General features: G+C 45.9%; 1 protein-coding gene across 1 annotated transcript; it reads left to right on the top strand.

The window, feature by feature from the left end:
* The first annotated feature begins 38,425 nt into the window (after positions 1-38,425).
* LOC106695290 (zinc finger protein 2 homolog) lies at positions 38,426-52,254 on the top strand. Its single transcript, XM_014449154.2, has 3 exons — positions 38,426-38,611; positions 48,666-48,789; positions 50,528-52,254. The coding sequence occupies exons 2-3, from the start codon at positions 48,669-48,671 to the stop codon at positions 52,252-52,254; spliced, it is 1,848 nt and encodes a 615-aa protein (XP_014304640.1). The 5' UTR covers positions 38,426-38,611; positions 48,666-48,668.
* The last annotated feature ends 1,632 nt before the right edge of the window (positions 52,255-53,886 follow it).

Consider the following 53,886-nt stretch of genomic DNA (forward strand, 5'->3'; position numbering starts at 1 on the left):
CTGCTGAGAGCCGCTGCCCTCTCTAATCAGGGTGAGTTCTCTATCCTTCCTTTATTATTTTTATTTTTTTAAAAAAGAATTTCATTATATATATATATATATATATATATATATATATATATATATATATATATATAATTGGTTTCAGAGAGAGAGGAAGAGAGAGAGAGAAAAATCAATGATGAGAATTATTGATTGACTGCCTCCTGCACACCCATCCTGGGGATTGAGCCCACAACAGGGGCATGTGCCTTGACCTGGAATCAAACCATGACCATCTGGCTCATAGATCGATGCTCAACTACTGAGCCAGGTGGACCAGGCTTAGGTGCAGTAAAACTGCTTATATAAATAAAGGAATGTTATTGCTGGTTTAGTTTACTCCAAGGTATTCTTTGAAACTATTGGGAAATTTGGCAAGAATTTAAACTAAAATTTGAAAATTAACTTCTAAGACCTAGTGGAACTCATTTTGTCTTTCAATACTCTCCTGGGGATATGCTTACTCATTAGAGAGAGAGAGGGAGAGAGAGCGGGGGAGGAGAGAGAAATGTTGATGTTAGAGAAAAGTATCAATTGGTTGCCTCTCATAGGCACTCCCATTGGGAACTGAACACCCAACCTAGGCATGAAACCTGACTGGGAATTGAACTCAGAGCCTTTCAGTGTGTAGAGCGGTGCTCCAACCAACTGAGCGACGCTGGCCAGGTCATGGAACCAAGTTTTAGGATAGAAAACCTTGGATTACTCCTTAAATTTCTGCATATCTGAGATCCAAAATACAGCTAAGTCAATGGGAGTTCATGGAACACCTTGATGACTTTGAGTGGATTAAATGAGATACAATGTCTGCAACATGCTCATCACTGTGCTAAGCTGGCACTCACTCTATTGTGGTTTCAGTCGGCCTCATCCTGTTTTCTGTGTCATTGTTATGAATTTTCCTTAAAACAGCTCTAGGTTCATAAATTTTGCATCATTTCTCTGAAACGTTGACCCTGAATATTGGGAGCAGAGAGTGGAAAATTTTAGCATCCAGTTACTATCTCATTAACATAAATTCAACAGTTATTGAAATCTTGATTGGCATAATGATAAAAGAAGTAATTTTCAATATATCAAGATTCTTTCAATTATAAGTAATTTGCTGTGTTCTCAGGTCAGATCACGACATCTATAAATTTGTTTCCAGTTTAGATCACAGTTCGTTTGACATCATTTTAAATCTCATCATGCCTCCCACAAATGAAGCATGTTAGTTAAGTTTATGGGATAGATTTTACAAGAGGAATTGATTGAGGTAGTCGTGAAAAAAACAGATTTAGGTGTGATTTCTTTTCATTTTTGTACTTTTGTTAGGGGCAGGAATAGAATATGGGGACTAGCTATAATAATAAGAAATATTAATCTGGCTCTGTTAACTGTGATTGTTACGTTCTGATTAGAGAAAGCACATTCTAATCTGTTTGAGAGTTGTACGCCCTGGGGCATGGGAGCTAACATGGGAATCCAGCCATCCTCCTTTCCCCAGAACAGCCTAGATTAACAACCTGGTTGCCTTTAAGCTGGTCCCTGAGGCACCAGCCCCTTACGAACCCCCAACCCGCATTGCCTATAACCTGTAACCACTGTACCTTGCCTACTTCCCCATGCGTGTAATTTCTACTTTCCCATGGAGTCTGTATCATTCTACCCAAGAGAAGCAGCTGACTTATGGGGTGAGTAGAGCAGATGTTTGTGGATGACCTGCTGCTCTCCCATTCTGCCCACATTAATGGAATAAACACCATATATGAGTCAACCCAGTCTCTGCTACATTCGTTCAAGTATTAACCAGCAGCCTGGGCCCATTCGGTTGTCTGGTTTCACTTTAAGCAATTTTATAGCAGTTAGTGAAGCTAGGTAATTAACAGAAATGATAATCAATACTCCCCCATCATAAGTCCAAAGATTTCATCTACTTAAAACAATTTACATTTATTTTAAATTAAGAATGAATTTTTAATTAACAACAAGTAAAATCATTACTAGTTTAGAAATAATTAAAACGCTATTAGCTCATTTATTTACAGCCTAAATATTTTTTTACTATTAAATCTTTATTATTCAGATTATCACAGTTGTTCCTCTTGCCCCCCCCATAGCTCCCCTCCACCCTTCCCACCCCACCCTCTGCCCTTATCCCTGCCACCCACTGTCCTCATCCATAGGTGTACAATTTTTCCAGTCTCTTCCCACACCCACACACCCCTTTCCCCCCTGAGAGTAGTCAGTCCACTCCCTTTCTATGCCCCTGATTCTATTATATTCACCAGTTTATTCTGTTCATCAGATTGTTTATTTGCTTGATTTTTAGATTCACTTGTTGATAGATATGTATTTGTTGTTCATAATTTGTATCTTTACTTTTTTATTCTTCTTTCTCTTCTTAAAGGATACCTTTCAGCATTTCATATAATACTGGTTTGGTGGTGATGAACTCCTTTAGCTTTTGCTTACCTGTGAAGCTCTTTATCTGACCTTCAATTCTGAATGATAGCTTTGATGGGTAAAGTAATCCAAGTTGTAGGTTCTTGCTATTCATCACTTTGAATATTTCTTGCCACTCCCTTCTGCCCTGCATAGTTTCTGTTGAGAAACAGCTGACAGTCAAATGGGTACTCACTTGTAGGTAACTGATTGTTTTTTTCTTGCTGCTTTTAAGATTTTCTCTTTGTATTTTGCTCTTGGCCTTTTAATTATGATGTGTCTTGGTGTGGTCCTCTTTGGATCCCTTTTGTTTTGGGTTCTGTGCGCTTCCTGGACTTGGAAGTCTATTTCTTTCACCAGGTAGGGGAAGTTTTCTGTCATGATTTCTTCAAATAGGTTTTCAATATCTTGCTCTCTCTCTTCTTCTGGCACCCCCATAATTCAGATGTTGGTACACTTGAAGTTGTCCTAGAGGCTCCTTACACTATCTTCATATTTTTGGATTCTTTTCTTCTTTTTGTGTTTCTGGTTGGGTGATTTTTGCTTCTTTATACTTCAAATCTTTGACTTGATTCTTGTGATCCTCTAGTCTGCTGTTGGAACTCTGCATAATATCCTTTATTTCAGTCAGTGTATGCTTAATTTCTAGTTGGTCCTTTTTCATAACCTCGAGGGTCTCACTAAATTAATCAGCGGTCTCACTAGATTTCTCGAGGGTCTAACTAAATTTATCAGTGGTTTCTAGAAAGTTCTTGAAAAACCTTGACAGTGTGATTTTTGAACTATATATCCAGTAGTTTGCTTTCCTCCATTTCTGTAATTTGTTACTTGTTTCTTTGTCTCCGCATTTTTTATGCTTCCCTGTGTTGATAGAGTAACTTTCTGTGTTAGGTGTCTTGTAGGGACCAGTGGCTCAGCCTCCCCAATTACCTGAGGTGGACACTTTTGGTGCACCCCTTTGTGGGCTTTGTGCACAGTCTTGTAGTTAAGTCTTGATTGTTGTAGGTATCACTGGGAGGAATTGACCTCGAGGCCAATTGGCTGTGAGAATCAGCTGTGTCTGCAGTGGGAGAACTTCTGAGCTGGAGATACTCTTCTGGGGAAAGACTTGCTTCAGTGGGACTTTGGTGCTCACTGAGTCTGCCCCCTGAGTGTGTCCCTTATGGATCTGAGTAGTTGTAATCTGGATGTTCCCACTCTGACCCCTGGGGACACTGGCTGTTGAATCTCTAAGGTGCTGCTAATTTAGTCTCTGCCTGAGGCTACACAGCAGGAGAGATTCCTCTTCTTTGTTTGTGGTTTGGAGGTGCCCAGATGAGGGCCAGCTGTGAAGCAATGGAAGCTGCCCTGGGGCCTTGGACCTTCTTTTTGAAGTTCTGGGTATCTCTGATTCAGCTGCAGTTTGCTGGGTAATGTTCAGATTTCAAAGCGCCAGGCCTTTCATATGCAAAGCCTCTGTGCACAGCTTGGGTGGGGTGGGGTCTCAGGGGATCAACAGGGTGGAGCAAGCAGCTATGGCTTCTCCCCAGTCCCACCCTATGAGGCCCGCATCCCAGGGTCCCTTTAATCACTGCAAGCACCTCTAAGAGAAAGCCACCCTCGAGTTCTGCCTGATTCAAGTCAGTCCAGTTTTTCCCCGTATGAGTCTGGGTCCCCAAAGATTCACCTGGAACTGGAGTTCAGAGCAGTCCAGAGCTTGAGACTCCCTCCCGATTGAAAAAGACAACCGTGTCCTCAGCTGCCAGCCCTCTCCATGTGCGCCACTCCTCAGTTGCCAGCCCTTTTGACTTGTGCCTCCGTACCTCTGCACTTTACTTCCGCACCTCCTCTGAGTCTCAGTGCTTGTCTCTTTCCTTCTAGTTGGAGAATTTCCACTCAGCCAGCCTTCCTGTAGTTCTGGATGATGTCCGTTTTGTCTCTTAGTTGTATTTTTAAAGTGGTTGTGTGAGGCAGCAATTTCCAGTGTTTACCTATGCCACCATTTTGGTTTCCCCAGACAGCCTAACTGTTTAAATTCTGTTCAGAGGATACCTGCATATTTGCTCTCTAAATGTCTTTCTTGCAGGTGCTAATTTAAGACTCCTTGCACAGAAATCTATGTACAATATCTTTTTGTTAAAATAATTTCCAATCAGGCTGTTGTGGCTCAGTGATTGAGCGTCAAACTATGAACCAGGAAATCACTGTTCCGTACCCGATCAGGCACATGTCCAGGTTGGGGGCTTGACCCCCATTATGGGGCATGCAGAAGGCAGCCTATCAATGATTGTCTCTCATCATTGATGTTTCTATACCTCCCTCCTTCTTCTTTTCCCTCTGAACTTAATAAAAATATATATTTTAACATTAAGTAAATAACGTATTTTCCAAACACACAGCTTTACTTTGTTCATTTTTCTTATAAACTACACATTAGTGAATCATTTGTGAAATTGTTTCTTAGGCAATTGGCTGGGAGCTGAGCTCTCTAGATAAGACTCCACAAAATAAAATGAATGTGTTGTTACCTAAAAGGAACAGATTGATTTTAATAATTCAGCTGAGGGGAAAACAATAATTATTAGAAATGTGGTAGACAAAGTTAGAATGAAGTAGTTAATTTCCATTTATTATCTACTTTTTGTTTCTTTATATTTTCTTTACCCAGATAGGTTTTAAGTTTCATAGGGAGAGTGTCCTAATATTTGTGTATTTCAAAGCAGTTAACATTGGGCATGAGCTGCTTGCAGAGCAGTTTAGAATGCGGCCCATAGGGCAGTTTGAAATGGGTGGCATGGAAACAGTGGAATGTGAAGTGCAGAGTCGTTGGACGTGGAGTTGGTGGTGTGGAGTCGGCTGAGTGCAGTCAGTGTGTGAAGAGTCGGTGTGTGAAGAGTTGGTGGACGTAGATTCGGTGGACATAGAGTCGGTGAACTTAGAGTCGGTGAACTTAGAGTCGGTGAGAGCAGAATCGGTGAGTGCAGAGCCTCTTCATGTGTAAGAAGTGACTGTCCCTGCCTCCCGCTCAGGGCTGTTGAGGAGAGTGAATGTTTCAAGGACAGAGGGCGCCTAGTGCAGGGCTCTGGATGGGCAGAGAGACAGTGCCCAGGTGAATCCATAGTCTGTGAGCAAACCCTTCCGGCTGCCAGGCTTTGATCAAAACTATGTCCACTGATGGGAGGTCCATGGCTTCCCTTCTACCAAGAATCTTGGGTTCAGGCTCTTAGGGGAAAATGGACAGAAGATGGAAAGGCAGCAGTTACCACCTCCTCCCAGTCATTAGAAACCCTGAATGGAGAAAACTGCCACCGAGAGAAATGGTCACATCCCTTGGATGCGTGTTCCCACACTGTGAAGGCATTCAGGGGAGACTCAGACCCCTAAGACACCCCGTGGTTCTGGGAGGGATCTGGGGAGGGAGCAGAGATGAGGGGAAAGAGCCAAATGGCTCCCCCATGTGTGCTGGGCACTGGGACAGGAGTAAGTCCAGCAGACTCCTCCCGTGAGGGGACCTGCGAGGGACCAGCCATGGCGTCCCACACCCAACATGTGCCTGACACCCAGAGGCCCATAGTATTATTTGTTGTGTCTGAGCCCTCATTTCCAGGAAACTGCCGATAGCTGTTGGTTTTCCAAGAGGACATGTGGAAACTGTTCAGATAGGAACTGTGTTGAATAAAAGCTTGCCCGAATAGCTATTTATTTCCAGCCCCAGATCAGTGGAGTGACAGTGGAAATGAGAGGCCTAGACTCAGCACTTAAACCCTGGACAGACTCTTAGCCCACCCCTTCCTTATTATGGAAATGGGCTCAGCGAAATCTCATGCCTATCAGTAGCTGTACATGTCAGGCCCTCTTGTACCACATGTACAACAGATTGGGGCACTGTTAGGTTTATGTGGTGCCCTTCTCTGACTTTCTGCTACTGGTTTGTTGCTTTTGCCGACATAGTGACCTGCTGATGGTGAAGAGTTTCTTATTAAGCTCAGTGGCTTGACTGGACTGGGCAACATTTAAGGTCTTCAAAACAGACCAGGCCTTCCTGGCCAGGGCTGATGCCCAGGTTGGAGGAACCTTACCCAGGGGTTGCCTGTGAGAGACAGCCGATCAATGATTCTCTCTCATCATTCATGTTTCTATCTCTCCCTCTCCCTTCCTCTCTGTGATATATATATATATATATATATATATATATATATATATATATTCAAAATACATTTTATTTATAAAATGTGTGTGTGTGTGTGTGTGTGTGTGTGTGTGTGTGTGTGTGAGTGAATGTTTGTGTGTGTGTGTGTGTGTGTGAGTGAATGTTTAAAAAAACCTCAAAACCAGATAGGGCCTGACTGCTGTGTTGCTTTTCTGTAAGGATGGATGTAGGTGGGTGACTATTGCAAAAAGGGTCTCTACTAGTGTTTAACATGTGGGTTGCGCTGTGATTTGGAAGTCCCTAAAACCTTTCCAAGACATGTTAAACCTGCTAAGGAGCCACAGAACTGCCCATCATCATATTCCTTGCTTTAAAGCCCAGTGCTGTACGCCCCTTTGTTCAGACACCACTGAGAGACATTGGGTGTCTTCATCACCTAGGCCACTGGGTCAGCATGTCTGTTAGTGGCTGTAGGTCTCCCAGCTGGGCTCTGTGTTGGAGTCACTTCTGTGCAGCTGTGTTTTTGGAATTGAGAAGGTGTATGGAGGCCCTTCATTCTGGGGGAATGAGGATAGATGCATGGGGGTGGGGCCTGTCCAGAGGGTGCCCCGGGGTACATCCTCACCCCACCCCTCTTCCTGCACTAGGATCGTGGACACATCCCCCAGCGATTCCTTGAGGAGCTGTTGGGGGACAGCATGTCCCTCGAGGCTGAACAGGTCCAGAGGATGAACCAGCCTGCCCACCTGAGCTGGGAGATGGAGCAGCTGCCAGAAGGTAGGTAGCAGCCCCTGGTGCCTGGGAGTCAGCTGGATGTGGCTTCCTCATCCAGGGAGCTGAGCCCTTGCCTCTCAATCTCATTGTCAGCTCATCCTCACCCCAAGGGAATAACATTTTATTTAAAAGCCATTTGGAACTGTGTCATTGCAATTCTCCCCAAGGAGAACATGAAGGGTCTGGCAGCCTTGACGTGAGGATATGAAGTACAAAGTAACAGATTTCTCAGCTCCCATGTGGACAGTCCCAGGAGCTTCCAGATGACAGCACGCTGGCACCCTTAGGATGTCTTCGATCTGTCTGTGGGGGATTAAAAGCTCTGGATGGCAGGAGACTTCCCCAGTGGTTACTAACCTCCAGTATAACTGACCCTGGGCATGATTTACTCCATTTATTTCATAATTGGGCAGATGGGTGCAGTCTGTACTCTGCCCCCTCTGGGCAGGGGCTGCTACATGTTGGCTTCTCAGGGGAGCCAGGCCTCTTCCCATCCCTCTTGTGTTTGCCCCCTCACAGCCCCTTAGGAGGTGTGGGGTTGGCCAGGGGAAAGTGGTCTGGGGCAGGCAGTGCACCAAGCAAACAAGTAGCCAATTCCTGTGCTGAAGAACATCACATGTGCACCTGAGGTTTCAGGTGAAGGTGTGCTTAGATCTCTGCAGAGCTCAGGAGGGCCTTGGGCATGTTGGGGCGGGGGAAAGGTGCTGCTTTTCCAATATTGAGCAACATTCCTAAGCATCATGGAGAGGCTGTTGAAAGAACCTGGATATTCCTTCTCTTCAAGGGTTCCCATCAGTTCCAAACCTAAAATCAGTTCATTGAACTGTGAATCTGTGTGAGAAGCCAGTTTTTTTTCAGTGGTTTGTTATCTCGGCACTCCTGGGACCAAGTGTGGGCCAAACAGGGATCCCTGTTCTAGGACTTCAGGTTCCTGGGGAGGACCACTGCCAAGTGCTCAGGTTCATGGGGAGGACCACTGCCCCCTGGTGGAAGGCAGGAGTGGGGCCGGGTGGCAGGGATCTCTCAGACCTCATGTTTCTCTTAGAGACCAGGGAGGTTGGTGGGTTGGGAAGTCTCCCTGATTCAGGCCCTCTGTGTAGTTTGTGAACCCTTTGAGGTCAGTGCCCTTGAATACTTCTTGGTGTTCACACTTCAGCTCCTTAGCTAGCAGGAGCCTTACCAGTGGGGACTAGCAGGAGCCTTACCAGTGGGGACTAACTCCAGTACAACTGACATTCATAAAGAAAGTGTGAATGTACTTTTGCGAGGATGGTGTGGTGGCATCTTGAGTCAGAAAGGCCTGGCTTCAAGTTCTGGCTCCTCCAACTGTTAGCCAGGTGACCTCTTTTGAACCTCAGTTTTCTTATCTGCAAAATGGGGTAATGAAGCTGCCTCACAGGATTGCTATGTGTACCTCCTGAGAAGAGACAGTGAAGCCTTACGCTGTGCCTGGCCACCAGGGCACCAATAAAGATGGCTGTCCTCAACACCCTTGTTGAATTAAAAGACCCCCTTTGATCTGCTTCTTGGGGTGTATGTGAACACAGTACACAGTAGACAACCATTGTTTTTTCCCCATAAAATGGTGTGTCAACATAAGAGCCTCTGAGGGGCTGGACTTTAGGGGAGAAGAAATGAGGCTGGTCATCAGCTCCACTGCAGCACTTGGCGATTCTTCACAATCATTTCCCAGGAGCACAGAACCACAGGGTGAGGCACTGAGTGAGTCAGGAGGTGGGCTGGGTGAGTTGCAGGACAGTGGAGATGCATCTAATGGCTCAAAACTATACACTGAAAAATAGTTAAAATGGTAAACCCAGTGTTGTACATTTATTTCACCCCAATCTTCATAACATGCATTTTTATAGATTTCAGAGAGGAAGGCAGAAGGAGAGAGAGAGAGAAATATCAAAGATGAAAGAGAATTGTTGATTGTCTGCCTCCTGCCTGCCCCATGCAAGGCATGGAGCATACAAACTGGGCATATACCCTGACCTGAAATCGAACCATTACCTCATGGTTCATAGGTTGGCACTCTATCGCTAATCCACACTGGGCTCATCCCGATTCATAAAACTGTTATTTTTAAAGCGAATGCGCAAAGGTGCCATTGAATGAGCACAGGTTGTGACTTAGTGGAGTATTCCGCTGTTAGTGTCATTGGTAGCCTTGTAAGGATGAAGCCCTGGCGTGCTTCCATGTGTTGACAGCATGTGTGTTTGTCTGTGGGGTGCGCTGAGCTGGAGTTGGGCCACAAAAGTTCATCTGCACCACTGCTGAGTTGACTGCTGCTTGGGGTCTTCAGTCTGTTCTGGCTTCTTGGGTCTGTGCTGCTCTCCTTGGTGGGAGCTGATCACATCCACCTTCATGTGCTGGGGTGAAAGCCGGCGTCCACTCTAGGTCCTTCCAGCCCCGAGGGGGTGAATAGGAAGCAGATGGGGTGCAGCCATAGGAGCAGAGCAGTGTCAGTAGGGTCCCGGGTTTGAGGATGTGGCCCTGGAGGGACAGGTGAGGGAGCACCCTGACCCCTCACACATTCATTTACCTAAAATCACGTACCTGTGTGTGGCAGAAAGGGGCTGAGAACTCCCGTTCTTCCCAGGTCTGTGCTCCTCTTTCTGTTCTGTGTTCAAGCTGTGTAAAAGGAAAGGAGGAAATCTGCCTTCTTCTGTCCTTACCTTATGTTTTGATCTCACTTAGACTTTTTCAAGCCATTTAGATGTACTGTATAATTATTTTTTCAATGCTATTGTAAAAGTACAAAATGAAATCTCCATCTGAAGGCCCTGCCCAGGGATGGTAAGTACTGGACATACTTGCCTCAGAGCCTGTACCACCTGCAGACATACTGGTCAATTATCACAGCACCCACACCCTGAGCTGAGCCACCCAGACCCCCATCACTCTGAGAGCTGGCCCAGAAAACTCCATCTCTTTGCCATCTCTGTTACTCTCTGAAATCCATGACTTGATGGCCAGGTTAGAACTTGGTAAATAGCGGTTCCAGCAGTTGTACCAAGTTGAGGTTTTGCATTGGCCTCTCCACCATCACATTCTTTCTTTTTAAGCTCTGGGTTGCTTCCTTACCAGGCCCCAGCTGAGCCAGCAGAGGGGCCATAATGGCCTGAGGAACACTCAGGTGCCTACAGCAACAGCAGCCTGTGAAAAATTGAGGGGACCCAGCCAACCGTCCCAGGTCCCTCCAATCTACGGCCCAGGGTGGTGGTTGTCTTGGGGCCGGGGGCAGAGAGTGGAAGCCCAGGCCATGCAATGTGGGCTCTGACTCAACTTTACTCTTTAGCCTCCAACCGTAACCTAGAAAACCAGACCCTCCAGGGCGTGGTCCAGGAGATGCGGGGTGCCGGCAGGACAGCAGCCTGAGGTGCACGGAGCTTCAGGAGGAGAACCAGCAGCTCCAGAAGCAGGTATCGGTGGGTGGTGTACAGAACATACGTGCAAGCAGGTGGTTAGGTGGTGCACCCAGGTGTTGGTGTGGATGTGAAACTGGGAGAAATGCAGAATGCAGGGCAGCACCAGTTATGGTAGCGGGACACGAGTCCTCATGGAACAGAGTCCGAGGCAGCATGACATGTCGGTGCAGCAGAGTGAGTGGAAACTATGGACGTGTCTGTGCCCCATTGCCTTCATCTTTATCTGTGAAATTGGGTTAATGATGTGCCCCCTGTAGGTGTTCTGAGGATCATATGAGTTAGCGAAGGTAAATGGTCTGAGCACATAGTGTTTACTGAAAGAAAAGCAGCGCCCTGTTAGAAAGCACAGGGCGGGCCTGAGAGGGAAGCAGTCATGGAAGCCACGCACATGTGTATAGGACCATGGATGGACCGCTTCACAGCTGGGTCTTTGTCTCTCCAGAAAGAACAGTTGGAGATGGAACTCCTGAAGGAGAAGAACAGCAGCCAGGAGTGGGAGACCCTCACTGAGGAGCTCGTTAAAGCCCTAGAGCAGCTGCTCAATGAAGTTGACACCCTGAAGGTGGACAGAGCCATTCAGGTAGGCCCCCCAGAGCTTGTGCCTCCACTGGTGCCCCTGCCTGCAATGGGGAGTGTCCAGGATCACAGCCCTGTCCTGGTCATTGATAAGTGATTCCTGGGTGACCAGTTTCCTCGCTCAGCTGCAGCTCAGAGAAGCAATCCTCAGCACAGCAGCAGGATGAGGACAGGTATCTCTGCCCAGGAACACTGGCCATCTTGTTTTTTATTGACAGGACTTGGGGGAGGAGAGGGGTTGTGCTTCTGGCTTTGCGCCTGGAGGCCAGGGATGCTGCTCCATGTCCTGCAGCCCCCAGGACAGCCCCGCAGGACAAAGAATGATCCTGCTCCATTGTCCAAGGTCACCCTGAGAACCCTGGCAAAACTCCAGGGTGGATTTGCCTGGCACTACCACAAGTCCCAGGGAAAGCAGCCCAGCACTGGGGCAGTGGCTCATTGATTCCACCCAGGGACGAGGCTACCCCCTCTGTCAGCCTTGGCAGTGGCTGTTGTACCTCCCCAAGAAGTGGGCAGGAAGGTTCATCCTTGAGAAAAAGCCTGTTAAAGTGTTCCATGAGGTAAGAGGTTTAGGGCTTGCTTTAGAGTAAAGTTCACTCTGTGAAACAGACTTTCACAGGGGCTGGGTCTTTGGCTCTGCAGATGGAAAAGTGGGAGATGCTACTCCACAAAGAAAAAGAAAAGACCCAGAAGATGGAGACCATCAATAAAGTACAGTACCGGGCCCTCCTGGATGAACACAGCCGCTACAAGACCCTGCTGCATCGTTCCCTAGAAATGGAGAGCAAGGCGTTCAGGCGTAGGTGGGTGCCGTCAACTGTCAGGGTGACTAGCGAGCTCTCCAGGCTCCTGTCCCCCTTTGCTCTGGTCCCTCATAGTTCCTCTGGATCTGCTGCTTCACAGGGAAGAGAAGTGAATGGAACTCCCCCCTATGCGATGTGGGGTGGGTGCAGCTGGAGGCTGAGGGGCAGGGGGGTCCCCCAGGGGAGGATGGTGTGCCCACCTGATCCCGGCTCAGGGAAACGATGTGTCAGCATTGGGGTCACTGCTCCCCTGCCCCCTCTTCCTCTTCTCTCCCAACCAAGAACAAGGAGGGGGCGCTCACCACAGCTTCCGAGCTTCCGATGTACAGGGATGTGCCTCACCAGCTTCCAGGCCTCTTCTCTTTCAAAGTCTCAAAGTCTGGGCTTCTGTGTGTGTTTTTTTAACTTTTAAATTTGGAAACTTTTGAATATATGGGAATGTGCAGAATTGTATAGTGTGATTCCCAGGTACTCATCCACGACATCAGTACTTCGATACTGTGCCCATCTCATGTCACCTTTACCTCTGACTCTCCACCTCCATACTCCTTTTTTTAAGGTAAAATTGATGTCCATTGACATGCACAAATCTCAACTTTGAGCTTCTGCCAGATCAGGGCTTTGTGTGCGTGCAGTCAACCAACGTCGCAGAGCTCCTGCTCCAGCAGATCCCAGATTGCTCCGGGTCCTGGGGCAGGTGCAGTGGCATACAGAGCTTGGGGGAGGTCTGATGTACACAGGATACCAAATGAGGAGAGAGGGGGAGAGATGTGGCTAAAGAGAGACTCTCCCACACTTGGGGCAGCACAGGAGAGAGCTGTTGTCCACTTCCTATGCTTGTGAGACACCCCTGCTCACAGCATTTCCTTTGAATCCTCCTCAAAGACACTGAGCAAACGTGGGGTCTTCAGTAGTGTAAGCAGCTGAGGTGCAGGGAGTTTCTATCACAGGGAGCCTGCTGAGGGTGCCTGCTGCTGCCGTGAGTGTGGGGGCCATGACATTCATTTATTCACTAACCCAGTGCTTCCTGTAGACTCCACAGGGCTTTCCACCCCCTTTATCCTCCAAGTGCTCCATCTTCTGCGGGTGCCAAGACGTCTGCTCCTACCGGACTCTGTTCCTTCCAGCCAGAATGAGCATCATCTGCTTTTTGGCATCCCCCTCTCTGCCTCCTCCTGCACCCACCCCAAACTCCCGTGATGCTTAGTGAGCTTCTGTGGGGCGTGTGGTGCTAACCCTGTGGGAATGCTCCTAGCTGACTAATGAGGGGAGACTTGTGTGGTGCCCACCCCTCACCAGTTGCCTTCAAGCCCGATGATGTGGTTATAACAGTGTCATTATATTCTTTTTTCCCTCTTTTTTTATTATTAAATCTTTATTGTTCAGATTATTGCATTTCTTCCTCTTCCCCCCATAGCTCCCCTCCACCCAGTTCCCCCCCTACCCTCCACACTCACTCCTCACCCACTGTCCTCATTCATAGATGCGCAATTTTTGTCTAGTTTTTTCCCGCATCCCCCACACCATTTCCCCCCAAGAATAGTCAGTCCATTCCTTTTCTATGTCCTTGATTCTATTAGAATCACCAGTTCATTCTGTTCATCGGATTATTTATTCACTTGATTTTTAGGTTCACTTGTTGATAGATGTGTATTTGTTGTTCATAATTTGTATCTTTACCTTTTTCTTCTTCTTCCTCTTCTTAAAGGATACCTTTCAGCATTTCATATAATACTGGTTTGGTGGTGAACTCCTTTAGCTTTTTCTTATCTGTGAAGCTCTTTATCTGACCTTCAATTCTGAATGATAGCTTAGTGGATAAAGTAATCTTGGTTATAGGTTCTTGGCATTCATCACTTTGAATATTTCTTGCCACTCCCTTCTGGCCTACAAAGTTTCTGTTGAGAAATCAGCTGACAGTTGTATGGGTACTCCCTTGTAGGTAACTGACTTTGTTTCTCTTGCTGCTTTTAAGAGTCTCTCTGTCTTTTGCTCTTGGCCTTTTAATTATGATGTGTCTTGGTGTGGTCCTCTTTGGATTCCTTTTGTTTAGGGTTCTATGCGCTTCCTGGACTTGGAAGTCTATTTCTTTCACCAGGTAGGGGAAGTTTTCTGTCATAATTTCTTCAAATAGGTTTTCAATATCTTGCTCTCTCTCTTCTTCTGGCACCCCTATAATTCGGATGTTGGTATGCTTGAAGCTGTCCTAGAGGCTCCTTACACCACCTTCTTATTTTTGGATTCTTTTTTCATTTTGCTTTTCCAGTTGGGTGTTTTTTACTTCTTCATATTTCAAATCTTTGACTTGATTCTTGTGATCCTGTGGTCTGCTGTTGGGAGTCGGTACAATATTCTTTATTTCAGTCAGTGTATGCTTAATTTCTAGTTGGTCCTTTATCACAACATCGAGGGTCTTGCTAGATTTCTTGAGGATCTCACTACATTTATAGGCGTTCTCACCAGTCTTTTCGAGGGTCTTACTAAATTTATCGGCGGCTTCTAGACAGTTCTTGAAAAACCTTAAAAGTGTGGTTTTGAACTCTAAAGCCGGCAGTTTGCTTTCCTCCATTTCTGCCATTTGTATCCTGTTTCTTTGTCTCCGCATTTTTTATGCTTCCTTGTGTTGATAAAGTGGTTTTCTGTGCTAAGTGTCCTCTAGGGCCCAGTGCAGCCATGGGCAAACTACGGTCTGAGGGCTGGATATGGCCCGTTTGAAATGAATAAAACTAAAAAAAAAAAAAAGACCATACCCTTTTATGTAATGATATTTACGTTGAATTTATATTAGTTCACACGAACACTCCATCCATGCTTTTGTTCCAGCCCTCTGGTCCAGTTTAAGAACCCATTGTGGCCCTGGAGTCAAAAAGTTTGCCCACCCCTGGCCCAGTGGTTCAGCCTCCCCAATTACTTGAGGAGGACACTCTTGGTGCACCCCCTTGTGGTCTTTGTGCACAGTCTTGTTGTAGTTAAGCCTTGATTGTTGTAGGTAACACTGGGAGGGATTGGCCTCCAGGCCAATTGGCTGTGAGAATCAGCTGTGTCTGCAGTGGGAGAACTTCTGTCCTGAAGCTCTAGGGAGGTGCTAATCTAGCCTCTGCCTGAGGCTATCCAGCAAATGCCTCTGTGCAAGGCTTGGGTGGGGCAGGTCCCAGGGGATCAACAGGGTGGGCAGTGCGAACAGTTATGGCTGCTCTCAGTCCTGCCTTCAGATTCCCCGATTCTCAGTGTCCCAGCAATTGCTGCAAGTACCTCCGAGAGAAAGCTGCCCTTGAGTTCTGACCAATTCCAGACAGTCCCACTTCTCCCGTATGAGTCTTGGTCCCCAGAGACTCCCTAGGAACTGGAGCTCAGAGCCTGAGACTCCCTCTTGATTGAGAAAGACAACTGTGCCCTCAGCTGCCAGCCCGCTCCACGTGCACCTCTTTACCTTAGTATTTTACTTCCACACCTCCTCTGAGTCTCAGTATGCTTTTCTCTTTCCTCTAGTTGTAGAATTTCCACTCAGCCAGCCTTCCTGTGGTTCTGGGTGATGTCCGTTCCGTCTTTTAGTTGTATTTTTGAAGTGGTTGTGTGAGGCAGCAAACTCCAGTGTTTACCTATGCCACCATCTTGGATATTTCCATGATATTCTTAATGTCTGCTCACATGGGGAAGGTTTGTGCAAGTGGCATCTCACTGGCTCTGAAGGAGTGTTTCATTGTCATTCTACTGGTAGCTCCTTGCTAGATAGACCTCCTGTGTTATTAGGTAGTGTTTGCTGGTGCACAGAGAGCTGGAGCCCTTGGGCTGTCTGCAGCAGGGCTACAGGGTGGGAGGTGGAGGTGCCTGCAGTACAGGCTGGTGGGTCTGTGTTCATTTCACTTGACGCCTGAGTGGGACCCTCACTCCTTCGTTCCCCAGCACATGTTTCCTGGGTATCAAGCCTCATCCCGTTGACTCAGTGGGGAGTGAGACTCTCAGTTTCTGCCCTGCAGTAGGGTGGTCACCAATGGTTGGAATGTACTTAATCCATGACCCTATAAACACTGAGACAGGAAGAAAATAAAAGCGCTGAACTGAGGGGGAGATGAGGGGGACCTGAGGGGAAGGTAAGTGCTGGACTGGAGGTGCCTGGAGGAACAGGCTGAGTGGATGTGCATGTGCCTATGTGCCAATGGACCCTGGCAGCTGCATGGTCCCCAATGGGCAGGCCTCTGGCCCCCACGCTGCCTGACTCAGCATAGGGAGGCTGTTCTGGATCTGGGCAGAGTGCGCACCAGGCCCTGGTGTGGTGGGAGGTCAGCTGTCATGTGGGTGGAATTCCTTGAATATGTGTGAAGTTCAGAAAACAGTGTTGGTGTTCCCAGCGGGCTCATGGAGAGAGGCTGCTGAGACAGGGACGGGAAGGGACCCTGCAGACGTGTTGGGTGGGAAGAGAGACACTTGGCTCTGGGGCTTGAGGAGACTCCTGCCCATTACCGCAGCCCTCAGCTCTGCAGAGAGAAGCCGCTCACAGAGGCTGTGCATTCTCCTGTGTGTGGGTGCCTAGCGGGTTTGTTTCCCTCTTCAGGGAGCAGGACCAGCTCCAACATGAGGCAGCATTACAGGAGCTGAGGGACCTCGTGAGCACCCAAAGAGAGGCTCTGAAGCAGGCCTCCCAGGAAGAGAGGCTGCCACAGGAGGAGAGGTAACCGCCTTCACCCCCTGCAGTGGCATCTGCCAGGTTACATTCAGAACAACTCACTCAGCACCCACTGAGCTAAGCTCAAGCGAGTCTCCTGGAAATGATATATTTTTACCAACCCTGTCATGGTCACAGCTGGTTGGTCACAAGGGAAAGGCAAGCCAGATAGTGGCTGGGATGGAAGGATAGCAACACTGGGATGCTGCATTGTCTACATGTGGATGACCTCCCCTCTCACCTTGATGATGGTGATGATTATATTGGGCGTGGACTCCAACATCCTCTAATACCAGCCATCCCATGAGGGAGAGACTCTTGGTCTTTGGCATTCACGCATTGTCTACTGGTGAACTCACCTCCTCACTGAAAAGCACTTAAACCAACAAATTATAACCATGGCTTTTCATGGGACTGTCCAGATTGCAAGAGACAGGAGTCGCCTGATGGGCACATTTGCAGATGAGGTTGAAAAAGACCTTTGGCTCCTGCCTTTTTCAACTCTCACACTGCAAACCAATGACCCTTTTATGGTCCATTGAGTGCCAAGGAGTTCTATTTTCGTGTTTTTTGGTGGTGATGTCATTGTTTGAAATGCCCCCCAAATGGATTGCTGAAGTGCTATCTAGTGTCCCCAAGTTCAAGTCTGCACTGGGCCTTATGGGGAATAAGAGGAGCAGCACGTGAGGTTCCTTTTGGTCCAGGGTATGGTGCACTTGGCTGTGAGTATATTACAGGAGGTGTCTTGATGGCTTGGTCGGTTGACAAAAATGTGGCCAAAGACTCACACGAACCGGCGGGTACATTTCCAGTATCCATTAACTTAGTGTTTGCAGTGGCTTGATAGAACTTTATACTGAAAATCATGAGAATTGACTGCACTACAGTTATCTCTTAAAACAAAACAAAACAAAACAAAACAAAACAAAACACCACAGATGAGGGAAGAAGCTCAGAGAGATTAAATAACTTGTTCAAGTTCATGCTCCTAGTTAGCGAGCCTGTCAGGAATCAATTCCAGGTCTTGTCTCAACCCAGAGGCATGTCCATATGAAGCCTTCCTTCCCACAGCCTTGTTCTAACATGTATTGGGGGTTATAAACTCAGGTGCCTCCAGTGGCCAGGCAGGTCCAGCAGGTGGGGGAAGGATTGTCAGTGTTAGATCAGACCCTCGTGGAGAATACACACCCTCTGAGGGTTGCCTGCGGAGAGGCAGGCCCGGGCTGCCAGGTCATTCTTTTTATAATCTTTTTTTCTTAATCCTTACAACATGATAATTTTTCCATTGACTTTTACAGAGAGTTAAAGGGAGGGAAGGAGAAGGGGAGAGAGAGAGAAACATCCATGTGAGACCATCACATCTATTGGATATCTATAGCACACACTCAAGCTACAAGGGGGAGCAAACCGGCAACCCAGGTCTGTTCCCTTGAATGAGACTTGAACCCATGACCCTTCTATACATGGGTGATGCTGTAACTACTGATTCATGCCTGCCAGCACCTTTTGTTTATGCTTTCTCCCCACCATCTGAGAGGATAGATACCTGAATGTTGACGTGACACTTAAAAATTTTTAAATATTGTTGAACTAATTAATTTAAATGGAAAAATACAGATGATGTGCACCAAACAGGGCACATCTGTGTTCAAATTGAGTCCATGAGCTTCTGGTCATGTGAGCTTTCTGGTATAAATCTGCCCCCTGATACTCAATCGGGCAGTTAAGATGACGATGATGATGATTTCAGTGGATTTACATAATACTCTCCAATCTCATATGTTATTTGTCTCAGGAGAGGAAATAAGAAAGGGCTTGGAATTGGGGAGAAGAGATGGACAAAGACATATAAATTTACAGCAAAAATGTTCTGATTCCATGTATTTCAAAAGTATTTCAGTCAAAGAACCCTTTGTTCCAAGTCAGCAGGTCTGCCAAAGCCTTCCATGGGAAGGATTCTCATAGGGTGCTCTGTTGAAGTGGTGTCCGAGCCTGCCTGTCCTGTCTCCCCAGCCCACAGTGGGCAGCTGCGCTAGCCTTCTAGAACCCCAATGGACACAGTTTGAAATCCACTAAGTTTGTTCCACCCTCATTTACACACGGGAAAAACGGAGGCACAGAGAGGTTGTGGTTTTGATTAAGGTGCACATCTGGGTCGGAGGCTGGGAGTGCTCCTCAGCCCTTGGTCCTGTGGCTCTCCACCCCCAGAGTCAACTTCTGGAACCAGCTGATGATTGCAGAGCCGAAGGAGCTGCACACACAGAGCAAAGTGATGCAAAGCTCCCCAGAGGTCCTGCAGCAGGAAGTGATGCTCTGGCAGGCCCAGTACGAAGGGGCCAAGGAGGACCTGCAGAGGATGGAAATCTCGCTGAAGAAGCTGAGCAGCCAGTGTGAGGTGAGGCCTGGGCTAATGGGCTCAGGACCCCCTGGGTGTGCCCTGAGCGACAGCCTTGGCTCAGCCAGTTCGCAATGGGTCCTCATTGGCTTCTTTGCTCAAAGACCGTGTGTGAATGTCACATAGAGGCCGAGAGGAAGCCAGAGGCATTTGAAGGGGACAGACCCCATGACTGGTGCGATTGAGTTAGAAAACACCTTACACCTGAGCTTTGTTTTTTTGAAAGGTCGGGGCGGTGCATGGAAACAGCCAAGTACTGTTTCATTTCCGAACCCTCGGCTGAGCACTTTGCTCTTTGCTCACCCATGTCCTCTCATTTAATTCTCGCAATGATTTTGTGAGCTGGGGTTCCCATTCTTGTTGCTCTTAAGTTGTGGGTTGCAACCCAGTTTGTCTGATGCCAAAAGTTGAGACTTTTCTGCTACACCAACAGGGATGATATTCTAGAGCAGGAGCAGTCCAACTTCAGTCATACATATTCATATCCAACCCCTGCTCCTGTGTGTTTTTATGTCTGTGAAACAAGAATACATTTATAAATATGTTTTATTTCATTTTATGGATATCAGTGAGAGGAAGGGAGAGGGAAAGAGTGATGGAATCATCCATAAAGAGAGAAAATCCTTGATGGGCTGCCTCCTGCAGGCTCCCTACTGGGGATCAACGCCACAACTGGTCATGGTCCTTGACAAAGAATTGCACCAGAGACCTCTTGGTGCTGGGAGGACGCTCAACCAACTGAACCTCACCAGTGGGGCAGCTTATTAACAAGATGTTCTACATTGTTTTTGAAGATTGTGATTAAGGCCTCAGAATTTGTTGTCTATTTTGCAGTTGCGGCACATCGCAGCTCAGACCGCCTGCGTTTTCAGTGCTCAGTGGCCACAGGAGGGCTGTGGTTCCCTGATTGGACGGGACACTTGGCCATCCACATGTCATTGATTGTGTTGGTCATTCCCATTGTCGTAGATCATACCGAAATGACCACCTTTGAGCATGTGGCCTTTTTCTTCTTTTGGGAACAGATTCCCCTCAGTGGAATCACAGGGGCGCATGGTATGTGAGACATTGTTGACCTGTGTTGTAGGTGCTCTCTCGTGAGAAGGAGAACTTCCAAGAAGAAAAAGTTAAGCTGAAGAGGAAGATTCAGACATTGGCCAGGAGGAACAGAAAGCTTTTAAAAGAGAATGAGAAAGACAAGGCTCGGCGCATGTAAGGGGTGTGGGCTGACCTGTCAACAAAGGGGTCCTTCTTTCTAGTCCACGCCTAGGCCTCAAGATGCTGGGCAGAGAGCCCCCTGGTGCACTGGTGTCCCAAGGGAAGGGGACACACCACCTTCCCATTGCATCCTCCTCTCATTTTCCCTGGAATGGTCCTAGAGTTCTGCAAGTAGGGGTGGTTGGCTTTTGAAAGATACTGCCCACTACCAGATGGTTCTTAATCTGCCTTTGAAATTCAGTTCAGTTTAAAAAATATGATGGCAGTAAAGAGTGGTGGCCAGGGAAGGGACTCAGATTGCAGGCGGAGGCCTTTCTATGTGTTTTCCCTTAATGAGCTGGGGAGAGGGTTGTTGCTGCACCATGGTTTTCTTTCCTCTGTTGACAAGACACATTCCTGGCTTTGGGAAGGCCCTGTGAGGTGCACAGAACCAGTTACCAGGTGGCCAGGAAGTAGTTGGAGTGATAGGAAGTGAGCAGAGCTGTGTGCACAGCAGACAGATGTTGAGGAGCTTCATAGAGGCCGAGAAGGAAGCGTGGTGGTGGGAGTTGGGGTGCTGCTGCTGACCCAGATGGGGATAGGTCTAGCCAGTGGGGGGACGTGAGATGGAGCACGGGTAGTCTGGGTGCAGGGAAGGTGCAGGCAGTGGCAGGAGGGAAGGCTGCATCAGGCAGCGCTCAGCTGTAGAAGGCATCCACACCAGGCTAATGAGTTGGGTCCGCTGGGAAGTAAGTGTTTATGGGAAGCTGGTCTACAGGGCCCAGGAAGCTGCCAGAAAGGAGGGCAGGAGGAAGAGCCTTGGTGTTGGAAACATTGTGGTTGGAAGTAACCCGAGATGCCTCTGGTGGGTCCAGGGTAGTCTTACCCCCTCGGTGGTATGCTGCTGAACTGTCCTTCTTTGTGATCAGGAATGGCTGGCTATGCGGCACAGAGGGTCATGGTCACAGTGACCAGGGGGGCACTGTCCAAGTCCCTGGGGTCACGGTGCTGCCTTATTGTCCTCTCAGATTCTTCTGCGCATCTACAGGTAGTTAGCCACCTACCCAGGATGGTTTACATGGAAAGCCACACTGTAGTTTTGGGGTAGAAATGACTGTGGCCTGAGTTGACTCTCTGTGACACAGGAGGTCAAAATTACCAGCAGAGGTTGGGCAGGTACCAACTAGAAGAGTCGGGGCCTGGTATCCAGGGGGTATCTGATAATGGTTTTGCATTATCCAGTGTCTGCAGGAGGCTAGGGAGTTGGCAGGCTTGCTGAGCCTGTTCTGAGCGGAGTCTTCCCCAGTCCTGGGAGGGTTGTAGGTCCTGCCTTCTGTGAGTTTGTGCACCCACGGGTGCAGGGTTGGTCAGAGCCAGACAGGAAAGCGATCTAGCATAAAGCCAAGCAGCACGGCTGTGGGAAGAGAACAACACAGTGCCAAGGACGCTGGGAGCAGAACAGGTTCGGTGGTCAGGTGTCCAGCAGTTTGAAAGCCATCACTTCTAACGGGGTGCTTACTTCACGATGAACTGGTGGAAATTTCCTCGTATTAGTGGGACCTCGGCAGCTTCATGACCGACAGAGTCTGAGCAGCTGCCTTGATCCTGAGGACTCATTTTCCAGCAAGGAAACCGGGGTCTGAGCTGTCAAGGCCCACGGGTTTCCGACCCTGAGTTTCACATGGTTCAGGGCTTGCTCTCCTGAGATGACATTCAGCCTGATCCTTTTGCTTCAGCAGGTCTCATCGACGTGTTAGGGTTCCCGGACCCATGTCACGTGCTTCCATCCCCATATTCCCGAGTCAGAAATCAGTAAGGCCATGAGCACCGTGTTGTCTGAATCCTAGGAAAATGCCGGCCCTTCTGGGCCTGGTCCCACGCTGGGCCGATGAGTCGATTTACATGTTTTATTTTAAAAACCAGATTGTTTTTCTTTCTCGTCTATTTACAGGGAAAATGTAAATTTCTTACCGACAATCATAGAAGAGGAAGAGGAAACATTTGTGGGTTCCTATGAGTCTTGGGGTCCTGTTCCACAGAAGTGAGTTTGATTTAATGGCAATAACTTAAGCACAGAACAGAAAGTTTGCTCTTTCACGAGTGGGGAAAGCTGTAGCCATGTACAGCAGTGGCCAGTTTGTGGGGCCCCCATCTTCCTCTCTATGGCCGGTCCCCTGTGTGCATGTCTCTCCCAGCACTGAAAGAATTTAGAGTTTCTTTTGGTCCCGCCCTCCATACTCAGGGTTATCCTAGGAGGGATGGCAAAACCAGCTGGTCATGAGCCTGTTTAAGGGGCAGAGACTCTGTGGTTTAAAGCCACTAAAGCAGGACTCTCAGTTTGTGTCTCCAGGTTTCAGGACCTAGAAAACCATGTTTCTGTTTTGGGAAGGAATCATGGGCCAGACACCTGCCTAGCACCCAGGGTCTTCAATTACAGGGACCTCTAGGTATTCCCTACATTCCTCTGGAGTCTCTGGACCCCAGGGTGGTTCACAAACACGTTCCCTTCTTGCAGTTTATCAGCCCCGGTGGCGGGCCGTCTTTGTCCCCAAGACTGCTGGTCTGCTCCATACAGCAGGGCTTCTTCTGGTGCGGGTCTGAGCCCCATGAGCTGGGCCTTCAGATTGTCCTGTCCCAGCCCAGCCTAGAGGTCATATCACCATGAATCCTGTAAGACCTCTCTGTTGAAATCTCAGAACCACAGGATCTTTCACCTTCTGCCTGACCCTTCTGTTGACAGGGAAATGAGGCATCTATGAGGGAATTAAGTAATTTGTGAAAGCACTGTGCTGGTCTGTGGCAGAGCCAGGATTAGAACCCACATGTAGTTCTTATTCTATTCAAATGCCCCCATTTCCAGTTAGCTGCAATGTTTTACTTACCCTTTAAATTCACTGTTTTCATTTATTTCTTTTTATTTTCTTAACCTCATTTGAGGACATTTTTTCATTGATATTTAGAGAGAGTAGAAAGCAAGGAGGCGGGGGAGAGAAACATCAGTGGGAGAGACACATCGATTGGTTGTAATCCTGTACATACTCTGATTAGGGCCAGTGATAAACCTGATTGTTGTATTTGAAGTTCCATTTCCCAAGAGGCTAGTGTGGGTTTCTGCCACAATGAACGCTTCTACCATCCCTGGGTCTGTGTGAATTCACTGCCAATAGTGTTCCACCTCCTGAGACCCACATATGAACATGGTGGTGCTGGAGAAGAGCACCATCCGTCTGAACCCCAAATGAACAGCCACTTGCCCATCTGGAGGGACATTGAGGGTTGGTAATGTCCTAAAACTCTACTTCCTGTAGGAAAAAGTGGTGGTCTAGAGCCAGATCCTTCATCAAATTCTTCAAACCCAAAAACAACGGTTCTGGAGATCCAACACAACGAACCCGAGACAGCCGTCCTGGGCCCCTGGAGGCTACCCCATCATGCTCATACTGGGTGGAAGAGCAAGATGCCCCCAGCGCGCCACCTCCAAAATGTAAGAGGGGTGACTGAGCTGTAAGTGGGAAAGAAAGGGGAGGATCTCAGGTCTCCTCCATGGACAGGGCAGCACCAAGAGGATGGTGTGCTGGGTGTGCACATGAGTGTAGGAGCCGGAAGGGGGTGTGCCTTCCCTTAGGTATGTGAACAACCAAATATAAAATATAAACCCTTGTCAATGTTGGACACTTTTGTCCCAGAACAATGTAGTTCTGCTAGCATGAGGAGCCTTGCCCATCACATATAGTTGGTAGGTCCTGGGATGTACAGTGCGGATCTCCATAGAGATAACGCAGACACTAGAGCCTTCTAAAGACCAGGGCCAAGCCTGAGACTCATGTGCTCACAGCGGCTGGCATTACAGTACCTGACAAGATCTAGGGAGGGTGACAAGCCTCCTTCTGAGTGTGACATGTGCACAAGCCTTTCTGGGTGGCATTCACCACTTCAACTTTTGGTGTGTCACTGGAGATGCAAAAAGGAAGTGTGCACACACATGCCCACTGTTTGGGGACTAATGCGTGCATTCCCAGTCTTTACAGCAGGTGAATTAGGTCAAATGCTCACATGCAGGTAAATGATAATGAAGCTTATTAACATTTGTTTTATCTAGAGGGGTGCTTTAGCCTGCTGTTTTCATACTGGATCCTTAAATGTTGTGACATTTATTACCTCAACTTCTGTTATTGTATAAATTGCCTTAATGAATATAATTAGCCTAATTGAGTTAGCAAACCTTTCAGAGAAAAAAAATGCTTGACAGATCCAAACTGTCATTTGGATGCATGAATGAGCAGGTGAGTGGTAAATAATAGTAATGGCAGCCGTGCAATGGTGCTTCCTGGGCTCAGTCCACTTTAGGGATTTGACCCGCTTTATCTACCACATTTAGTCCTAACTGCGGGTGAGGTAGGCATGATCCCTATCCCCTTTTCAGAGCTGGGAAAGTGAGGATTGACAGGGTGAAGCCCTGGCCCAGAGAATAAGTGTTGGAGCTGGGATCCCAACCTGGGTCTGACAGATGATGGTGCCTGAACTTTAACCCCTGTGAGCACTACCTGCACTTCAAGCTGCTTTCGTCTCTGAAGATGCTGAACCAGCCTGTGGCCCCAGCATTGAGTAGTGGGTCCTCATCCTTTGGTGTGAGCTGTGGTCAGCAGGTGGCGATGGGGGAAAGAAGTAACGGAGGTTCTTCTATGTATGAACTTGAATCCTCAATCAGAAATCTGGTGAATCAGTTATGATCATGCACATGACATGCTCAGAACATTAGACCAATTGTCAGACTATAATTTAAAGGTCATCAAGTGGAGGTTTAGAGTAGAGGATGCATATTGATCTAAACAGGAATAATTCTTTTTGAATATATATTGTTATTGATTTCAGAGAGGAAGGGAAAGGGACAGAGATAGAAACATAAATAATGAGAAAGAATTATTGATTGGCTGCTCCTGCATGCCCTCTACTGGGTTGGAGCCTGCAACCCAGGCATGTGCCCTCGACCTAAATCAAACCTGGGACCTTTTAGTCCACAGGCCTGTGCTCTGTCCACAGAGCAAAACCAGAGCTGAACGGGAATCATTCTTGATGTTGAGTGTTTTGTCATCAAAAAGTGGTAGAGCCCTAGCCATTTTGGCAGAGGTAGGTACTTCCATTATTTTCAAAGGTATCCTTCTATAAGAGGTTATGTTACATGTATAAGAATTATTAGTGCCCTGACCGGTTTGGCTCAGCGGATTGAGCGTCAACCTGTGGACTTGAGGGTCCTGGGTTCGATCCCGGTCAAGGGCATGTACCTTGGTTGTGGGCACATACTCAGTGGGGAGTGTGCTGGAGGCAGCTCATCCGTGTTTCTCTCTCATCGATGTTTCTGACTCTATCCCTCTCCCTTCCTCTCTGTAAAGAATCAATAAAATATATTTTTTAAAAATAATTATTAGTTATCCCTGGCCGGATTTGGCTCAGTGGATAGAGCGCCAACCCACAGAATGAAGGGGCACGGGTTTGATTCCTGGTCAAGGGCATGTGCCTCGGTTGCAGGTTTGATCCCGGTCCTCAGTTGGGATTCATGCGAGGAGCAACCAGTGGATGTGAAACTCTCACATAGATGTTTCTCTCTCTATCTCCACCTACTCTCGCCCTTCCACATTCTCTCTAAAAGTCAATGTGAAAAATACCCTCCAGTGAGGATTTCCAAAAAAAATATATTAGTGAGTAGTTGAGATAGCCCATTTTACTGCAGAAACATACCATTAAGTGTTCCAAAGTCTTTGAACAGGAGCAGGAGTTAGGGTGTGTGAGCCAAGGTGTCAGGAAACCTGTCATAAAAATGGATGAGTAAGCCCAGCTGGTGTAACTCAGTTGGTTGAGCATCATTCCATGACCCGGGAGGTAACAGTTGGGATTTAGTCCGGGCACGTGCCTGGGCTGTGGGCTTAATTCCCAGGACAGGACATGCAGGTTGCAGCTGATCAATGATAGAAACATCATTGATCTTTGTATTTCTTTCTCCCTCTCCCTTCCTCTCTCTGAAATCAATAAAAACATATTTTCAAAAAAGAATGAGTGACAAAAGCCAAGTCCTAAATTAATAAACATCCGTATTTCAAAATTTAACACATTGAAATTGAAAAATGATCTAATGCATCATCTCCTAGAGCAATATAGACTTCTCCTCACTTGCTAAGTAAAGCATTGGCACAAGGTTGCCACTGAATTAATTAGATGGAGTCAGAGCCAAAATCATTCACCAAGTCCTGATTCTGGTTGTCCCTTGGGGATTGTTTCCATCTCTCCTGGGCTGGACAGGATTCTGATTTCCCAAGTACATTTAGCCAATGTAGAGTCACTTGTTGTTCTTCAATTCATTTATTAGCTGTTTTGTGTTGTTTTCTTCTTTTCTTCTTCTCCTGGTGATCTGGGGATAACCATTTAGCCACTTGGCGCAAAAAGAACAAAGGGAAGAACAAAGACAAGTGTCCAGCGGCCCGCCCGGCTGTGTTGAAACACTTTCAGTCCTCATCGTCCTTGAACATCCCACCCCCTTCAAAATAGGTTCTCCCTTTTCCAGATACTGGAGATTTCCTTCCTTTTACCAGTTCCTCCACCAAATAACCTCCCTCATTTATGAAAAACCCACAGAGAAAAACCAAATGAAAAAACAAATACCTAAACCATAAAAAAGAAAAATCATAAAGATCATCAATGACCCATGCTGAAAGGCCAGAGGACCCATAGTGGCCCCCTCCTCCTGACCCCAAAGCAGATCTGGAGCCTTCAAACTACCAACACACCTTCTGAAGACAATGGCCTCCTCTCCTGTCTGCCTGCAGTACCCAGAATGGCTGTAGAAGGAGGAAAGGGTTCCCGTGCTGCTTCCATTTGTTCTGTTAGTGACAATGCTGCGCCAGCCCTAAGGGTCACACCCCATATGTGAAGCTCCTGTCTCTATCTCCAGCCACTGGTATCTTTTCAACAAATCCACTTTGACCTGGGGATGCTCACAAGGCAATGACAAACCGCCTTTCCAGAGGCAGACACCATGTGAGCATGCCCCTTAGGACATGTGTTAGCTACTTCACTTCCATTAAAGTATGTGTGCGTATATGCATGTGCGTGTGCATGCGCTGGTGAGCAAATACATGCATGCATTCTCTCAGGGCTGGGCCCTCCTGATCCAGAAACTTGACTTCCTCTCCCAGAAGCCTGATGGTCCAGGAGAAGCCCAGACCAGCCAAACCATAAAGACCTGGAGGCCCTGGGTGGACCGTGGAGTCAGGCTCATGGTTAACCTAGAGCTTTGCCAAGCCAGGCCTGCTTTCCACATCCTTCAGGCCAGGGCGGTCTTCCAGGCAGGTGGCCTCAGGCTTTGCTTCTCTCCAGCTGGCTCCTGGGCCACTCTTCGATAAACACTGGGTCTGCCCGCCTGGGTGATGGGGCACTGAAAAGCCTTGCCCGCCCCCTCCCAGCAAGTGTCCACAGTGTGCAGAGGGGAACATGTGGGAGAGGCAGGTGCAGCCTGATTTGGAAAGTGGCTGCAGTGCCCCAGTGTCCCCCACTGAGGATGACACTTTGATTTATTATTTCTGAGTGACTTCCAAGGGTAGGAACAAAATGTAATATATTACATACACTTGTTCACACTTGTGAGACATATGCGCTTTGAGGTGTCCCCCAAATATATATACTACAGGGTGTCCCCCCAAATATAAACACACTTCAACAGCTGATAACTCAATTTTCACTCCATTTCAGTGTTAACAGATTTAATGTAATGGATGAAGCCAGACTGAACTTTGAACAATGAAGATGTATCCTCTGGACGTTCTTTTGGGGACACATAATGGATGAGGTGTCTGGCACAGAAAGGGCCACATCCAGGCATCAGGGCTGCTGTTGACAGAAGATGTGAACAAACAGTACACAGTGATTCGTAGTGTTTGCCATTCCAATGCTTCCTCGGCAGCAGTGCCTGGACCAGAAATAAGGCAAGGGATGGAGGTGCAAACAATAAGAATCGTTCCTTTGGTTTGTTGTTTGTACATATCTCTTAACTTAGCTGCCCTGTATTCCTCAACCGTTATGTGTTGTCTATTGTCAACTTTATCTTTTATGTATCCCCATAAAAAGCCTAGTGGAGAAATTGTCTTCATTCAAATCTTAGTTTGGCTTCACCCATTTTTTCCAATCAGTTAAACTTGAAAATGGGTGAAAATTCAGTGAGTTATCAGCTGTTAAAGTGTGTGCACATTTTTTTGGAATTCTACTTTCTGTTCCATTGGGACTAATTTTTTTCTCCGGATTCTTACCTGTGTGTACATTAGAGGGGGGCACCCTATATTTACGTTCAAAAGGCAGTCATTCTTGTCCTTCAGGAGTTGATTTATTATTTCTTTTCACTGTGTGCACATTTTTTGGACCACCCAATGTTTACATCCCATAGGGAGTCATTCATTTTATCAGGAGTGTGACCTCTTCATACCAATCTTGGGGACACTCCATGTTTATATTCCAAAGGGAGTCATTCATGTTTATCGGGAGTCTGATCTCTGTGTACCTTTGTTGTGCGGACACTCTATGAATGTTCTATAGGGAGTCATGTGTTTGCATTGGGAGTCTCACCTGCTGCTGTGTCTATTTGGCCGGGTCCCTGACACATTTTTTTTCCTCTTGCTTACTAAAGGTGCTCATTGTGGGATGTACTAAACCTGGTGATTTGGGTTCTATAAGGATTTTCTCCATTTGAGCTAAACTACTGAGAAAGAAATGTTAACATGGTCCATTTTCTGAGTGCTTTGAATTTTGTATTAAGTAGCCATTGATTCTGGAACACAAGGACGGGTTTGTAATAAAATGAGATGTTGTAGAATTGAGTCGTAGTTTTCCTCACCGCTCATCACTGGCAGCACTGTTGGGGCGTTGGGTCTCCGGGGTCCCTGCTCATCCCCCCAGTCTCCCCGGCCCCTGGAATCCACCAGCTCCCTTTGCCAGGAGGTGAGAGCTTGGGAAAGCGAGGTTTCCTCTTTACCATGCAACAGCGTTTATTTTACACTCCTATTAGTTGAATCGCATTTTTATAGGAGATTTATATCACAATAGGAGGTCAGTGTAAAGTGATCCATTGGATTTTTCCAAAGCCATTCAACCAGGAAGTGTCAGGAGAAGGAGGCAGGGAGGAAGGCAGGCAGAGATCCCCTCTTGACCTAATCTAATGGTGTTCGGTCCAGCTGCCACCTGCATGTCCCCTTCCTTCCTCACCAAACCTCTCCTGTAAGTTGCCTCCTGTCACTTCCTTCCCCATTCTTTCCTGAGGTCCTGCAGCTGGGGGAGCTGCCCACTCAGCTGAGCTGCCCTCCCCAATGCTTTGAGCCAAACTTAGCAGTAGCACCTGCAGGCTTCCTCCCCTGCGCCTTTGACTTGCAGAATCTGACACTGGCCAGTCACCCCTTGGGGCTCTCAGCCTCTGTCCCATGATGCTCTCTCCTCTGGGACAGGTCTTCAGCGCTCACACTTGCCATTTTCTCTGTCACTGCTTAATTCCTCCCTCAAACACTCATTTAAAGCTTCCTGTGTGCTCTCTCCCGTGTTCCACCACGGAGGCCGCCTCCTCCCCCTCTGCAGGGCTGACACACCTGGTCCCCTAGCACGGACTGCTATTGAGCTTCAGGTCTGAGGTCAGCTCCCTTTAGACCCCCTGCCCTCCCTGCAGGCTTCCTCCACTCTCCCTGGCTTCTCTGGGCTCCCTACTTATCCACTCACACCAGCTGTCAATCACAGAAGCCAAAAAGCCTATGGTGCAGGCTGGACCCCTCCTCTCTTCACTTCCCACAGGTGATCGCTCCCCTGAATGTGAGAATGGGTATGCAATCTGCCTGCCCATTTTAGCTGACTGTTCTCATCACAGGTCCCCCCAACACCCTTGTCCTTGGGTCTTGGCAAGGGCTTATCAACTGGTCTGTCTGCCTCCTGCAAATCCTCAGCCCCATGGCACCTCTAGGCATTCACCCCAGTAACTTTCCTTTTTGAACCTCCCTTCCCTCAGCCTCAACACTAGCTACACCATTTCTTTGTGGTCTAGCTTCTTCATGGGTCCCTTCAGGGTGCACCTAATTCTCTATGACCCCCCACCCCTGCCTCCAGACCCAGTTAATCTCACACTCATTGCAATCTTCCCAGAATGCTTCAAACACCTCTAGCCCCAGCCTCTCCTGGGAACCTCCAGATCTGTTTCCAGCTTGGATGTCCCTAGACACCTCCAACACAAAATGCTCAGAAAACTATTCACCATCCCCCCCCGCCCCCCCCCCCGCACCAAAGCCTCCGTGCTCCTCCTCTCATCACCTCTGTCGCTGTCATCCAGGCCCTTGTTGGGTCTCCCGCTCTCTTTCCCATGTCATGTCCATCACTCCCTCAGCTGCTTCCAACTCTAATGTTTCACTCACATAACCAACCAAGCTCAGCTATTGGGGCCCCTGGGCAGTACCATGGGCTCCTGTTGCTGAGGGGTCATCCCAAACCATATCACATGGAGTGCCAGGGCCCCACCTCTACCCTGGCCAGGGAACTGTGTGATCTGGGGGTGGGAAATATCCAAGTGACAGCTCAGGGCTGAGGTCTGCCTGCAGAGAGGGTGGGATCACCTGTGGCAGCACAGGGGCTCTCCCTGGGGAGAACAGCAAAGTGAGAAAATCAGAAAATGTCAGACAAACCTTGAGCAGGAGGCATCCAGCCAAATGTTTATCAACCAACCAGAGGAAGAGGAGGGAATATGTTTACATGTTTGCATATGCACACATACACTCACATGTACATATACATGCAGGTAGACAGCCCATTGATTCCCTTAGAAAACTCTCATTGGTTTTTGTCAAACAGGTGTATTTATCGCCCACCTATGCTTGCCCTCAACTAGTGGATGTGTGTGGTTCCAAAATGCATCTCACAGGTCGCATCCTAAGGCACTCTTGGTTTGGGCTTCAGCTCCTCACGGAGTGGCTCACTGGCCCAAGACAACATAGCCAGTTAGAAGTCACAGTGAGGCTTGAACTGGGGGCTGACTGACTCCCAACTCTAGGGATATCGTTCTAGCACCATGCAACCTCCCGAGTGACCTGTTTGTAGAAATCCAAAGTCAGAAAAGCCTCGCCTGTCACGGGTCCCAGCTCTAGGGACTTTCCTGAGGCAGCTGCCCTGGTGAGCATCACAGGACTGAGCTAACCAAGAGGACCAGATGCAACTGAATGGGCTGTGCTTCTCTCGGGCCTGAGCAAGGGGTCAGGAGTCTAGAGCTGTGTGTGTATGTGTGTGTCCAAGGGTGACGAGAGCACAAACTGTGACAACAATCAAGGGCTTGTCTGTGTCTCCTCCCTGGCACTTGTCCCTCTCCTCTTGGCAGACTGCCTGCACCAGGGACAACTCTGAGGGGTCTTGGAGGCCATGTCCCCTGCCTGCCAGCCAGAACATGCTATCACCCTGTCCTCACTATGGTGGCAGCAGGGACCTCAGCAATTTTTATTTTAAAAGTGATCTTGCCAAAACCAGTTTGGCTCAGTGGATAGAGCGTCGGCCTGCAGACTGAAGGGTCCCAGGTTCGATTCCGGTTAAGGGCATGTACCTGGGTTGCGGGCACATCCCCAGTGGGGGGGTGTGCAGGAGGCAGCTGATCGATGTTTCTCTCTCATCGATGTTTCTAACTCTCTATCTCTCTCCCTTCCTCTCTGTAAAAAATCAATAAACTATTTTTTTAAAAAAAGAAAAGACATTAAAAAAAAAGTGATCTCAATTTTAATTCCTTCTTCTCACTTTTGCCTTACTGGTTTACTCAGGGTAATGGCTGCCCTGACGTCAAGATATTTGGAGATATTTCAGCCAACACAGTCAACATGGTCCTACCTATGCCCTTGTCTTCAAAATATGCTGCTGGGCCCTGGTGGTGTTGCTCAGTGTTTGAGCGTCGACCTACTGAGTACTATTCATGGGAAGACAGAATCCTGACTCCTTCTCTATACAGCATTTTGGGAGTAAAAATGATGCATCCAGGTGGAAATATGATTAGGGGTTGGAAGACAGACAGGGAATGAAGAAGTCAGAAATAGACACTGAGAGAGTCACTGGCTGGCTGGCTGCAAATAATGACTCTCCAGTAGTGATAGAATAAAAAAGTGGGGGATATCTCGGGAATATTCAAGAGATAGGTGGCAACTCTTCTATGGTTTTGACTTGCCCAGCAGATTTCCACATACACACATGTACACGCCTATGTTTGCATGCACACATATACACATAACTGACTGCTCCTCGCCTGGAAGCATAGGAGAAGAAGCCGCCAGAGGAAGAAGCCACCCACCTTTGGTCCAGGTGCCATCGCCTGCGGCTGGCCGCAGCCCAGGAGATGGACAAGCCACCCGCCTAAGGTCCCAGGCTGCAGCCACCCAGAGAAGCTGCCAGCCCTGTGGTCCAGGGCGCCAGCGCCTGTGGCCAGGGAAATAGGTTCCTTCTGCTCCTACTGCAGTCATTACTTCAATATTCCCCTTCTGAATTTCTCTCCTGTGCTGCAACCCAACTCCACTTTTCATTGGAAGGATACAGAACAGAGAGAGCAGTGTTAAAAGCTTACATTTTTAAGCCGGTAAGTTGATACATAAACATATAAATGGAAAGCTAGAGTCCTTAAGGTAACAAAGGCTACAAAGGACAGGGATAGCGCATGACCTATTATATCCAGCAATCCATATGGGGACTGAAAACTTTGCAATGATGACAATTAGTGAAGATATGAATCAACTAAAATAGTTGACAGGGACAATTCTTCCATCTTTGAAAATATCTACATCAAATCTGTTTAAATAGATTTTCATCTGCATAATATAACACATTCTGATAAGACCACCACCACCACCAGTGTGGTCAGTGTTTTGCTGATAAATGTTTAATAGCTGAGGGACCCCCCCCTCAAGTGCACAAAATTTTGTGCACCGGGCTACTAGTTGATTATAAATTGCATTCAGATCCAGAGATAGAGAAGCATTGATCAGACTGTCAAACCTCAAAGGGAAGGTAGGAGAGGGTGGGGGTAAGGAGGAGAGATCAACCAAAGGACTTGTATGCATGCATATAAGCCTAACCAATGGACACAGACAACAGGGAGTAGAGGTGTCTGGGAGGGTAATGGCGGGATGAGGACATATATGTAATACCTTAATCAATAAAGAAATTAAAAAGTGTTTTAATTTATTTCAGAGAGGTTAGAGAGAGGGAGAGATATAGAAATATCAATGATGAGAGATCATTATCGATAGGCTTCCTCCTACAGGCCCCCTATTGGGGTGGAACCCACAATTTAGCAAGTTCTTTGACCAGGAAACTGAAGATAGTCATTGTGGTTGGTTTGGACAACCAGGATCAGAAAGCATGGTTATGGCTGAACTGTGGGCCCTGTGGACAGAGTTGACCTTCTCTGCAGGAGGCCTCACAGTTTGCCTTGAGCCCCAGGCTGCCTTCCGATGGGTGCTTTGTACACAGAGGGAAATTTTCAGAACTTCATGCAAATAAAAAGAACAGTGGCTTACACTTTTGCTTAAAAGTGTATCTGTAAGGTACTTTAGTATACTCACCACAATGATAGTACCCCAGAGTAAATGGCATACACAGAGGCAGAATTGATGATAAGCATCCACAGAATTTCAGAGGATCTGGCCAAAATTCACAACAATGGGACAGGATATGGAATAAAGGAAATAAAATTTGAGATAATAAGGAGCCTTGGACATTTACAATAAATCTATCTCAAGAAATCATCTTTAGAAAGCCAAAATCAGCTTCCAAGATGCCCCTATTGGATTCCTGTGTTTTAAGAAAGACTGCAAGACCTGGCCAGTTAATCAGTGGTTAGAGCTTTGGCTCCAGGAGCAAATGGTCCCTGGTTCCATTATGGTCAAGGGCAAAGACCTCAGTTGTGGGTTTAATCCTAAGGCCATGTCAGGGCACATAAGGGAGGCAACCCATTGATGTGTCTCTCTCTTGAGGATCTCTCTCTCTCTCTCTCTCTTGAGGATCTCTCTCTCTCTCTTTCTCTCTCTCTCTCTGTCTCTCTCTCCCTCCTCCTACCATTCCACTCTATATAGAAGTCAATGAGAAAAAAATAAACCTTAGGTGAGGATAAAATAAGTATTCTATATATTTAAAAATATTTCCATTGACTTTTTAAAAAGAGATGAGGGGAGAGAGAGAGAGAGAGAGAGAGAGAGAGAGAGAGAGAGAGAGAGAAAGAGAGAGAGAGATGAGAAACATCAAGTAGCTGCATCCTGTATGCCACCTAAAGGGAATCCAGGAAGGTATATTCCCTGACCTGGAATGGAACCAGTGACCTTTCAGAGGAAGGGATGGTGCCCAACCTACTGAAGTACAATGGCCAGGGAAGAGTTTATACTTGCATTATTATTTATGAACTAGAGGCCTGGTGCATGAAATCCATGCACTCAGGGGGTGCCTCAGGCCGGCCTGTGCCCTCTTGCAGTCTGGGAGCCCTCTGGGGATGTCTGACTGCCCTGGAGGTGGGAGAAGCCCCCGCCACCACCACTGTACTCGCCAGTTATAAGCCCAGCTTCTGGCTGAGTGGTGCTACCCCTGTGGGAGTGCACTAACCACCAAGGGGCAGCTCTTGCATTGAGCATATGCCCCCCTGGTGGTCAGTTCATGTCATAGTGACTCCTTGGTCGATTTGCATATTAGCCTTCTATTATATAGGATTATTGAATTAATTTCCATACAACAACTCTAAAGCTACTTTACCACACTGTATATTTACCTCCTGTCTTTCATCATCTGTCTTCTACCTGCCCCATCCCTAAATGCATTTATTCATTTTCTTCCCTTACAAGATTAGTTCATATTTTTCATAATATTGTAAGCACTATGAGGTGCATTTTCCTTAACAAATATTGGTCTCCTTCATGATACACAGTTATTTTACATTCAACACTAATATTTATGTTAAATGTTAATTATTTTTTATTGCTGAGTAGTATTGTGTTCTGTATATAAACACTTTAACTATTGATCTGTTTATGGTTTTTGTTATTTCCAGGTTTGGGGTATTATAAATAAATTTTCTGGAAATGTTGCATTCAGTTATTTATATAAATGTATGTTTCACTTATCTAAATGTTACAGTGTAGGTGTGTGGTATGCTTTTGAAGACATGCAAAACTGTGATCTAAAATGGTCATTCCCTTTGCCTTCCCAGACACACACAATAATGAAAATTCTAATTTCTCTTTATCCTTGTAAACACATGCAATGTTTAATATTTTTAAATTGTAGGCCCAAAAATCAGTATAGTGTTAACTTGTTTTGTTTTAAATCCATTTCCATAAGAAATTTTTATGGTGAGCATTTCTTTATACATTTATTTCTGCTGTCTTTATCTCTTTTGTTGAAAGTTTTGGTCAGAAACTTTTGCAATTTTTAAAATGAAATTAGGATTTAATCGATAGGAGGACAGTTCAGCATCTAAGACATCTGTATTCACTTCACTCATTCCTTAAAGACCCAATTGGTTTATTTGCCATTGGGAACTATATGTTTTGAATACTGAAAGCAAAACAGTTTTTCTCAAACTTTATCTCATGCACAATTTAATGCCCACTTGCAAGATACACTTTTAAGTTTAATCTATGTTGCTAACATTCTCCACCATTCATTTTAAGTTAAAGCATTCAATAGTACATTAGTGAAGTTAAGTTTTGTACTATTTGTCAATTTTCTTGGTGTAAAATACTCTCATCATGATCAGTTTCAAACTCACAAAATGATGGCACTGAACATGGGCCTGATAAGATATTTCAGTAGCAAATCATTACATATTATTTCCAACATGCTGATGCAGTAGGTACAAATATACTCATGAACATGCATGATAATATAGTAAAATAATAGAAAGTGGCAAGTTTTAAATATTTTAAACTTTGATGTAAGTATAAGTGATTTAAAGCATACATTCAAAATATTTTTATGGATTTCAAAGAGGAAGGGAAAGGGGGAGAAAGAGAGAGAAACATCATGATAAGAAAGAATCGCTGTTAGATTGATTCCTGCATGCACCACAATATGAATTCAGCCCACCAATTGAGCATGTGTCCTGACCAAGAATTGATCAGTGACCTGCAGGGTCATGGTTTAACAGTCAACCACTGAACCACACCAGCTTGGCTCTTCTAAGACTTTCAGGGATCCCACTCAAGCTGTAACCAGGGTAGCAATGAGCAGTGGCAGCTCATCTAGGCTAACCCCCTGAATCTGCTCTTTTTTTTTTTTTTAATGATTATTTTTATTTTTATTTTTATTTTTTAAAATATATTCTATTGATTTTTTACAGAGAGGAAGGGAGAGAGATAGAGAGTTAGAAACATCGATGAGAGAGAAACATCGATCAGCTGCCTCCTGCACATCTCCTACTGGGGATGTGCCTGCAACCCAGGTACATGCCCTTGACCGGAATCGAACCTGGGACCTTTCAGTCCACAGGCCGACGCTCTATCCACTGAGCCAAACTGGTTTCGGCAAATCTGCTCTTAAGACCTCCTTTACTCTGAATGCCCAGTGAGCTAACAGCAGCCTCACTTTGGCTCATTTATTTCCCACAATGTTACTAGAGAGGTAAAGGAGCCACGCCTGGTCTCTGTGCTGTTGCTTGTTCTATCTGGAGGCCTACATTTTTTCATTATTCCCAGCTTCAATTAATGTACCGTCAAAATCTTCTGAACTCGTGTTGTGAAATCTTTTCTAACATGAAGTAATGAACTCAAACTCTACAGACCAAGCTGAGGCAGACCCGCTCTAGGCTCCTTCCTGTTGGTGAACACAGCTATGCCTGGGACATACTCTATAAAGAGAGACCAAGGCATGATTTTTTTTTGAGAACATGAAAGAAATGTGATAGCCCTCATTCACTTTGGTGTTGTTGACTCAAATCAATCTTAACACTATTCCTTTTTTTAATTGATTTTTTAGAGAGAGAGGGAGATGTAGAAAAATCAATGATGAGAGAGAATCATTGATCAGTTGTCTCCTGCATGCCCCCTACAGGGATGGAGCTTCTGAACCTAGGCGAGTGCCCTGACCTGGAATCCAGCCAGAGATAACTTGATTCATGGGTCCACACCCAGGCACTGAGCCATGCCATATGTGCAAACTATCTTTTCTATTATAGACTCTATTAAAAATAGTCCCAGTTTCCTCCATCCTCAATCCCCTTTGCTTCCCTCTCTCCTGACCACACCATTTCTAGGCCCTCACCCCATTATTGTCTATGTCCATGGACTATGCATATATTTATATACTTGTAAAAATATTTTTTTATTGATTTTGGAGAGAGGAAGAGAGGGGGAAAGATAAATACATCAATGATGAGAGAGAATTACTGATTTGCTGCCTCCTGCACGTCCTCACCCCCACCCAATTGAGAATTGAACCTACAACCCATGTATGTTCCCTGACCAGGAATAGTACCATGACCTCATGGATCATAGGTCAATGCTCAACCATTGAGCCACACCAGCTGGGCTATATTATTTAATATATATTTTTTTATCGTTGACAGTGTTACAGATGTCTCCCATTTTCCCCTGTGCATATATATTCCTTGTGGGATCTCTCCCAGTCCTCCCCACAGCCCTATCCTGGGAGATCTGCCAGTCTGTTCCAGTTAACCAGGCCTCTGGTCCCATCTTATCTTTCCCCAGGTCCTCTTGCTGAACACATCACCTTTATTCACCACTGTCATTGGCTGGGAACCTAGCCATCCTGTAGGCGTTTGAGAAAACTACATTAACCAGAAAGCAACGCTTGACGTGGGCGGAGCTAAAGGGAACATTTTTTTGTCAGGGCATCCGGTTAGGGCGGGACTTCCGCCTTCCTCCTCCTGGCGGGCATTTTAACCTCTTCCCTTTCTTCAAAGCTTCACAGGCCTCAGCGCACTGGTCGTGAGTAGCAGGAGGCCTAGGAGGCAGCGTCCTTGCTGTGCGGGGTGTGTCTGACGCTGGTTGGGCACCAACAGGCCGGTATCGGGGCCTCCGTGCCTCCCGGACTCCTCTCTGCTCACAGCGTTCCTGCAGCCTGACCCCGTTTAACCCCCCGGCCTTGGGGACCCGCCTCTCAGGTCCCGCCGCCCAGGAAGCCGCATCCAGAACAGTGAGTCTCTCCTGGGTGACACAGGGTGTGATGGGGGATGAGGGCCACAGGCTGCAGTGCCACCTTCTAAGGACACGTGGTGGGGCTGAGGCAGGAGGATTAGGAAAACCCGGGTCTGTTGTGGATCTAAAGGCAACGGAGAGATGAGGTGAGGTTTTGCACGAGCAGTTTTACTTTCATTTTCAGAACGCTGGGGCCATAGATGGTTGTGAAAAAAAGAGGGAATTTTCTGAGGCCGGATTCTAACTTTTCCTAACATTGCTCAGAGGAAGGACAGACTAGAAGACAGAGGACAGCAGCTGTGGACAGGAAGGGGAAGTCCTGTAAATGATAAGGGAACTGGCAGAGTGAGCCCTGAGGACTGAGCCCGGAGATAACACAGGCATCTAGAGGGCACCTCGCCTCTGGGTTGGGCAAGGGCACTGAGCAGGTGAGCCCATAGAACAGTGGTTCTCAACCTTCCTAATGCCGCGACCCTTTAATACAGTTCCTCATGTTGTGGTGACTGAAAGGGCAAGGGTTACGCCCTTCATCTTGCCCCAGATCCTCTATTTTTCGGGAAGCAGCCATTAGCCATGTGCTCAGCAAGGAGCTTCTTCCTGGAAGCCCAAGCCTCTGCTAGCCACACCTAGGATTTCTTTAAACTAACCAATGATAATCAAGGGAAGTGGGCGCCATAGAAACAACCACATCCTGTATAACAAGACACCGACTTGCACCTGGCCAATCGGCAGGGACAGACTCAAACTACTCCTTTAAGTATTATGATTGATCATTTCAAAGAGATTAGGGGAGGCTATAGAGCTCCCCCAGGAATTGGGAAATTGTTAGAAATTGGAGGGACTGTTTAAACTCTGAGTGAATGTCTGGTGAAAGTGTGTGAGTGTGGAGGGAGGGGGCCTGCCCTCCTCTCCTTTGTGTGGCTCCACAGCTTTGGTCAGGGGGGCATCTGAGTGAGGATCTGTGAAAACAGGTCACCCCCTCCCTTGTCTGTCTCTCATCACCGATCATCATGGGGTCGGGACAAAGTTTGTTTGTATAAAAACTTATGTCTAGGTATTTTGAAGTGAAATAATGCTGAACTATTGCTAGAGGACAGAATTGAATCTGTTGGTTGATGAAAAATGTTACTGATTAGGAAATGCTAAATATTTGACTTGCCAGCTAAAAGTTTAAGGTTTGGATTGAATTGGGAAAAATTGTGTAGTTGTGGTAACTAAATGCCTTTGCTTATTGGTCTGATTAAAAAGAGGATTGATTTTATGACCTCAAATGAAAATTTTTAATACAGAAACCAGTTTAAATTTAATTGTTATTCTTTAAATTAATTATAAAAGCTATAAACAGCTAATGAGATTTCAGTTTGTCTGCAATATAATGTTGGCCATCTATCTTTTAGGAATTTTGGTTTGCTCTGTCAAAAAAAAAACACACTGTAGACAGCCACCATTTTGAGCTGCATGATTTGGCAGCCGCCATGTCAGCCACACAGCTTGCCACTCCCCTGGGGGCTGCCATCTAGAAACAGCAAAGGCCCCTCCCTCTGATTTAGTCAATCACAAAAGGAATGTCTGCTCACTGAGGCAGGATGGAATTTCAGGGGTGGAGTTTAAGGTGGAGGAAAGAAGTGTGATTGCCTCTCGGATTTATTTAATACTATTTTTAAGATGTCAAAGTCTTTAAAAGGGACTAATAGCAGTAATCTAATTTCTAAAGTGAAGTATGGTGACGATTGTTTCAGGTAGAAGCTGTGGTTTCATACTGGTCTTAGAGGGCACATTTTTCGTTTGCCTGGGAGGGACCCTCAGTGTGCCCTGCCTGGGGTAGTAACAGTCAGTCTTGTGCATTAGCTTAGTGCAGTGGTCAGCAAACCGCAGCTCGAGAGCCACATGCGGCTCTTTGGCCCCTTGAGTGTGGCTCTTCCACAAAAGACCACGTGCAGGCGAGCACGTACAGTGCGATTGAAACTTCTTGGCCCACGCACAGCAGTCTGTTTTGGCCTGGGCGAGTCTATTTTGAAGAAGTGGCGTTAGAAGAAGTGGGGGTACGTTCGCTGAGGTCGACCCCTCAGATTGAGGACGTTTTTAGCAAAGGCCAGATTAGGAGTACCCTAATTAAGTTAATAACAATGTACCTACCTATATAGTTTAAGTTTAAAAAAATTGGCTCTCAAAATAAATTTCAATCCTTGTACTGTTGATATTTGGCTCTGTTGACTAATGAGTTTGCCGACCACTGGCTTAGCGGCTTGAATCAGTGAGACTCACTGGGCATGGTACAGAGGGCCTCCACAGCTAGGACTTAAGTAACAGTTAAGTGGAGAGATGTTGGCTGTGACTGGTGAAAGGGCATCAAGTACAACACCAGGGGAAGTGGGCTAGGGTATCTGAGATCTGATTGTGGTTCTTCATAGGTTAGATTGAAGGAAAAACAGTCATGGCGAGAGGCTTTCATAGCAGGACTGAAGGCTTCCTCTATGAGTGTAGACTATCAAAGTCAGGGCAGTACATGATCCTGTTTGAACTTGGCAAGCATTCTCTGGATGACACATGATGAGTAATAAGTAAGAGCGCAAGGAGATGACTATGGGGTCCGGGACTGTAGGGGTGGAGGTGTGAGAGAAGTGTGGAACATAGAGTGATGTGCACTTGGGGAGGGAGTGTGACTTCATGGCCAGAGCACCCTGATATTGACATAAGAGTGAATGAAGGGAGAGTCCATTTCGGGTGGAGTCTGGATGATAAAATGAGGATTATTTTGGGGTAATTGCCTGAAAAGAGGGGTATTTTGGTGCTCCCTGCCAGGTTCAGGGCTTAGGTGACATTTATGTACCCACCTGCCTTTTGTTGTTGAGGGTGACACACTGATTCATAGGAATGAGATAGCATACATCAGTGTTACCCAGGCTTGGAAATCTCCAAGGGCATGGGTAAGGGAGAAGGGTAAGAGAGAAATGGATTATGGAGGTGGCAATCTATGATTTTGGAAAGTAAGGTAATTAGGAAACAACCCGTCCTAGCCACAGCAAATTTGCATTACCTTTGAAGTTGTGCCTCTGGGAATGAAGCTGTGTGAGACAAGTGTTCAAAGAACTATGTGCAGCAGGTAGTACAAAGCGATGAGCTCAGCACCCTGGGATTGTGGTCTGAGGGTGAAGTGTGATGCCATGTTTTTGGTGTCTTTGAGGAACAATCTGAGGGACTACAAAGGTAATGCCGGACAAGACCAATATCAATTCACTCACACTCTCTTTATGGTCAACATCTCTTCCTACCCTCTGTTCCTGACACCCACTCTACTGTCAAGAGGAAGTATGGCGTACCTGTGAATCCCATGGCTCAGTTATGTTCTATCTGCTCAACGGCCTTTATTGTGGGAAGACAAAATATCACTAGAAATATAAGATGACAGTGATTTTCATGTGATGAAGGCCCGGCATCTTCTCTAGTGTGTAGAGTGGAGAGAGCAGGTTGATGTGTATGATGGAATATGACAGAGTTGGAACTTTAGGAGTGAATCTGATCCCGGGCTGTACTGTCCCCACTGTCCCCATTATGACAGTATATGAACTTTGAGGATGTGTACATTGCCTTCTCTCAGTAGGAATGTGGGCTCCTTGATGAGCCTCAGAGACTTCTCTATTGTGATGTGATGCTGGAAGTTTTTGCACTTTTATCATCTGTAGGTAAGACCTTCACATTCTTCCAATGTCCTGAGATGATGTCCTCTCTTCCTTTATTCCTCTGATGTAGCTTTCATTCTTCTACAGCCAGTCCATGGGCTCTGCTAATTTCCCCAATGTCATGTCAGATGTGCTGTGGCTGCCATGGGTGAGGTCTGTGGAGAGCCCTGAGCCAAGGAGTCCACAAACATCCCTAAGACCAGTTTTCTCAGACAGTGCAGGATGTGTCTGGGAGTCAGGAGTCTTATAGACAGCTTAATGGGTCCCACCTGCTGTTCCTCTCCCTGGGAGGATGACTTTATCCAGATCCATGGCTTCTATTTCTACCTCCTTCCTCTAGCCAAAGGTCCTTGGTGACTGCCTGTGCCAGGTTATGGTCTTTACTTACATGAACCTTGAACTGTACTTACAAGATCACACTTCAGTTGTTTGTAATATTATCTTCTGTAAATACAATTGCAAACCAAATTGCAGTAGGCCAGTGCTGGCTGCCCATCTCTGTCATTTTTCATTAATACTTGGATTATTTCTGTTGTACGTATTTGTAGAGAAGAATGTGCAGGATGAACCCTGATATTTTTTTACAGGGTGAACATGCAGTATGGTCTCAGAAGAGGCCTGGCCCTGTTGAGTTGCAACTGTGGGCTAGATATAGATCTTTTGTTGTGAGTCAATTGCACGGAACCATGTTATGTGCAACACACTTTTGTAAAGGAACTTCCACCTGTCACCACAGTCAGCATTCAGTTCCTCACCATATTTCTATTTTCACGTTGGCATAAAACGGATGATGAGGAGACCAATTCTGAGCAGAGTGTATATGTACCAGGAGAGTCATGTCAGGGCTTTTAAGACAGCCCCAGCAACCCAGAAGACACATCTTTTTCTCAGTCTTAAAAGATATTTTGGACCTGACTGAGTTCCAAGTAGTATATTTTGAGCAGAAAGCCTTCATCCATAACATATATGTGCGAGAGACTTCTGTTTCATTGCAAACCCTCACCAGCAACAGAGAGATGCCAGTGGACAGAAGCCCTGGAAAGAAGATATGGACAGGGCCTCACTTGTGTCCCAGTGCAGCTTTTACTTAATATGGGTGCCTTCAACCATTAGGGAGGTTGGGAAAGACTTGCCAGCCATCTCAGACAATCTCCAGCACCAGGCCACTTTTAACACTGGGTAGTGAGATTTCACAAGAATTTCTCAGTGGAAGAAGTCATGACGAGTGGGCTGAATGTGAAAAAGCTGCCAGCCACAACCAGAAAGTTGTTCAACATCAGGTTATCTACTCCAGAGTAGTGATTTATAAGTGTAAAAAATGTAGAAAAGCTTTTAGAAATATCTTTTTCCTCATTCATCATAGAAAAGTTTACACTGTAGAGATGCAATACGAGTGTAGTGATCGTGGGAAGTCATTTACACACAGGTCTACCCTCATTCAACATTATAGCGCTCACAGTAGAGAAAAGCTATATGAGTGTAGTGATTGTGGGAAGTCCTTTAGGCAACACAGTAACTTCACTCAATACTAGAGAGTTCACAGTGCTGCAAAACCTTATGAATGTAGTGAATATGGGAAATCTTTTACCTGCAACAATCACCTCCTTATCCACAGGAGAGTTCACACTAGAGAAAAGCTATATGTGTGTACTGATTGTGGGAAGTCCTGTGTGCTCAGAAAAAAATGAATTCTGTATTCTTACTTATGTTTGAGGAAATGATGAGTACTCCGAGCTCTTAGGATCTTCACTCCTTTGTCTCTGAGTAAGGAATGGACCTAACCACTGTTTCCCCCAGACCACAGTCCTAAAATATGCTACACCTTTCAGGGACATTGTGCTTCTCACATTGTGCTGTGATGAATTTTTTCAGGTAGTTATTCACCAACATGCAAACCACTTGCTGTATATGGCCCTGGTTTATGATGTTTTTATAAAGGTGCCTTTTGCATTTGTACCTTTAATTTATTGGTTCTATTCTCTGCCTGTGATGAATTGAAAGCACAATTGTGATCTGTCAGCAGGTAGATGTGAAGAGATATTGTGGGGATCCCAAATTTTCAGTGCTTCTGAAGGGACATCTTGATGGCAGAAAATCACTCTTTGGCCATTATTTGCTTATTTTGCATTTCTGCCAAAAGCCTTAAAGCAAGACTGCAGGACTTTATGGTTCTAATTTGCAGCCTGGTACCTCTATTATTGGTGAAGTCAAAGGTCACCCTGAAGAGGAGGTCTTTGTTGTGCTTCTGTGAAGCACTTTGTTCACAGTGTGTATGACATAAGTCTCAGCAAATGATCCATGTCATGATGGACTAAATTTCATAGGCTGGTGTCATTTGTGGTAAGAATCTGGGGGTTGCGTGCAACCACAATTAGGGCAGAAGCACTGTTTTAATCGTTAGTGGGACAGACTGCAGTAAATTAGTTGAAAAATGCTTCTTCTGAATGTTTTCCACAAATGTTTCAAGGCCTGTGGCTTGCGTGATGTTTGTGTACAGATGTTCTCAGGATCCTCCATACCTGTCTACTATGACTGAAGTCATTGCCAGAGAAAATAATCTTATAATTTTGCTATTCTGCTGGCCCCCCTAGGGTGTTCACCTCAAGGTTGATGCTCAACATACAAGAATTCAAAGGTAGAGGAAGAATAATCCTATAATCAACCCCAGGATGTTTCTTGCAACCAGTCAACATTCCTATGGATTCTGATGATAATAATCTAAATTGCTTACTAATATTTGCTGGGACTATGGCAAGGCTGTTCCTTCCAGGATATGAGAAATGACATGCAACAAACTGCACATTTAATATGTACTATTTGGTGAGGTTTGATGTACATATAAAGCTGTGAAGTTGTCACACATGAAATAAACTTATCTGTCACCAATGTACAGGGTGGAGCAAAAATAGGTTTACAATAGTGAGCACCCAAAACACATAGTTTATTGTTTTTAAAAAAGTATTTTAAACATTAGTTTATTGATTCTTTTAGGGAAAATGGGAAGGAAGGGCGGGAGAGAAACATCTATATGAGAGACATATGTTAATCTGATGCCTCTTGCATGCCCCCTACTGGGGTTTGAGGAAGACATGTTCTAGTGCCCTGACCTGTTGTAGTGACCTTTAAGTGTAGGGGATGATGCCTAACTGAGTGAGTAACACTAACCAGGGCAGAGTAAATTCTTGTATTATTATTTGTTAATTATTGTATTACTTCCCATACCAACAACTCTAACCCTACTTTTGGCATACCCTATATTTCCTTCTGCCCTTTTACAAACTCTCTCTCTACCTTCCCCAGTCCTACAAGTAGGCATTGATTTTCCTTCCATTACAACGCAGTAGAGCATATTTTTCATAATTTTATAGGCACTAGAAGGTGTGTGCTCTTTAACAAATATTGGTTTCCTTCACCCTACATAGTTATTTTGAGATTCAACACAAATTGTGTACTGTGAATTACTACTTTAATTATGTGTCTATGACTTTGGTTATTTCCAGGTTTGGGGTATTACAGATAAATCTGCTGAGCATATTGTGTTCAGTTCATTATCTAGATGTATGTTTTACATTGTAAGATATATGGAACTGTGATCTAAAATGCTTATTTCCTTTGCATTCCCACCCACCCAGAGTAATGAAAGTTCCCGTTTTTCTGCAACTCTGCCAGCACATATGATGGTAATTTTTTCAAAATACTAGCCCAATAAATGAGTATAGGATTACCTCACCTTTGTTTTACTTTCATTTACCTAACAATTTTTGATGGTGAGCATTTGTTTCATACATATATTCACATTGTCTTTATCATATTTGTTAAAATATCTGCTCAGAATCTTTTAACAATTTTTAAAATGAATTTATTACCTGGAGAGCATTATGCTAAGCAAAATAAGCGAGTCAGAGAAAGATCAGTATCACATGATATCATCATTTCTGGATTATAATGAACAGCATAAACCAGCGGTTCTCAGCCTGTGGGTCATGGCCCCTTTGGGGGTTAAACGACCCTTTCACAGGGGTGGCCTAAGACCATTGGGAAACACATATATAATTATATATTGTTTTTTGGGGTCACCACAACATGAGGAGCTTTATTAAAGGGTCGAGGCATTAGGAATGATGAGGTCCACTGGCATAAAGTGATGAACAAAAATACATTCAGAGACAAAAGCATCAAAGAGACCTTCAAACCTCATAAAAAAGGCATGAGAGGGTGATCGGGGTTTGGGGGATAAGAGATCCAAAGAACAGTATGGGAGGTGCTCTTTATGTCAGTGTAGCAGGTGGGGGAACCCAGCTGAGCTGCACAGTCACCCACAGGGCATGATGACATCAGTGTGGTCCTGGGACTAAAACCAGAGCAGCTGGGCACTAACATTGACAGACGAGTGAATGAAAAGGGAGTCCATTTCTGATGGTGTCTTCATGATATGATATGGGAAATTTTAGGATAATTTCTAACAAGATGGGTTGTTGTGGTGCTACATACGAGGTCCAGAGCTTAGGTGACATATATGTGCCCACCTGTCATTTCTAGTTGAGGCCTGACCCAGTGAACAACAGGAATGAGATAGCATACATCAGTGTTACCTGCACTTGAAAATCTCCACCAGCATGGGGAAGGGAGAACAGAGAAGGTTGAGAGAGAAATATATCACAGAGGTGGTGAACTAGAATTTTAGAAAATAAGCTAGTTAGAAAACAACCTGTCCTTGTGATGGCTTATTTATGTCATTAGTGAAATGTGCCTCTGGGAATGAAGCTGTGAGACAAGTGTGGATCAAAGAACTATGGGCAATAGGTAATGCAAAGTGATGGCCTGAGCAAACTGGGATTGGAGTCGGAAGTGTAATGTGCATTAGCATTTTGGTGTCTTTGAGGGACAATTTGGAGGACAACATGGGTATTGCTTGACAAGACCAGTGTCAAGTCACTCACACTCCCTTTATGCCCTATGTTACTGGCACCCACTGTTATTGAAAGGGGGCAGTCTGACTCTCATTTGAGGCCCAAAGCACAGGTATATTATAACTGCTCATCTGCCTTTATTGTTGTGAGAGACACAGCATCAATCTGCACTAATAAAAGACAAACATGCAAATTGCCCGTACCTTCGCTACACCTTAAGCCACGCCCACGAGCCAGTCAGAGCGACTATATGCAAATTAACCAAACAAGATGGCGGCCGGCAGCAACGGAGCTGGAGCAAGCAGGAGGCTTGGTGGCCCCGATGATGGAGGAAGCCAAGCTTCCCGCTTGCCACAGCGGGCTCTGAGCTCCACTCAAAGCAACAAAGTTTCAATTATAGAAGGTAAATAAACCCCAGATACCTGCTTTCAGCTGGCCGTGGCCACGGAGCTGGAGCAACCAGCAGGCTTCCCTCTCGCCCACCCTGGCCAGCTCTGAGCTCCTCTCAAAGCTACAAAGTTTCAATTATAGAAGGTAAATAAACCCCAGAATTAAAAAAGAAAAGAAAAGGAGAGGCTGGGAGCTTCCGTCGCCAGGGGGCTTGGCCAGCCTGAAAACAGCCCTCAGCCCCTCACCCAGACTGGCCAGGCACCCCTGCGGGACTCTCCACCCAAAAGGGGGTGTGGCCAGCCTGAAAACAGCCTTCAGCCCCTTACCTAGGCTAGCCAAACCTCCATGGGGTAAGGGTCCCCACTGGGGAAGGGGCTTGACCAGCCTGCAAACAGCCATCAGCCTCTCACCCAGGCTGGCCAGGCACCCCAGTGGGGACCCGCACTCTGAAGGGGATGTGACCAGCTGCAAACAGCCATCAGCTCTAACAGCAGAACAACTGGGAATGACTGGTCACTATGACACATACTGACCACCAGGGGGCAGACGCTCACTGCAGGAGCTGCCCCCTGGAGGTCAGTGCACTCCCACAGGGGGAGGTCTCCTCAGCCACAAGCCAGGCTGACGGCTGCCAGTACAGCGGTGGTGGTGGGAGCCTCTCCCACTTCCTCAACAGCGCTAAGGATATCCGACTGCAGCTTAGGCCTGCTCCCTGCTGGCAAGTGGACATTTCCCCAGGGCTGCCGGGCTGCCAGAGGAATGTGTGACTACCAGCTTGGGCCCGATCCACCAGGGAGTGGGCCTAAGCCAGCAGGTGGACATCTTCCGAGGGGTCCCAGACTGCAAGAGGGCATAGGCTGGGCTGAGGGCCCCCCTCAAGTGCACAAATTTTTGTGCACCGGGCCTCTAGTAGGAATATACGGAGATATTGACTTTGATGGGACTAAGGCCTGCTGTCTTCCCTGATGTGGGGAGTAGAGGAAGCAGATGGTTGTGCCGGGTGGGGAGTGTGACAAACTTGGCATCTCAAGAGAGAATCTTATCATGGGATGTACTGTCCTCATTATGACAGGATATGAATTTTGAGGACGTGGCTATTGCGTTCGCTCAGGAGGAGTGGGAGATCCTTGATGAGGCTCAGAGACGTCTATACTGTGATGTGATGCTGGAAGTGTTTTCACTTGTATCATTCGTAGGTAAGACCTTCATCTCTCCTAGTGTACTGAAGTGATGCCCACTCTTTATTTATTCTCCAGACATAGCACTGTCTCTCTCAAAGCAAGACCATGGGCTCTCCTCATTTCCCCCACTGTCTTGTGAAATGGGCTGTGGCTGCCAGTGCTGAGCTCTCAGAGAGCCCTGACTAATAGACTCCACAAACTTCCCTAACACCAGTTGCCTTAGGAACTGCAGGAAGTGTCTGGGTGTCAGCAGTCTTACAGACAGTTTAATGGGTCCCTCCTGCTCTTCCTCACCCAGGAAGGGTGACTATATCCAGATCCATGGCCTCCACTTCTCCACCTTTCCTGTAGATAAGGACCTTGGTGAATGCCTGTGCCAGGTATCTTATTTATATACATGAACCAGTTGCTGTTATTGTAAGACCCTCCTTCCATTGTTGTTTGTAATATTACCTTCTGTGAATACTATTGCAAGCCAAATGCTATGGGCAAGTGATGGCTGCTCACCTCTGTTGTCTTTCATTGAAACTTGGAATATTTAGTTTGTAGATATTTCTAGAGAAGGAGGTGCAGAGAGAACCCTGGGTTTCTGCAGGGTGAACGTACAGGATGTTCCTAGGGGAAGCCTGGCCTGGCTGAGTGGCAGCTCGAGGGAGGTAGGACATAAGGATGGTGTTCAGATTGTACCAGGAACCTGCTCCTGTCTAATGATGTTTGGTGCAAGTTCCAATGGCCACCCCTCATTTATACATTTCCTTTTTCATATTTGACACTTTGCTGGCTTCTCATTTCATCAGCGGCTTTCTAGCTTTGGCTATCTTTGCCTTTGTGTCCTTTTTACATCACCTATTCCTTTGCACATCTCTTTCTGCAGTATACTACAACATGGACCTATGCAAGCGTTATAAGGAGCACATACACTGAGTGGCCAGATTATAATGACCACCCCTTCAGCACTCGATTGACACTTCCAAAATACTCGATATTGAAAACTTCCTAAGCAGATACTCTCAAGGTTTTATTATCATTATTATTATTATTCTTTGCATAACAGATTCATTTCTTTGTACTGATGGGGTGGTCATAATAATCTGGCCGGTCATAATAATATGGCCACTCAGTGTACATGCTTAAATACCCCTAAAATAGCAGCTACTTGTTTATTGAATTTTACTTGGAATGAGATGTAACCAACCTTCTGCACAGCTTGCCCATGTCACCAGCATAGAAGATCTGCTGCAGTGATGGCAAACCTTTTGAGCTTAGCGTGTCAGCATTTTGAAAAACCCTAACTTAACTCTGGTGCCATGTCACAAATAGAATTTTTCTGATATTTGCAACCATAGTAAAACAAAGATTTATATTTTGATATTTATTTTATATATTTAAATGCCATTTAACAAGGAAAAATCAACCAAAAAAATGAGTTTGCATGTCAACTTTGACACACGTGTCATAGGTTCGCCATCACTGATCTACTGAATGCTGTTAGCAGCAGAATGAGCTGGACAGTCCACTTCTCCTCCATGTGGTACTTGTCTTGTTTTTGCTCTATTTCTGCTTAAGTCTTCCTTGTTTTGTGATCTTCAGTGCTCAAGAACTTCAAGTGACCTCTTACTAATCCATCTTTCAGGTCTTTTATTTTCAGCCAATTGCATGAAACCAATGTAGTATGTGCAACCCACTTTTATAATGGGACTTCCCGCTGTCACCAGAGTCAACATTCATTTTGTCATCATTCCTCTGTTTTCAGGTCCTTGGCGTAAGATGGATGATGTGGAGGCCTATTCTCAGCATAGTGTATCTATAGGAGATTATCAGGTCAGGGCTTCCAGGACAGCTGCAGCCACCCAGAGGTCCCATCTGTGTAAGCCATGCTTCTCAGTGTTAAAAGATATTTTGCACCTGACTGAGTTACAAGTGGTTTACTTTGAGAAGAATGTGTTCTTAAGTGATGCATGTTTGAGAGACTTGTGTTCCAGTGCAAACCCTCACCAGCAACAGAGGGATGCCAGTGGAGAGAAGCCCTGGAAAGAAGATATGGAGAGTCCCTCGCTTGTGACCTGTTGCTGCTTCTACTTATCTGGGATGCCTGTAGCTAGTATGGAGGTTGGGGAAGACTCCCCAGCCATGTTAGGGCTTCTCCAGCACCAGGCCACTCTTAACACTATGGAGCCACACAGTAACAATGAGATTTCACAGGAATTTCTCAGTGGAAAAAGACATCACCAGTGGGTGGAATGTGAAAGAGCTGACAGCCAGAAACAGAAAGTTGCTTATCAGAAAGGTCTCTGCTCTGGAGATATGGTTTATGAGTATAATAAATGTGGGGAAGTGTGTAGACAAATGTTTAACCACCCTCCACATGGGAGAGTTCACACTGGAGAAAAGCCTTATGAGTGCAGTGAATGTGGGATACCCTTTCGTCAAAAGTGTCACCTCATTGTACACCAAAGAGTTCACACTGGAGAAAAGCCTTATGAGTGCAGTGAATGTGGGATATCCTTTCGTCAAAAGTGTCGCCTCATTGTACACCAAAGAGTTCACACTGGAGAAGAGCCATATGAGTGTAGCGAATGTGGGAAGCATTTCAGAGAAAGGTCTAACCTCAATAAGCACCACAGAGTGCACACTGGAGAAAAGCCATATGAGTGTAGCGAATGTGGGAAGTATTTCAGAGAAAAGGCTGCCCTCACTAAACACCACAGAGTTCACACTGGAGAAAAGCCATTTGAGTGCAGTGAATGTGGGATAGCCTTTCGTCAAATGTATAACCTCACTATACACCAAAGAGTTCACACTGGAGAAGAGCCATATGAGTGCAGTGAATGTGGGAAACATTTCAGAGAAAGGTCTAACCTCAATAAGCACCACAGAGTGCACACTGGAGAAAAGCCATATGAGTGTAGCAAATGTGGGAAGCATTTCAGAGAAAAGGCTGCCCTCACAAAACACCACAGAGTTCACATTGGAGAAAAGCCATATGAGTGTAGTGAATGTGGGAAGCATTTCACTGAAAGGGCTGAACTCACTATACACTACAGAGTTCACACTGGAGAAAAGCCATATGAGTGTAGTGAATGTGGCATATCCTTTCGTCAGAGGTCTCACCTCACTATACACCACAGAGTGCACACTGGAGAAAAGCCATATGAGTGTAGTGATTGTGGGAAACATTTCAGAGAAAGGTCTACCCTCAATAAGCACCACAGAGTGCACACTGGAGAAAAGCCATATGAGTGTAGCGAATGTGGGAAGCATTTCCGTGAAAGTGCTGCCCTCACTATACACCACAGAGTGCACACTGGAGAAAAGCCATATGAGTGTAGCGATTGTGGGAAACATTTCAGAGAAAAGGCTACCCTCACTAACCACTGCAGAGTTCACACTGGAGAAAAGCCATATGAGTGTAGTGAATGTGGGAAGCATTTCAGTGAAAGGTCTGCCCTCAGGAAACACCACAGAGTTCACACTCGATAAAAGCCATATGAGTGTAGTGAATGTGGGAATTCCTTTAGTGAAAGCTCTATCCCCAGTGAAGACAAGAGAGTTCACACTGGTGAGTGTAGTGAGTGTGGGATTCCTTTTAGCTACAACTATAATCTGGTTAGACACCTGTAATTTCACACTGGAGAAAAGATGTAAATGTGCAGGGAATGTTTTATTTTTCTCACTAAGAATAAGAACACTTAAGGGGCTCTAAGGGACCCATTTACATGAATGTAAACCCCTTTAATGAGAACATACACTCTGCTAGATTCGTCATAAAATTGAGGTACAAGTGAGACTTGAAGTATCTGTGTTGGACTTGCTAACATGTCCAGACCTACAACCCAAATGATGTCACTGTGAGTGTTTATCACTAAAGAGATTTCACAGCTAACACCTGCCTCACCTGAGGAGTGTGCATCGGTCACATTCCCTGGGTGCTCAGGGGAATGTATTCTGTGTTCTCGCTTCTGCTTATGGTAATTATGATTCCTCCAAGCTCTTGGCAGTATCTTCATTCATTTCTCTATGACTAGAAAATGCACCTGACCCAGGATTCATCCAGAGCAGCTGTTCTCAGCTAAGCAGTGCTACCTCTTTCAGGGACATAGTGGTACTCACATTATGCTTTGATAAATTTTGGGGTTTTTTTATTCACCAACCTGCAAACTCTGTGCTCTCCTCTGCTCTGGTTTATGATTTTTTTTTAAGGGTGTTTTTATATTTGTGTTGTTATTTATTAGTGCATTATTTTCAACACCAACTACTCTAAACCTGAATTTGCCACACTCTGTATTTACCCCCAGTCGTTTTGTAATATTTCTGCTTCCCCAACCCTCCATGCAGACATTGATTTACCTTCCTTTACAATAGAGTAGTTCATATTTTTTATAATTTTATTGGCACTATAAGGTGAATTCTCTTTAACAAACACTGGCTTCCTTCATGCTATACAGATGTTTGAGATTTAACACTAACGTTTATATGAATAATTTTTTTATTTCTAGAAAATATTGTATTCTATGGATAACCACTTTTACTATTGAGCTGCCTATAATTTCAGTTATTTCTACGTTTGGGGTTTTAAAAATAAAACAGCTCAGAATATTGTATTCCATTCTTTCTACAGATGTATGTCTTATTAAACTGTTCCACTGTCAGTGAATGTGGTACATTTCAACATATATGGAACTGTGACCTCAAATGGTCAATCAGTTTGCCTTCCCACCCACCTAGAAAATTCTATGCAACTCTGCCAGCACATGCAAAGGTTAATCTCTTTAAGTACTAGCCCCATCAATGAGTGTACTGTTAACTCGCTTTTGTTTTAACTTCATTTCCATAAAGATATTTGATGGTGATGATTTCTTCATATATTTCTTTCACTGTCTTTATCTTCTTTGTTAAAATGCTCAGGATTTTTTGTTACTTTTTAAACTTAATTTATTATTTCTATTCTAACCAATAGGAGTGCGGGGCCGCCTCTAAGACATATTGTTTGAATTTCACTTATTCCCTCATTGACTTCGACTGATTTTTTGGCCATAGGGCTTTCTGGGTTTTTGAAATCCTATAAACAAAAATGGGCTTTCTTAATTTTTACCCCTAGGTATGATTTTAATA

This window comes from Myotis lucifugus, unplaced genomic scaffold, assembly GCF_000147115.1.
Source record: "Myotis lucifugus unplaced genomic scaffold, Myoluc2.0 scaffold_1046, whole genome shotgun sequence".
NCBI classification, from domain to species: Eukaryota; Metazoa; Chordata; class Mammalia; order Chiroptera; family Vespertilionidae; genus Myotis; species Myotis lucifugus.

Excerpts from the sequence above, each read along its gene's own strand:
- LOC106695290 (XM_014449154.2), top strand. The coding sequence starts at position 48,669 with ATGAATTTTGAGGACGTGGCTATTGCGTTCGCTCAGGAGGAGTGGGAG. Across the intron at positions 48,790-50,527 it reads TTCACTTGTATCATTCGTAG|GTCCTTGGCGTAAGATGGAT; the intron begins GTAAGACCTTCA and ends CTCTGTTTTCAG.